Here is a 72,089-nt window from a genome sequence, read left to right as displayed (position 1 = left end):
GTGTAGCTTACTTTTTGAAGCCGTCTCGTATATAAAATTAAAAGTCAGGTGCATAAATGATAGATATGTGGCAGTGTGGATAGTCCGTAGCGTAGGTGTTGCTCACGTTTTGCTCACAAACACGCATTCGGTCCCGGATGAGAGTCACTAATGACAATGAATGCCAAGGTAGCACAGAGGATCCAGTCGAGCTCACGCATATTGGACGGTATTGCAGTTGCGGTATCCAGGGTTATCAGGAAGAACTTTGCGAGACACTAATTCGATAACACGACAGCATGATACCTTATGTGCAGTCAACATTCCGTACAGGTGGAGATAAGGCAACTGGTTTTCAAGACTAGCCATCGCATTAGGGCTCTAGATTTCAGAAATGCGGATTATGAGATCAACTTCTGGAGTGGAAACTCTGCTGACATAGCATCCTGTGCCCAGGAATCCAACAGACAACAGCGGTAAACTGAGATAGTTTCAGGACGATTTCAGTTGTGGAAAACAACTCTCAATAGCTCAGATGTGTTAACTCTGGAGGGAAACGATGAACGTAATGAACGAACAAATCAGAGAAGTGTAGTGACAGTTATCACAGTAGCAGTAATACTACTAGTTGGGTAACTGGTTAAGGAATCAATTGTAGTGCTGTTGTCGTAGGAAATAGTTTTTCATTTTTCCTTTACTTCTTCTGTTGTATTTGCATGTATAAAGTAGTAATAATTGTTCCGCATATATTTTATTATACGCAAGCACGAGTATTCTATTGTCTATCCTAGCTATCCAACTACTAGGCTGTCATTGCGACAAATAAATAAATAAATGTTCCGACACTGACGTACGTTACTGGAGGCACATTCCTACCGTATACGTACCGCAGATTGCCCACGATGGTACAATTAGAGAAATACGGCCTCGTGCAGAGCCGTGGAAATGGTCGTTTCCACAGCGCACCTTTAACGAGTGGAATACGAGGTGGGTGTAACAATCCACTACACACCGTACACTGACTTGCGGGATAGGGACGTACAGTTATTACCGTTATTATTGTTTTAGCATTGAGTCATTTTCTACAGCACTGAGTCCATCGGTTCAAAGCCGAGAACTTTGACGAGAGTTTCGAGTGAGACGCCACATATCCGTTTGCTGGCACTACTACCTGGTGAGCACGCAGTTACGGTGAGCCGAATATGAAACACATAGGAGTAGTGGAACGTGCTTGGCAGCAGCGTAGCGAGCCCAGAGGGCAGTAAAACGTGGAGAGAGACTGCAACTGGCACGAGCGCACGCTGCCCACTAGCGCCACGCTATTTTTGAATGTCGGCTAAGAAACCGCTCTGCGGAAAGTTCCGCTGTTGAAGCCCGCGGAGTATAATGGCCGTGCCAGCCGAGGCGGAGCCGTGTGGGAGTCTCGGCCGTTTCGTGCTTTACGGCACGCCGCAGCGCAGCTCAAGGTCACAGCTCGGCATTCCTCGCGCTGCGCGCCAAAAGATGAGCCACCGCTTTCTAGCGACGCCATTGAGGAACCCGGCAAACGTTACTGGTACAGCGCGGTCTTTCTTCGTGAACCAGCAACTGAAGGCTACCTGCCCTCGTTAGTTTGAGACGATATTTCAACAACTTGTCATACCTCGCCCACTCTTTGGAACAACGTGCAGTTTCATACGCGGTACGATTGAGCGCCTACCCGTTACGAGAGCGAGACAAGATATAGTAGCCCGCATCTCGTGGTCGTGCGGTAGCGTTCTCGCTTCCCACGCCCGGGTTCCCGGGTTCGATTCCCGGCGGGGTCAGGGATTTTCTCTGCCTCGTGATGGCTGGGTGTTGTGTGCTGTCCTTAGGTTAGTTAGGTTTAAGTAGTTCTAAGTTCTAGGGGACTGATGACCATAGATGTTAAGTCCCATAGTGCTCAGAGCCATTTGAACCAAGATATTGTAGTCAAAAGCGCACGTATGTTTCACCGTAGACAGACACGAATCCGTGAGGGAGGGAGGGGGGACATGTGGATCATAACCCCCTCCCCTAAAATTTAGTGAAAGCTTTTATAGTTTCACGTACGTAAATTTCCAAATTTCTCAGCTAACTTTTGGAGAATAAAATTGCACGAAACCAGGAGTCTCGAAAATGTCGAGGAAAACTAGTCACAAGCTGGTACTTGCCACGTGGGCGGACTTCAGGAAAACATGCCAGTGAGGCGAAGTGTGCCTGCTGCCTGCTTACGAGAGATCGCGGGTGGGACGGGAAAACCACACAAAGGTGAGTTAGCTGACGAACAAGCTCCAGCCCACTAAGGAGAAAAAATTACAAAAATCGTTGAAAGAAACAGTATAGTGCCATGTGAAATACTGATAATTTAAAATGTTTATTTGACATCACAGACTGTCGTCAAGCTACACTCACTAAAACAATGAAATTTTTAAAAGGTTAATAACTAGTTTCGACGCACTAAATCGTCATTTTCAAATGTAATCACAAACCTGGAAAACTGCATTAACAATTGCTACCACAGTTCTTTCAAATATTACGAAAAATGAGCTAAAGTCAGCAAACCGAAGCAGAGGCAGCAGGAACGGATCACTTGAGTCTTATGTTAGCCTCAAATGGGAGAGCGTCGTGTTTGTAAGGTTTCATTAGCAAAACAGTACGATTCCGTACTGCGTTCTAGTTTTGGGCTTGCTGCACGTTGTAAGATTACGACGTGTGAGCCTTTGTTTGCTAAATGATCGTCGTATCACTGCAGGACGCTATGCAAGAGTATATAATATCTTTCATCCCGATGCCGTTTTCATCTACACTGCAATTAACGTGTGAAATGAGCGATTAACCAAAAATTGTGACGATGTCTTGTGAACCGTTTCTGCTGCCTTTGCTTCAGTTTATTCGTTTTAGTGTATTTTTCGTAGTGGTTGAAAGACGTGTGGTTGCAATTACTAATGCAGTTTTGCAGGTTTGTGATTACATTTGAAAATGATGACTCAGTGCGTCGAAACTGGTTATGCAGCCTTTTAAAAATTTCATCGTTTTAGTGAATGCGGCTTGACCGCCGTTTCTGCTGTCAAATAAACATTTTAAATTTCATTCAGTCACACTGTTTGATGACAGTTATGTAGAAATACAAAATATTAATAACGGTGAAAGGGCACTACGATTTTACGAGGTGCGTCAGAAACGTTCGGCGAATGGTCTCAGAAAATGAGGGAAACAAGAGTTCTAAACAAAACACCTTTACTGGCCTTCAAAGTAATCACCATAGTTACAACATACTTCTATCGTAGGTTGTACAGCTGTCGGAAACTGTCAGCAGACGGATTTGTGCCATCACTCAAAGCACAGTGGTCACGCAGTATTGCAATCCACATCATTACAGGAGGTCAGGCCTGTCAATGGCACGGTGTTCATCATCTTCCACACCACCCAAAATATGTTGGCTGACAAAGTACAAGATTAAGACGATGCTAACCGCCTTTTGCAACAATAAGAGCTTCATCCAACGCGGATTTCTACCCGAGGAAGATGTGGAAGGCGATGAACACGAAGCAAGTGGCTGTCGCTTGGTCTCCGGATCGTATTGGTAACACCAAGTCTCATCTTTTGTAACCGTGCGGATATCCAACAACGCGTGACCACGTTGCTTCGAGCAATTCCACAAGAAGTGTTTGCTGACAGTTTCCGGCAGCTTTACAGTCGATGTCAGAAGTGTGTTGTAGCTAATAATGATTACTTTGAAAACCAATAAACGTATATTGTTTATAACTCTTGTTTCCTTTATTTTATAAGACCACTCGCTGAACTTTTTAGGTGCACCCTGTACACTCTAAGAAAGAAAAAGTGGCGGACCACGAAGGACTTATCCGAATGGGACGGAACTTGGTAGATCTGATGTGCATAAACAGACAAACAAATAATAACAGTCTCAGAAAAGTTTGATGACTTATTCGAGAACTTCAAAAATTGAGCAAGCAGTTATTCTGCTTGGTATTGACTGATAAAATTGTCGGATGTCGTCCTCAGGGATATAGTGCCAAATTCTGTCCAACTGACGCGTCAGATCGTCAAAATCCCGAGATGGTTGCAGGAATCTGCTCATAACATTCCAAACGTTCTCAATCGGGGAAAGATCCGGTGACCCTGCTGGCCAAGGTAGGGTTTAGCAAGCATGAGGACAAGCAGTAGTGTAGGCGGGCATTATGTTGCTGAAATGTGAGCTTAGGATGGTTTGCCACAAAGGGCAACAAACGGGGCGTAGAATATCGTTGGCAAACCGCTCTACTGTAAGGGTATCGCGGATGACAACCAAAGGAGTCCTTCTACGAAAAGGAATGGCACTCCTGATTGCCGAGCCGTATGGCGGCTGACAGGTTGGTATCCCACCGCTATCCAAGACATCTCCAAGACAGTGCATCATCACAACCCTGCGACCTTTCATCCCTCACACTTTAACCTCTGCCCCGTCTTTCCACCCACTTACACCCACAGAACACAATTTATCCCTTAATACGGTTCTACTGCACAAAGATGTGATGCAAGCTTTTTATATTTGTTCTTAATCCACGTTATTTTACAATATACATCAATTTTATACCACTGAAACACGATTTTCAACAATCTGCTGTTTTTTCATCTCCACCTAACACAGGAAAGTGCATTGGTAATATAAAGAACATTTACAAAAGAGATATGATGAATAGGCCTATGATCACACTAATCCACAATGAAGTGCAAAAAGTCACTCTTAAAAAGTACACACATCAAAAATAATGTTCAAATGTGTGTGAAGTCTTATGGGACTTAACTGCTAAGGTCATCAGTCCCTAAGCTTACACACTACTTAACCTAAATTACCTTAAGGACAAACACACACACCCATGCCCGAGGGAGGACTCGAACCTCCGCCGGGAGCAGCAGCACACATCAAAAAACGTTTTGCATCACACCAGTTCCCAGAACTCCTGAAGATAGACGTTGACTGTGGATATTGTATCTCAGACACAGTCCATCTGACTGTTCAGAGATGTCACTAAACCAGCCCAAAGATGTAAACAACCATGCATGAGCAGCGCCTATTAGACGGAGGGGGTCCGACTGCCGATCAGCTCTAGTCATTCCACCAGGAAGGAAGTACACAGTTCGTGTTGTCTGTAGTTCAACCATGCCTAGGCGGTCAGTACCGCAGGTCGATCGCGACCGCATTGTTACTTCGTGCCAGGAAGTGCTCTCAACAAGGGAAGTGTCAAGGCGTCCCGGAGTGAACGAAAGCGATGTTATTTGCACATGGAGGAGAGACAGGAACTGTCGATGATATGCCTCGCTCAGGCCGCCGAAAGGCTACTACTGCAGTGGATGACCGCTACCTACGAATTATGGCTCGGAGGAACCCTGACAGCAACGCCACCATGTTGAATAATGAACCCTGTCGAACATATCTGGGATAGATTGAAAACGGCTGTTTCTGGACGACGTGACCCGCCAACCACTCCGAGGGATCTATGCCAAATCGCCGTTGAGGAGTGGGACAATCTATACCAACAGTGCCTTGATGAACTTGTGGATAGTATGCCACGACGAATACAGGCATGCATCAATGCAAGAGGACGTGCCACTGCGTATTAGAGGTACTGGTGTGTACAGCAATCTGGACCACCACCTCTGAAGGTCTCGCTGTATGGTGGTACAACATGCAATGTGTGGTTTTCATGAGCAATAAAAAGGACGGAAATGATGTTTATTTTGATCTCTATTCCAGTTTTCTGTACAGGTTCCGGAACTCTCGGACCCGAGGTGATACAAAACTTTTTTTGATGTGTGTATAATTTATAACTACGAAATTAATTTTAACAGAACGGGATCACAGTCCAATTCCTTCAAATTCATGATAGCAAATCTCGTGCATTATCACGCATTCTTATCGTTGTTTCTCCTTTTATGAACCCTCGGAATGATGAACCTGTTGCTTGAAATTGTTGCCACAGTCTGAGGCGACCTCCAGTTGTCCTCCACAGTTCCGATCAATCAGCCTATTTTGCTCTATCTCTCAGCTTTCTGCGCCTTTTTCGTATTGCGTTGTTTACTATTTCTGAAAATAATCCTGTTAAGTCTATTTACTTTCTGCCAATATTTCAGACTCGTAAATGAGCCTGTCAAGCCAGAAGAAAAAGTCTCCGATGACGTAGTATCTGGCTGCAGGTTACGGGAAAGTCTGATTCAGTTTCATGTCGGTAGAAGATGGTTTACTTACGGTAGGTTCCAGACTGCGACAGCCCATTATCCACAGAGAATCTTTCCCTGGGGATATACGGAGGACTACGGGAACCGAATAGTGTCCTTGCGACCTTCGTCGCCAGGCTGAAGGCCACAAAAGTTGAAGCCTGACTACAGCAGCCCACCCTAAGGAAACACAGCAAAAGATAAACTCATTTCCATCGTTAGATAACAGGGCTCCAGCGGGATTCTAAGATGCCTGTCGTGAAACTTCACCGTATGCAGAGTGTTACTTTTCCCGTGGAAGACTGTGCACACCACGCAACCGAATCCACGCAAAGGCTGGTTTGTGTTCCTATCGGCCCTAATAACGTAAAATTGTCTGAGGTCCAGAAGTACAACCGTGATATTTTCCTTTCTCTTTTCTCGAAGTTGAAAGAATGTCCGTTGCCGTTGTCCACGTAGACCATGTGAAATGAAAAACACGAAGCACACTTGCAGCGCGTTTCCTACAAAAAGTGAAACCAGTCCAGCATAAAGCTCAACATTCATCTTGAAAAAGGAGTAACAGCTACCAGCTATCGTTCTACGCATGACGCAAACCCCCTCGCCTCACTCCAGGGAATTTGGCGACCTGCTTCTGGAGCCCAGATCAGCCCCTAAAAATGTTTTAAAATTCGGCCTTCCCATCCAAACGCACTACAGTTACAGACTGATTGACTTTACGGGCATTCCCTTTCCTTCTATGACATGTATGAATGGTGACACGTCTCCATCCTATTGTTTACAAACTAATGTTGAAAAAGGTTTCCACTGACATCATGCAAAATGCTCGACATTTTGGTCAGATCCTTACATTCTTGCACGAATGAATGACACGAACTTTTCAGGAATGTTAAAAATAGTCACCGCTTAGGGAAATACAGAGAAGGAGACGACCCTCGCCTAAGAATCTACCAGATGTGTCCCGTATGTATGGAAGTGCCTGCCTCGTTTTGAACAGAAAGAAGTTTTGCTCAAGCTGTGCGGCACTTAATGGACTGAACTCATGTAAAACAACTGTATTAATTAAGTACTCCCATGCCCCATTCCCTTCAGGTTATGAAACAATGCTATTCAGTCAACAGATTGAGTGTGATGGAATTATTTTTGCAGGTTAAGGATAAAGTTCAGTCTCAAGAGCTCTGTAACTGACAATATAAAACATCCAATACAGTTAAACCGAAGCGAAGGAGAACCTACGAGCCATTGGTAGGGTAAAAGCCATCGACACGAAGAAAACAAGAAAATCGATCGACGACTGAAGAAATAATTTAAATTCACCATTGAAGGAAGGAAACACAAAAATTCTATAATCAAAAGTGTGTAATGAAACTGTCGGTTTAGACAGCATGGAACTGAAAAGAACTGAAGATCGTAGAATAGCTGAGCGGGAAACATGACACAATAAACCGAAGAAGAAATAATAATACCACACTGAGTAAACGAGAAACAAAGTTGTTATCATCAAAAATGCATGTGGAAACAGTCTCTACTGGACACACTTCAGCATGAGCCTTAAAAGTGAGAGAGCTATGCATTACAAGTGAAATATAAGAAATTATTTTTATCTGACATTGCCTGCCACACTTTGACTATCATACATTTGTAAGAGTGTGGAGTTAATTCTACCATTAACAACTGTTTACGAAAAACAGATGTTGCTCCTGACTGTATTCATATCTCTATACACAGTGACATTACAATAGGAAATAGAAATAAATTTGGAAAGTGATCTAAAGATGTGGTTGAAACTAATGAACATACACGCGAATTATTGCTTTCCAGAGGCTTAATATGGCCTAGAAAGCATCCCGAAAACAATTTATATAATTAATTTAGTAGGAATGTGCTTCCCCATTTACCCTAAATTTCTAACTGCAGTTCTAGCGATTTGGGAAAAGCAGCGCCACTTTGTACTCATCTTGTGGTACTCGCTTTGCGAGATGGCGCAGAGGTTAACACACTGGCCAGCCGTTCGAGAGGAGTGGGGTATCTGATCCCCGTTTAGCCATCTAGATTTAGGATTTCCGTCAGCAGGACGGCCTGGGCATCTGCGTGCATACGCAGCGTCACTCGCTGATTTCAGCAGGACGGCAGCAGTTGACAAGCCGTGTCCAGGCTGCTTGCCGGCCTCGGGCAGCGGAATACAGCGCACGGTCGGACAGTACTCAGACGATCGATACTGAAGGCGTGTGCTCGCGTTGGGCGATGGAAAGCGAAAAGGACTGGAGAGTAGCGACAGAGCAGCCAGGCAGCTAACAGTCCGGACTCGAACACACAACCTACCAGAAAAGTGAACGCCCTCGGCAGATACCCAGTAGTTGACTCGACAGTCTGAAAACGTCAGGTAGCCCGCTTGCAATCTTCTGCTCAGGCAGACACCTATAGCTTGTGTAGCTAAAGTCCAGAGTAGGTGATTATCCGTGTCACCGCGTATTGCGAACGGTCTTCATCTCGAAGTTAGCTGGCACTGCCGGTGTAATTCACCATCACGTACAGGGTGTTTCAAAAATGACCGATATATTTGAAACGGCAATAAAAACTAAACGAGCAGCGATAGAAATACACCGTTTGTTGCAATATGCTTGGGACAACAGTACATTTTCAGGCAGACAAACTTTCGAAATTACAGTAGTTACAATTTTCAACAACAGATGGCGCTGCAAGTGATGTGAAAGATATAGAAGACAACGCAGTCTGTGGGTGCGCCATTCTGTACGTCTTCTTTCTGCTGTAAGCGTGTGCTGTGCACAACGTGAAAGTGTGCTGTAGACAACATGGTTTATTCCTTAGAACAGAGGATTTTTCTGGTGTTGGAATTCCACCGCCTAGAACACAGTGTTGTTGCAACAAGACGAAGTTTTCAACGGAGGTTTAATGTAACCAAAGGACCGAAAAGCGATACAATAAAGGATCTGTTTGAAAAATTTCAACGGGCTGGGAACGTGACGGATGAACGTGCTGGAAAGGTACGGCGACCGCGTACGGCAACCACAGAGGGCAACGTGCAGCTAGTGCAGCAGGTGATCCGACAGCGGCCTCGGGTTTCCGTTCGCCGTGTTGCAGCTGCGGTCCAAATGACGCCAACGTCCACGTATCGTCTCGTGCGCCAGAGTTTACACCTCTATCCGTACAAAATTCAAACGCGGCAACCCCTCAGCGCCGCTACCATTGCTGCACGCGAGACATTCGCTAACGATATAGTGCACAGGATTGATGACGGCGATATGCATGTGGGCAGCATTTGGTTTACTGACGAAGCTGATTTTTACCTGGACGGCTTCGTCAATAAACAGAACTGGCGCATATGGGGAACCGAAAAGCCCCATGTTGCAGTCCCATCGTCCCTGCATCCTCAAAAAGTACTGGTCTGGGCCGCCATTTCTTCCAAAGGAATCATTGGCCCATTTTTCAGATCCGAAACGATTACTGCGTCACGCTATCTGGACATTCTTCGTGAATTTGTGGCGGTACAAACTGCCTTAGACGACACTGCGAACACCTCGTGGTTTATGCAAGATGGTGCCCGGCCACATCGCACGGCCGACGTCTTTAATTTCCTGAATGAATATTTCGATGATCGTGTGACTGCTTTGGGCTATCCGAAACATACAGGAGGCGGCGTGGATTGGCCTCCCTATTCGCCAGACATGAACCCCTGTGACTTCTTTCTGTGGGGACACTTGAAAGACCAGGTGTACCGCCAGAATCCAGAAACAATTGAACAGCTGAAGCAGTACATCTCATCTGCATGTGAAGCCATTCCGCCAGACACGTTGTCAAAGGTTTCGGGTAATTTCATTCAGAGACTACGCCATATTATTGCTACGCATGGTGGATATGTGGAAAATATCGTACTATAGAGTTTCCCAGACCGCAGCGCCATCTGTTGTTGAAAATTGTAACTACTGTAATTTCGAAAGTTTGTCAGCCTGAAAATGTACTGTTGTCCCAAGCATATTGCAACAAACGGTGTATTTCTATCGCTGCTCGTTTAGTTTTTATTGCCGTTTCAAATATACCGGTCATTTTTGAAACACCCTGTACATACCAGGATGTCGTCTGAAAACGTGTGAGCACACTGTCAGAGAGAGCCTCAGTCGAGTACTATTTATGTAAACCAGGCTGGATAGTGTTTTTCTCTCAGTAGAACTTTAGCCCCGAAACCAAAGAAGTTTGTGCACTCACTCGCCACAGTGGAGCAACTGTGACTTCACTCGGCCTGTTTACCTTGTCTGGTCAGTTTTTCTGAACGCCCTGTTGTAGCTGAAAGGTGTCTGAACTTCGCTTCGAAAAGCGCTGAAGAAGCGGAGATAGATGTATTTTGCAGCGTCACTGTACTCACTAAGTACTCCTGCACTCTGAATATGTCTTCTTACTAGCGTGTTGTCACCACAATGACGAACCTCACTTCCTAATACGTCCTTTTGCTACATTGGTGCCAGGCAATTCAACCTCCCAGAACAGATTGTGGAGCAACATTCCTCCCTTCTTCGAAGAAATCCAACCTCCAGATTTGTGCATGTTTACATATCTGGACAAAAAACATCTGGACACACGTTTAACAAGTTGACACAATAACACAAAATGAATACAAATTCTCTCTTCTCCCCCTTACTCTAAATTAACATAAACCACACGGTCCATTGGCCATTCATTAACCTACGTTATTCTGCATCATCATGTAACAAACTAGTAAAATAAAGTACCAAAACTCTTCTTTCTCAGCGATTTCATTTAACCAAATCGTTTAGCAACATATAGTTCCTCCTTCTTACCAGGCGCTTTCCCGTTTAGTTCTTACTTGACTAATCATTATTCGCTACTGGTAATCCAACCCACTGGCGTTTGATCAACTGGGAGTTCAAATGGGTGACCGGTTTCCCGCATGAGGTTACACAGAACAGGTTACGCAAAACAAAATCAGAATCACAACAGTACCAGAAACCGAGACACTCAATGTCGTAATATTACTGCACTCAAAAACCGCGCGGCTCCCTCCGTCGGAGGTTCGAGTCCTTAGTGTAAGTTAGTTTCAGTTAGATTACGTACTGTGTAAGCTTAGAGACCGATGGCCTTAGTAATTTGGTCCCATAAGATCTTACCACAAATTTCCAAAAATTAATCTTGACCAACGTATTTATTAATTTTATATTGCCTTACGCCATTCTCAAAGGCTCCACGAAAGAAATACATGAAAGGTTATCAGTGAAAATACATTGGTACAATTACATAGAACGTACTTCGTACAAACGGAAGAAGCAAGCGCTCAGTGAACAACACTGATAAAATACATAAAATTTAAATCGTAAAATAAACGAAGATGGGTAGAACTCATCAAAATATCTATAACACATTCTTAGCTATAATGAAACTGAATTTGTCAAACACGGATACAAAGTATGTCATCTACATTACTTGATGGCATTTGAATGCAAACTGAATCACTGTACACATCGAAGTATTAGATGAAGAAGCCGTCAAATGGCGTTAATGAAAATTTTGTGTTTTGAAATACTGAAGTACTGATACGACTGATTGATACAATACAGTTTTAAATGACAAATAACATTATATTATATCTATTACATCGCCCAGTTTATTATCTAACAAACATCCATCTGTTTAAGGGGACCCCCGAAAATTATCACCGCAAGATGGCGTCCATGTATAAAAATGTGATCAAAATAAGTGAACATCTAGCTGTTCAATATAATAAAATATTACAACAAATGCGTAATTTAGTATCCATTAATGCACATATAAAACATTAAAACCGTTATATTGGTATTCCAACCATAAGATGTGTACAGTGAGTCAGTTGTCACCCAGATGTCATCAAGTAATGTAGACCAGATACTTTGTACCCACGTTTGAAAAATTCAGTTTCATTTTAGCTAAGAATGTGTCGTAGATATTTTAGTGAGCTCTACCTCTCTTCACTTTTTTTTACGATGTGCATTTCACGTACTTTATCAATGTTGTTCACTGAGTGCTAGCTTCTTCCATTAGTACGGAATCCGTTTTATGTAATTGTGCCAATGTATCCTCACTGATATCCTTCCATGTTACAAAACTGTGTGGTCGAGCGGTTCTAAGCGCTTCAGTCTGGAACCGCGCGACCGCTACGGTCGCAGTTTCGAATCCTGCCTCGGGCATGGGGGTTAGTTAGGTTTCAGTAGTTCTAAATTTTAGGGGACTGATGATCGCAGCTGTTAAGTCCCATAGTGCTCAAAGCCATTCGGACCATTTTTTGAAAACCGTGACATAAAGTAACTCAGGAGGAAAGTGACTATGCTAAACCATGTATGTAGTCTGTATAAAGCTGAGTATTACCTTGCGACCTACACAGATTTCTACAGACTGCACATACCCTTTCATGTATGTCTTGTAGAGTCTTTGAGAATTACGCAAGGCCAAAACGAGCCAGGCAGTACAAAATTAACAAATGCAGTGGTCAAGCCTAATGTTAGATTTCGAGCGCATCAAAAAAAAAAAAAAAAAAAAAAAAGGCCTCAGTATCCCACAAAGCATTTATGCATTTTGCAGCAGTAATGTTATTGAGCTGCCTATCGCGATACTGCCATACGTGTTGAACATTTGCAGCGTGTCTAAAGGGATTTATACCCAATACAACAATTGTTGTATCAGCTTTATTATGGTTGTTCCAGTGTTGGTAGCTAACAGACGAAACGTCATACGTCCTATATCACGAGACGTGGCTATATCTACTATACTTCTATCTTGTAACTGCACTCTTCATCCGATGAAACAGGAAATAAAATCACAAGGGGTCCACGTCAGGAGAATACAGAGGATTTGGCAAATCTTATATTGCAAAGAAGCAGTGTCTGTTCGAAATAAGTTGAAGCTTTTCGTGGAGCAAAACGCCCCTTCGGAAAGCTTTCCGTGACACTTTGTCTTGACAGCCTTCCGTAAACCGCTCCTGTGACGATTTGCCGCTTAGAAGCATACTCTGTTCGTATCATACCATTCCTGCACCAAAAACCATGGAGCATCACCTTTCCCGATGATTTTTATGTCTTTGCCCTGTTCAGAGGTGGTAAATACCCGTGTTTCCACTACCAGCTTTGCTCCTTTGTCTAGGGGTGACAGTAATAACCCAGCACTCGTGGCTAAAGAAATTATCTAGATTCGCCAAACAGTTACAACATTTCCGCTGTTACCTCAGTTGCAATTCTGAATGGGCGTGAACTGTCACGGATCCCAGCGGACAGCGAAGTTCGTCGTTCTCGAAATGTCGTACAATATATTGAAAAATGATCTATGTCTGATTTTCACTTTTTCCACTCTCTTAGATTGTAATAGGCCGGTCTTTGGGCAGCGAGGCCTCCATAGCTCTTGAGATTCCCGGTTCTTCGTTGAGGGATGGTCTGTCACTTCGTTCTTCGTCATTCACACTCGTTTGAGCACATTGGAGACATTGCACCAACTAACCATTGTGTGATAGAATGGCGCAATGTTGCCGCACACTTCACTAACTGCGCACCGACTTATTCTCCTCGAAACGCACAAAACGAGTTTCCTCACGATATCCCATTTTCTCAATGGATTCCGTCGTTTTGATTTGGCTCCTAGAGAGGCGAACTACGGTATTTGGCCACTTGGATTTCAAAGTGTACAACAAATTCAAACGTGTACCTGCAACCGAACAAAACATTGATAACGTAACTTTATTTTTTCGACGTGATGACCACCTCTCATATATCTCTTCTCTGTTGATGATAAGTGTGTAAGACTTCGTATACAACTGTAAGGAGAGGTGGGCATCTGTCGTCATAGGAAAGCTGGCCAGGAGCAGAAATAATTAGCGGACAGGTAACACAGTAAACAGAAGATTAACTTAACGTGTATTTCACCAAGTGTACGAAGACTCATTACAAGTAATGTAGCAAGAAATAGAGTTGAGGTCTCAGTGTCAACAAGGCAGAGGCTCTGTGAACTTCGCACGAATGATGATGTCGGAGCCGCGATTAGGTAGCGCCTGCGTATGCGTAGTGTCACGTCGAAATGCGGGTCGGCAGTGTGGCTGCTGCAGGTGAGGCTCAGTGGTGCACCAGATCCCACAAGACCGCTATCGGAAACTCGCTATTCCGTTACCAACTCTGACGCTCGTGGGGTGGTATCGACATGTGTGACACCACATTTAAGAATACAAACTGTACACTATGTGATCAAAAGTATATGGGCAGCTATTAGTTGGCATAAATATGGGGTGTGTTCACCCCGTACCTTCACGACGGCAATAACTCGGCTAGGGACATACTCGATGAGGTGTCTGAATGTCTGTGGAGGAATGGCCGCCCATTCTTTCTCAAGAGCGGAAACCAGAGGAGGTAGTGATGTTGGACGCACGGAATTGGAGCGAAGTCGTCGCTCTAACTGGATTCAGGTCGGGACTCTCTGCAGGTAATTCCATTTTAGGAATGTTATTATCAGCAGCCCTCTCACAGATGCTATTTTATAACACAGTGCATTGTCACATCGTTTGAAACAATCGTCGTCTCTGAACTGTTCCTCTACTGTACACAGTACACGATACTGTGAAACGTGTTCGTATTCTTCTTCGTTCAGCGTTTTTTTAAGCGCGACGAGGAGATGACACTTTAACCGTGAAAAATATCCCCGTACTGTAACACCACCTCCTTCGTACTTCACTATTGCCACTACACACGATGGGAGGTAACATTGTCCAGACATTCGCCGAAATCCTTCGATCGAATTGCCGCAGGATATAGCCTCATTCATCACTCCAAATCACTCTTTTGCCCAGTGGCATCACTCTTTACACGCTTATCGTTGACTACACAAATGTGTGGCCTATGGGGAGCTGCTCGACCATTGTAGCTCATTGTGCTAGCTGGCCTGCTGGTAACACTTCGTAACTCACCAGTGATTCCTTCCGCTGATTTCATGGGATTTTTTACAACCAACCTCCACAATTCTCGACAACGCTTGTCCAAGTCTGCCTGGTCTCGGTTTAGCTGGAGTTGTTCCTACGAGTTTCCACTTCACAACCACATCACCAACAGTCGAATTAGGCAGCTTCGGAAGGTTAGAAATGTCCCTGGTGGATTTATGACTCAGATGGTCCAGGTTCGAAGTGAGTGAACTCCTCTGATCGGCCCATTCTGCTGTTGCTGCTTGTCTACTAACAACAGAAAACTCCCCGGCTCCTTTTATACGGGCAGCTGCTCCTCTCGTGGCATGTAGTGTTCAATTCCGCATTACATAGGGGTATCGGGATACGTTTGAGCAGATAGGATCTGCATCTATACTCCGCGTGCCACCTTATCGTGTTTGACGGAGGATACTTTGTGTACCATTGTCACTCCCGACCTTTCCCACTCCAGTCACCAACACTCCACGACAATCTCTCTAATTTTACCTTCACGGTCTTTTCGCGAGACATACGATAGAGAATGCAATATTTCGGTTGAATCTTCTAGGAATGTACACTCTCGGAATTTTAACAAAAAATCCACATCGTGATGTGCAACATCTCTCTTGAAGCGTCTGCTGCTGGAGTTGGATGAACACGTGCGTGCGTGCTAAATGAACCTGTGATGAAACGCGCTGATCTTCTTTGAATCTTCTGTTTGGTCTAACCATCTTATCTGGTACGGACCCCAGGCTGGTGACCAATATTCGAGCATTGATCGAACGAGGGTTTTGTAAGCTATCTCCTTCATCGACAAACTACACTTCCTGAAGATTCTTCCTACGAATCTCAGTCTGGCATCAGCATTACCAGTGGACAGCCTTATCTGTATGAATGTGTGGTGTCTGTTCTTTCGGACATGTCCAAAAGAACAGACATCCCCCGGACTCCGCAGCTATGATACCTGTTACGTAATTTGAAGGAGGAGGGGAGAGAAAGGAAAGGAAGGGGAAGGGAATATTGATGTCAGCTCCAACGGGACTTTAAGAAGAGACACCACACATGTTGAAAGGGCACTGCCGACTTCCTTCCCCATCCTTCCCTAATCCGATGGGACTGACGATCTCGCTCTTTGGTCCCCTCTCCCTAAATCAACTCTACCAACCAACACCACACATTCAAATAATTGATTCGCCTAGATGGACAATGAATCGACCACCTTCAGTGTGGATGCACAATTGTCGCCCCCCTGAAGTAGCGAGCACGGAGGAGATGCGGATAGGAGGGGCTGGGGTTGGCCGAGAGGCACGCCAAGATAGTCGGCGCAGTGCATGACGCAACTGCCTAGTAAGCAGCTGATCCCGACTTCGAATCCCGGTCCGGCACACATTTTTACCCGTCGCCGCTGACTCCGCGTAAAGTCCCAATGCAGCTGACATCAATACTCCCTTCCCCTTCCGTTCCTTTCTCCCGCTCCACCTTCAAATTACAGAATAGCTCTAAGTTTCTATAATGAAATTTTCACTCTACAACGGAGTGTGCGCCGATATGAAACTTCCTGGCAGATTAAAACTGTGAGCCGGACCGAGAATCGAACTCGGGACCTTTGCCTTTCGCGGGCAAGTGCTCATACTAGCTCTAAGTTGTCGTTCCACTTTAAATTATCCTACGCACACTCCCAGATATTTAATGACCGTGCGCTGCAATTGTATAACGGTGCAATACGTGTCTTTCTACCTATTTACCCGCAGTTCATTTCATTATGTTGTGGATCAACGCTCTAAGTAAGAGACTTATTCCTTATTTTACATGGACACACGAATAGTTTTATACGTTTGCTTAGCAAGTACAACGCGTCACAGATCTGCCCTCGTCGTTAGACACACACTGTGTGACCAAGTTACACACACGGCAGAACACGAGCACATCCGAGGTTTTATAACAATCAGTCTGCTTGTACCCCTGAACTGTAAAGAAAAAAACACTTATTACGCAATTCAGGGGTATGTGTTTTAGAGTTAACGAAGGTTTACGACCACTTGTTATTCATAGATGTTAATAGACTTCGCAAGACAGTTAAAGGATCAGTCCTTTGAAACCACATAATTGTCACCCATTGTGAAACAGAAGTTTGAAATGTGGCTCAGAGGTGTTCACAACCTTCCTCTGTAATGGTGCAGAAGTGTGGCGCTCTGAGATGTCACCCTCGGCCACAGTGATGCTTCCAACAGCAACTTGTAGAGACTTGCAGATAAAAGGCCAGAGTTCAGAATTTGGTGTGAGCTGTGAGGTTGATAAATTATGTCACATTGGCACTACAGTTTTGACCAACTACACTGTGGATGTGTCACACGACGGAAAGGCCATCACACCGCCTCATATCCGCATTTTATCCCTTCATTTGACGCCTCTGGGATGGAGGTCAGAACCGCGACGTCTAGCGTTGAAATCGCGCGGGTTTCTTATATGGGTGACCGGTGAAAACATTTCGAACACATCCCCGCTCAGAATCGAAACGAAAAGGTCTGAAGAGATGGCATAAAGGGCGTCAGTGAAACGTGTCGTACATCACGCTGTAAACTGTCGTTTTCGAACTCGAAATGTGTGAAAATGAATGCCCCTAGCGAAGGGATGGTTTTATTGACGCTCTTCGTGCAATCTCCTGAGGTTTTTTGTGTCGGCACTGAGAGGGGCTGTGTTCGAAATGTTTTCTTCGGCCAACCATAAGAAATCCGCGTGATTTTTAACGTTAAGCATCTCGGTTCTGACCCGCATAGCAGAGGCGTCAAAAAAGTTAAATGTGCGTAAGGTGGGGTATAACGACCTTCTCATCTTATGACACATCCATGGTGATGTTGGGCAGAATTTTAGTGAAATTTGTTTCGAATGTTACAGAATCAGCAGTAGTATAAGGCCGTTTGTAGTGCAATTTTGATATCAAATTGATATGCAAGTTAATTGATCAATTAATCACCCCTGCCCCCACCCACCACCGCCCCCGACCACGCTCACCCCCGCCCCCGGATGACGTCACGTGTTTTATCAACTGTACGTGTGCCCTAGCCCCCTACTCCCCCTCCCCCCCCTCCTCCACTCCCTCACCCCAACCTACCAGCCGAGCGGCTCTAGGCGCTACAGTCTGGAACCACGCGATCGCTACGGTCGCAGGTTCGAATCCTGCCCCGGGCATGGATGTGTGTGATGTCCTTAGGTTAGTTAGGTATAAGTAGTTCTAAGTTCTAGGGGACTGATAACCACAGCAGTTAAGTCCCATAGTGCTCAGAGCCATTTGAACCATTTTGAACCAACCTACCATATTGGCGGGAATTTAGAATTTTGGCGGGAAATTAAAACTGGCGGTACCCTTTCCGGGACCCGAAACCTGGTCCTCCTGGGTGGAAAGGTCAAGTGTACCCCACTAACATAATTAAACCAATTCTACTGGATGGAAAGCCCAAGTGTACCCCCTAACACATGGAAACTGGCCAGATGCGGGAGGGGATGGTTAGGTTAGTGTACTTTATTTATTCTTGGTCGGGAAACTGACGCAAAGATCTATCCTAATTACATAATTAATCACAAAGATCGGGCCTAATTACACAACTATATGCATAGTGCTACACAAGGAAGGTATAAAAGCGCAATACAGCTCAAAAACAGACGATACCGTGCAGTTGTTGTTGTCGGATGTAAAATAATTGTGTTTTTCTTTTTTAATAGCTGCTTTGTTATAGGAGTAAGTTAATGTTAAATAGTCCAGTGCAAAACGGCGTGCGAGATCAAAAATGGCTCTGAGCACTATGGGACTTAACTTCTGAGGTCATCAGTCCCCTAGAACTTAGAACTACTGAAACCTAACTAACACACATCCACGCCCGAGGCAGGATTCGAACCTGCGACCGTAGCGGTCTTGTGGTTCCAGACTGTAGCGCCTAGAACCACTCGGGCACCCCGGCCGGCGCGTGCGGGATACCTACGGGGTCGTAGCTCTCCCTCGGTCGGGACAGAAGTCATTTATCATGGTTCTGAGGATGCTGGCGCACGGTTGCGTTCGCTTTATACAGGAGAGGGGCTTCTGTTTCGCAAACAGCCGACTTTTGAAATAGCCATCTGGAGCATCCTCAGGATAAGAAGGGTTATGCTACTTAATTTCCCTTTTGTGTTGTCTAGGACCGCTGCCTGAAGGCATGGCGCTAAGGGGGCTACGTCTACTAAGAGCGGCCGCTGAAAACAGCCGCTCTCTGTCTAGGAGAGACGGTGCGTGGGGGCTCTGTCGCTATATTTTGGACGAACAAGTTGCACTTGAGGCGGCCGTCCTTTTATCTTCTATCGTTTAGTTGACTACACACGCTAATGTGCAGACGTAGAGGGTCGTGTAGGAACTTCATCGTTGCAGCTCCCTCCCACTTGCCTACCCGACACCTCCTGACCAGCTGCGGGTCTTGACACGAAAGGCGGTGCACCACGCGAGCTAACGCGAGTGTCGTTAGGCGGTCTAATGACGCAGCTGCGACACATGGGCTGCACAGCCACGTCTCCGGTGGTCTCTACTGATGACCACGTGTCTGCCTTCAGCAGCGGAGGCGGCAGACAGCAGCTGTATACAACTCTGCTCTCAAGGGGCGCTTTGCTGGTCATTACCGGTTTCGAAGGTCAGCGTCTTCCGCCAAAGCGTAGCGTTCCAAAGGATTGGAAGGGGGCACAGGTCATCCCCGTTTTCAAGAAGGGACGTCGAACAGATGTGCAGAACTATAGACCTATATCTCTAACGTCGATCAGTTGCAGAATTTTGGAACACGTATTGTGTTCGAGTATAATGACTTTTCTGGAGACTAGAAATCTACTCTGTAGGAATCAGCATGGGTTTCGAAAAAGACGGTCATGTGAAACCCAGCTCGCGCTATTCGTCCACGAGACTCAGAGGGCCATAGACACGGGTTCACAGGTAGATGCCATGTTTCTTGACTTCCGCAAGGCGTTCGATACAGTTCCCCACAGTCGTTTAATGAACAAAGTAAGAGCATATGGACTATCAGACCAATTGTGTGATTGGATTGAGGAGTTCCTAGATAACAGGACGCAGCATGTCATTCTCAATGGAGAGAAGTCCTCCGAAGTAAGAGTGATTTCAGGTGTGCCGCAGGGGAGTGTCATAGGACCGTTGCCATTCACAATATACATAAATGACCTGGTGGATGACATCGGAAGTTCACTGAGGCTTTTTGCAGATGATGCTGTGGTGTATCGAGAGGTTGTAACAATGTAAAATTGTACTGAAATGCAGGAGGATCTGCAGCGAATTGACGCATGGTGCAGGGAATGGCAATTGAATCTCAATGTAGACAAGTGTAATGTGCTGCGAATACACAGAAAGATAGATCCTTTATCATTTAGCTACAAAATAGCAGGTCAGCAACTGGAAGAAGTTAATACCATAAATTATCTGGGAGTACGCATTAGGAGTGATTTAAAATGGAATGATCATATAATGTTGATCGTCGGTAAAGCAGATGCCAGACTGAGATTCATTGGAAGAATCCTAAGGAAATGCAATCCGAAAACAAAGGAAGTAGGTTACAGTACGCTTGTTCGCCCACTGCTTGAATACTGCTCAGCAGTGTGGGATCCGTACCAGATAGGGTTGATAGAAGATATAGAGAAGATCCAACGGAGAGCAGCGCGCTTCGTTACAGGATCATTTAGTAATCGCGAAAGCGTTACGGAGATGATAGATAAACTCCAGTGGAAGACTCTGCAGGAGAGACGCTCAGTAGGTCGGTACGGGCTTTTGTCAAAGTCTCGAGAACATACCTTCACCGAAGAGTCAAGCAGTATATTGCTCCCTCCTACGTATATCTCGCGAAGAGACCATGAGGATAAAATCAGAGAGATTAGAGCCCACACAGAGGCATACCGACAATCCTTCTTTCCACGAACAATACGAGAAATACGAGACTGGAATAGAAGGGAGAACCGATAGAGGTACCAAGGTGCCCTCCGCCACACGCCGTCAGGTGGCTTGCAGAGTATGGAAAAAAAAGCTCTGTCCTAAGGAAAATATTTTTCGAGGACTGCGGCTGGCACTGGATGTGTCAGACTTTCCATCTGTCTCACTCTGAACAAAGAATGTTTTTCTAAAGCTAACAGCTACATCCAATTTTCGATCCACTTGCCGGCAAACACAGGATGGGTGTGTCAGACTATCCATCTGTCTCGGAATGAACAAAGAGTGTTTTTCTAAGGCTAGAAGCTGCACACAATGTTCCATCCACTTGCAGGCAAACACAAGATGTTGGTGGCTCAAATGGCTCTGAGCACTATGGGACTTAACATCTATGGTCATCAGTCCCCTAGAACTTAGAACTACTTAAACCTAACTAACCTAAGGACATCACACACTGCCATGCCCAAGGCAGGATTCGAACCTGCGACCGTAGCAGTCGCGAAGTTCCGGACTGAGCGCCTAGAACCGCAAGACCACCGCGGCCGGCAAGATGTTTGTCACAGATCTTTCTTTCCTCCCCCCATACATATGATACTTTCCTCAAACAGCTGCACCAAGCCTGCTTGAAGAAAAAAAAAATGCAGGTTATAACTTGCTGGTATGACACTCTGAGTTCCTGTTGGTCCTGTACAAAATAAAGGATGAAGTCTGAACTACATAAAGCCCAACCCCTGCCACAATTATCAACAGACTTTGGCAGTGCATAGTGTGGCTACTGCACGATGAAACGCTCAGTCAGCAGTGATGCCAGAGGCAGTGGTGATGGGAAACGGCCAAACTTGGGTCAATTGCCATGTAAGTGTTTATAAAAAAAATTATGAGTTCAAATTGTGACAGTTATGAAATTTCGTAGCAAAGTATTCAAAATTTTTCGAGATTGTGACACATTTTCATAACAAGTGGTTATAAAAGTTCTTTTTTCTTATTATTACATCATTCATTCCCGAAATGCTGTTGGAATTAGAACGTCAGATGGAGGCCGAAAGTATCCAGCAAGCGGAAGAGATTGTGCCAACTTCATGTAATTACATCTCAAAATTCTGTGTGTGATAGCTATATGTTCAGAAAGCGTCTCTTATTATAACATTTAACATATAACATAACTTATTATAACATATAATATTACACTCCTGGAAATTGAAATAAGAACACCGTGAATTCATTGTTCCAGGAAGGGGAAACTTTATTGACACATTCCTGGGGTCAGATACATCACATGATCACACTGACAGAACCACAGGCACATAGACACAGGCAACAGAGCATGCACAATGTCGGCACTAGTACAGTGTATATCCACCTTTCGCAGCAATGCAGGCTGCTATTCTCCCATGGAGACGATCGTAGAGATGCTGGATGTAGTCCTGTGGAACGGCTTGCCATGCCATTTCCACCTGGCGCCTCAGTTGGACCAGCGTTCGTGCTGGACGTGCAGACCGCGTGAGACGACGCTTCATCCAGTCCCAAACATGCTCAATGGGGGACAGATCCGGAGATCTTGCTGGCCAGGGTAGTTGACTTACACCTTCTAGAGCACGTTGGGTGGCACGGGATACATGCGGACGTGCATTGTCCTGTTGGAACAGCAAGTTCCCTTGCCGGTATAGGAATGGTAGAACGATGGGTTCGATGACGGTTTGGATGTACCGTGCACTATTCAGTGTCCCCTCGACGATCACCAGTGGTGTACGGCCAGTGTAGGAGATCGCTCCCCACACCATGATGCCGGGTGTTGGCCCTGTGTGCCTCGGTCGTATGCAGTCCTGATTGTGGCGCTCACCTGCACGGCGCCAAACACGCATACGACCATCACTGGCACCAAGGCAGAAGCGACTCTCATCGCTGAAGACGACACGTCTCCATTCGTCCCTCCATTCACGCCTGTCGCGACACCACTGGAGGCGGGTTGCACGATGTTGGGGCGTGAGCGGAAGACGGCCTAACGGTGTGCGGGACCGTAGCCCAGCTTCATGGAGACGGTTGCGAATGGTCCTCGCCGATACCCCAGGAGCAACAGTGTCCCTAATTTGCTGGGAAGTGGCGGTGCGGTCCCCTACGGCACTGCGTAGGATCCTACGGTCTTGGCGTGCATCCGTGCGTCGCTGTGGTCCGGTCCCAGGTCGACGGGCACGTGCACCTTCCGCCGACCACTGGAGACAACATCGATGTACTGTGGAGACCTCACGCCCCACGTGTTGAGCAATTCGGCGGTACGTCCACCCGGCCTCCCGCATGCCCACTATACGCCCTCGCTCAAAGTCCGTCAACTGCACATACGGTTCACGTCCACGCTGTCGCGGCATGCTACCAGTGTTAAAGACTGCGATGGAGCTCCGTATGCCACGGCAAACTGGCTGACACTGACGGCGGCGGTGCACAAATGCTGCGCAGCTAGCGCCATTCGACGGCCAACACCGCGGTTCCTGGTGTGTCCGCTGTACCGTGCGTGTGATCATTGCTTGTACAGCCCTCTCGCAGTGTCCGGAGCAAGTATGGTGGGTCTGACACACCGGTGTCAATGTGTTCTTTTTTCCATTTCCAGGAGTGTATTATAACATTTCTACTGTTGTTCTAGCATTAGAGGAGCTGCAGCTGGAAATAGAAAGTCCCCATCGAGAGGAAGAGCTTGTGCTAGCATCATGTAAGAACATCTCCAAATTCTGTGTGGTAGTTTACATGTTTAGAAAACAGCTCTTGATGTATTCAGATCATAACAAGTGTTTATAAAACTTCTGATCTCGCTGTTGTGGCGTTAGATTAACAGCTAATGGACATTGAGCTGCTGCTGCTGGAGTCTGAAATGCAGCAAGAAAATAAGTACACTTCTAATATATTGCCATTAGAGTTTTTGTATCATATACAGTTGTGTGAGGCATATATCAATTGATTGTTGTAGATGTTTCTACTACTCAAGAGGAAAATGGGATTCCTGTAGGGGTATGCATCGAGAATGATGACCTGGAGTCATCACTTCCATCTGGTACGAACGCTTTACTTATTTAATTTTTTGTAGTTATAATCAATATCTTGCAGTAATCAAATTCAGTACAAATTTTTTTGTTATTATTCCTAATGATCAATATCTTGTTGTAGGCGACTTCCGTAAGATGGATCGATAGCCCCACAACAACAACAATTCCGGTGAGGGTCAGATGCTTGAGTGGGAATAACGTGAGATGGCGGCTGCTGAAAGACAGTGTTATCCCTCCCTTCTGGAGCCGGGGATGGAGATATTTGACTGGGTGGGAGAACTGACAGAAAGATCGACTGAACTGCTCAGTCCTGGGACCCACAATGTAAGTGATGATAATAATGTGACCGTCATCATTTAAGCATATAATTATTATTCAGGAATGGTGATTTGCTTAATTGTCATTGTTTGTTTACAGCATATATTTTAAAAAAGTCTTTAGCATTGTGCTTCATTTTTCCCATTATTCGTATGTTACAGAGGTGACACCAACACCACCACGACAGAAGATGGCTGCGGCACATGCACCTACAGTGGTGGTTGTGGGTAGGTGGGGTAAGGGGGGGGGGGGGGGGGGTAGGGTGTCAGACACACACACGAGCAGTGTGCACCGCCATGCAAAGTGCCGCTCGTTGCCGCGCGGGAGGCGGCGGCGGCTACTGCATTGCCTGCCTTCACACCACCGCATACCATCTGGCGTCCTTGGATTTTTTATTGTTTTTTATTTATTGCCAAATTATATACCTGTTACCTGATGTCTAAAACAGGTCGTACATCTTACAATTTTCGTTTTTCATCTTTTTTCAGTTTTCTTTCCTTTTGTTTATCTACAACATTTACAAAGAATGATTCAAAATAACAATAATTTCAGGTTGAAATATAAATAAAATTTTGTTGTTTTTAAGAAGAATATAAAAAGAAGATAGGACAGATGAGAGATTTGTTAGTACCATCACCGAGTGTGACTGACGGTGAATACCTCGGAATGGTTTCATCGAGCCGTTGACCACCAGTCACACAGACACACACAAATGGTTATTAGTAGAGAAATAATGTTTCTTATCCTATTTGTTACTAATCCTATGTATTAACTACATTAGGTGCGCATCCATGTACAGCATTTGGTGTTTTCTTGGCTAGATTGCCAGCAATTTGCTTATTTACATTCACATCTCAGCTTCCTCCTCCTGTTCCTCCTCATTGTCACTATTTTCGCTGTCACTGTGGGTATCGCTGTCCATCCTCTGGAGATTTCTGTTACGCTGCACATAGGCATGTCTGTGATGTCGTGTCCGCATATACTCTTCATGTGTTGTTTTTGAGATGCTGTTTGTCAGTGCGTTTAATTGTGCCCATTGTTCTTCGTCTCTTATTGCTGTGTATATATCTATGTCTGTATCTGTGTAATCTAAGTGTAGTGTATGTCTATTGTTCGCGTATTGCCCGCAGAAAAAGACAGTGTGTTCTGGGGAACCTTCTTCCCGGCATGTGCATGTAGGTGTCTGCCTCAGACTCACGCGGTTTAAGTGCGTGGGATAAGGTCCGTGCCCGGTTAAGAAATGTACCATACCGCGGCTGGGATCGATATGTCTCATTCTCAACCGCTCCCTTATGTCAGGGAGAAAGTCGTGCAGTCTACGTCCCTTATCACTTACATCCCACTCACCTTGCCATGTATCCAAACGCCAACTTTTAAGGTGACGTATCGTCTCTATGGGCACACCGGTTATTGTGTGTACCTTATCTAGTCTCCCCACCTTTAACCAGTACCTTGCAGCTCTGTATTTGATCGTGATATCTATGGGGCATATTCCTAGCACCACACACAGTGCATCCGCTGAGGTGGTACCGAAGGTTCCAGATAGCCTAAGTAGGACACTTCTCTGCCCTCGTCTGACGGATGCTTTGTTGGTGACCACGTTCAGTCTATGTGCCCACGTGCTAGCTGCAAAGCTGAGTACTGATTCGAAGAGCACACAGTGGTATGTACGTATGACTGGTAGAGGTAGTCTGTACTGTTTTGAATTTAGCCTCACCAGTTTGTGGAGTATTTTTTCTGCTTTGTCTGTTGTTAGCCTTACGTGTTCGTGGAAATTCCATTTTTCATCTATGTGTACCCCAAGATAGCGCGTAATGCGTGCTCTCGTTTGATGTTTGTGTCCCCAATTTTAACCGAAGGATTCCTTTGGAGTGATCCTTTCAGTAAAGTGTATGTTGTTTTGTTTTCGGCTATCCTGAGTTTGTTGTTGTGACGCCACTGAGTAATTGTTTGTAGTAATCCACTGGCTTTCTCTTCTAACTGGGCTCTGTTGTTTGCAGTGACTACAACTAATAGGTCATCTGCGTAGGCGACAATTCCGTCTGACCTGTCATCCCCATCCAGAAGTTGTAGGAGGGGTTCGATTGTTATGTCCCAAAAGATGGGGCCGCAGATCGACCCTTGAGGACAGCCTTTGGTAATTCTTTTAATTACTTTCCGGCTGTCCATCTGCCATTCGACTACTCGGCCTTTACAGTAGTACAGAAAACTGTTGTACAGTGATTGCGGTACCTCCAGATGTCTTAGCCTCTGAAACAGTGCTGGCCACCAAAGATTATCAAATGCTCCGGCAATGTCAATCATTATTGCCATGGCGTATTTCTGTTTTGTGGTGTTAACTATGTGCCAGATCTGAAGCCGAACTGGTGTTGGCTCATACCCCTGAGAGCTCTGTGTGTTTGCAGGCGCTTACACAGCAGCTTCTCCTGAATCTTTGCTAGGGTGTTTATTAGGCATATTGGCCTGTAAGTCTTTGGATCTGAAGGATCCCTGTCCGCTGATTTCTTAATAATGACTGCTTTAGAGGTTTTCCATACTGTAGGTACCCTGCCCAGCCGTAAGGCATCGTTCAGTAACGTTGTTAGGAACGGGGTGATCTGCGGTGCTAGTTTTTTCAGTGTTTCCGAGTGGATACCATCTGGTCCAGGTGCTTTTTTGTTTTTGAGCTCTGAGATTGCTAGCGCAACCTCTTCTTGCGCAAAAGGACAGGTGTCAGTTGCAGTGTTGTATGGTGTGTGTAGGTTTTCTCTTAGTGTTGCATGATATTGTGTGTCTGTATCGATAACGTCGTCAGGGAGCAGTTTATACAGCAGAAACTCCGCTGTATTCCTCCATCCCCTCGTCATCGTGCCGTCATCCTGCCTTAGCGTTCCCAGAACTAGTGGGGTTTTTATCTTCTCTGTCAGTATTTTGTATAGGTCCCCCCATATATTTTGTATATTTTGCTCTGTTTGTGTTGTTACAAATAGCTCCCATTGTTGTCTACTCGTGTTGTATAGGGTCTGTCTGTATAAGTCTTGTGCATGCCTATATGCTTGAAGTCTTATTCGTCGGTCCCTATCTGCTATCGCCCATTGATATAATTTTCGTTTGCGTCTTGCGTCTTGTTTGAGTCTCGTAAGTTCGTTGGTCCATGGTACTGGTGAGCAATTTGTGTTCTTTGCTGTCGGTATTGATGTGTTTTGTGCATGTTGTATCACCTGTGTTAACTTGTGTGCTCTATAATCGATACTTCCATTGATGTTTTGTAGATCGTGTCGTTGGATAATTTCCGTTAATTTGTTCCAGTCTACTTTGTGCAACAGCAAGTGTCTGGTGTGTGATTTGGTCATTGTGTTCTGAGTGTGAGTTAGTGTGTATGTTATGACATTGTGATCACTACTGGTTATGTTGTCGTGTACAGTCCAGTTTGTTACATATGCCATTTCTGCATTATTTGCTAGCGTGAAGTCGATATTACTGCTCGTACCATCGAACCCTGCATATGTTGGTATGGGTCCTTCCGTATTCATTACATGTAATTGTGTTTCTTGTATTAGATCGGTGATTATGCGTCCTCTGTCATCTGTTCTGTCTGAGTTCCAGAGGGTCGATCTGGAATTAATGTCAGCACTTATCACTAATTTTTTGCCTCTGGATGGTTCAGTCAGAGCAACGATCTCCCACCTCCCAGGCTGGAGATGGTGAATGCTCCACTATGCAGGATCTTCAAGGAGCGCCCTCGCCGCAGCCTGGGTGCTCCTTCGGGAGGTCGCAGCCACCACCTCCAACTATTCACGCTCTGACTTCTCACCCTCGCCGGCATTTTTTTTTCGCACTGATTTTACGACCCACCACCTGATTGCTTAAGGTGGGTCTTTATTGCCCACTTGGCCGCTGCGATCGGTATATAGGCGCTGATGTGGCTGAACCTCCACACCAGTTCCCACATCCGATCGCACCGTTGCCCGTGTCCCGCCACGTGGAGGCGGGTCATAGTTGAGCGTGTTTTGTTTTTGTCTCTTTTGTTTTGTTTTCTTTTACTTGGTTATCTTTGTTTGCTATTTGTCTTTCTTTTCTTTTCTTTATGGCAGCTTTCCCAAACCGTTTAACAAAAATTTACATGAAATTTAAATTTTCAAAAAGAAATACAAAAATATAGTTTAGAATGAATAAGATAGGAAAGGAAGAAGTTTATAGTCTCTCCACCCTGGGGAACTGAGAATGAAAGCCTTGGAATTAGTCGTCAAGCCATTGATCCTCTGTCTCCAATCCTTTGATTACCTTTAACTAAGATCTATGCTAGTCTACAGGGTGTTACAAAAAGGTACGGCCAAACTTTCAGGAAACATTCCTCACACACAAAGAAAGAAAATATGTTATGTGGACATGTGTCCGGAATCGCTTACTTTCCATGTTAGAGCTCATTTTATTACTTCTCTTCAAACCACATTAATCATGGAATGGAAACACACAGCAACAGAACGTATCAGCGTGACTTCAAACACTTTGTTACAGGAAATGTTCAAAATGTCCTCCGTTAGCGAGGATACATGCATCCACCCTCCGTCGCATGGAATCCCTGATGCGCTGATGCAGCCTTGAAGAATGGCGTATTGTAACACAGCCGTCCACAATACGAGCACGAAGAGTCTCTACATTTGGTACCGGGGTTGCGTAGACAAGGGCTTTCAAATGCCCCCATAAATGAAAGTCTGCAGGGTTGAGGTCAAGAGAGCGTGGAGGCCATGGAATTGGTCCGCCTCTACCAATCCATCGGTCACCGAATCTGTTGTTGAGAAGCGTACGAACACTTCGACTGAAATGTGCAGGAGCTCCATCGTGCATGAACCACATGTTTGTTGTACTTGTAAAGGCACATGTTCTAGCAGCACAGGTAGAGTATCCCGTATGGAATCATGATAACGTGCTCCATTGAGCGTAGGTGGAAGAACATGGGGCCCAATCAAGACATCACCAACAATGCCTGCCCAAACGTTCACAGAAAATCTGTGTTGATGACGTGGTTGCACAATTGCGTGCGGATTCTCGTCAGCCCACACATGTTGATTGTGAAAATTTACAATTCGATCACGTTGGAATGAAGCCTCATCCGTAAAGAGAACATCTGCACTGAAATGAGGATTGACACATTGTCGGATGAACCATTCGCAGAAGTGTACCCGTGGAGGCCAATCAGCTGCTGATAGTGCCTGCATACGCTGTACATGGTACGGAAACAACTGGTTCTCCCGTAGCATTCTCCATACAGTGACGTGGTCAACGTTACCTTGTACAGCAGCAACTTCTCTGACGTTGACATTAGGGTTATCGTCAACTGCACGAAGAATTGCCTCGTCCATTGCAGGTGTCTTCGTCGTTCTAGGTCTTCCCTAGTCGCGAGTCATAGGCTGGAACGTTCCGTGCTCCCTAAGACGCCGATCAATTGCTTCGAACGTTTTCCTGTCGGGACACCTTCTTTCTGGAAATCTGTCTCGATGCAAACGTACCGAGCCACGGCTATTGCCCCGTGCTAATCCATACATCAAATGGGCATCTGCCAACTCCGCATTTGTAAACATTGCACTGACTGCAAAACCACGTTCGTGATGAACACTAACCTGTTGATGCTACGTTCTGATGTGCTTGATGCTAGTACTGTAGAGCAATGAGTCGCATGTCCACATAGGCACCGAAGTCAACATTACCTTCCTTCAATTGGGCCAACTGGCGGTGAATCGAGGAAGTACAGTACATACTGACGAAACTAAAATGAGCTCTAACATGGATATTAAGCGTTTCCGGACACATGTCCACATAACATCTTTTCTTTATTTGTGTGTGAGGAATGTTTCCTGAAAGTTTGGCCGTACCTTTTTGTAACACCCTGTATAATTACTATGCTAATTACTAAAGCTGTTACTAAGATAATTACGCTATTGCTAGGTTTAAAGTGCCTTGTTTGCCTGTGGCAATTGTGACGGTGCGCTGGCAGTGTTTACATCTATTCATATTGAGCTTTAGTTATGTGTAATCTGTTGTGATATCTGTACATTAAGTTTAGACTAATGCATTTCTGGCAGTCTTCTTTCTGTCTCGGTATTCATCCTCCGCACTATGGCGTCTATGTAGGTGCTTCATCTAGGTTTGTCGTCTGTTCGGTCTCTCGCGCCTGTGCTCTTTATGGCATTCATCTGAGATTTTTTTTGTCAGTTCGTTTAATTCGTCCCATAATTCTGGTGTTCTGATTGCATCGTATATGTGTCGTTCAGTTCGTAAGTGTTGTATTCCTGGTGTTTTTCTGTGTTGTCTGTATTTCCCACAGAATAGGATTGTGTGTTCGGGGGTTCCCATACCTCCGCATGTACATGTAGATGTGTCTCTTAGACTCACGCGGTTCAAGTGCGTGGGATAAGGTCCGTGCCCAGTCAAGAAATGCACCATGCCGCGGCTAGGCTCGGCATGTTTCATTCTTAACCTTTCCGTGACATCCGGAAAAAATGTATGTACTCTCCGTCCCTTATCACTTGTGCCCCATTCTTCTTTCCATGTATTGATTTTCCATTGTTTGAGGTCCCGCTTGTTGTTCAGCGGAGAACCAGTTATATTAACCTGGTCTAGCCTGCCCATCTTTAACCAGTACCGTGCGGCCCGATGCCTAATTGTTATATCTGTAGAGAAGATTGCAAGCACTACACACAGCGTTTCGATCGATGTCGTGCCAAATGCTCCAGATAGTCGCATTAGGACGCTTCTCTGTCCTCGCCTAACCGCTGTTCTGTTTGTGACGAGGTTGAATCTATGCGCCCATGTACTGGACGCAAAACTTAGTACTGATTCGAAGAGTGCGCAGTGGTAGGTTCGTGTGACTGACAAAGGAAGTCTGTATTGTCTTGAATTTGTCCTTGCCAGTTTGTGCAGTAATTTTTCTGCCTTGTCTGTTGATACTCTAATGTGTTCATGGAAATTCAGCTTTTCATCTACACTCCTGGAAATGAAAAAAAAACACATTGACACCGGTGTGTCAGACCCACCATACTTGCTCCGGACACTGCGAGAGGGCTGTACAAGCAATGATCACACGCACGGCACAGCGGATACACCAGGAACCGCGGTGTTGGCCGTCGAATGGCGCTAGCTGCGCAGCATTTGTGCACCGCCGCCGTCAGTGTCAGCCAGTTTGCCGTGGCATACGGAGCTCCATCGCAGTCTTTAACACTGGTAGCATGCCGCGACAGCGTGGACGTGAACCATATGTGCAGTTGACGGACTTTGAGCGAGGGCGTATAGTGGGCATGCGGGAGGCCGGGTGGACGTACCGCCGAATTGCTCAACACGTGGGGCGTGAGGTCTCCACAGTACATCGATGTTGTCGCCAGTGGTAGGCGGAAGGTGCACGTGCCCGTCGACCTGGGACCGGACCGCAGCGACGCACGGATGCACGCCAAGACAGTAGGATCCTACGCAGTGCCGTAGGGGACCGCACCGCCACTTCCCAGCAAATTAGGGACACTGTTGCTCCTGGGGTATCGGCGAGGACCATTCGCAACCGTCTCCATGAAGCTGGGCTACGGTCCCGCACACCGTTAGGCCGTCTTCCGCTCACGCCCCAACATCGTGCAGCCCGCCTCCAGTGGTGTCGCGACAGGCGTGAATGGAGGGACGAATGGAGACGTGTCGTCTTCAGCGATGAGAGTCGCTTCTGCCTTGGTGCTAATGATGGTCGTATGCGTGTTTGGCGCCGTGCAGGTGAGCGCCACAATCAGGACTGCATACGACCGAGGCACACAGGGCCAACACCCGGCATCATGGTGTGGGGAGCGATCTCCTACACTGGCCGTACACCACTGGTGATCGTCGAGGGGACACTGAATAGTGCACGGTACATCCAAACCGTCATCGAACCCATCGTTCTACCATTCCTATACCGGCAAGGGAACTTGCTGTTCCAACAGGACAATGCACGTCCGCATGTATCCCGTGCCACCCAACGTGCTCTAGAAGGTGTAAGTCAACTACCCTGGCCAGCAAGATCTCCGGATCAGTCCCCCATTGAGCATGTTTGGGACTGGATGAAGCGTCGTCTCACGCGGTCTGCAACGTCCAGCACTAACGCTGGTCCAACTGAGGCGCCAGGTGGAAATGGCATGGCAAGCCGTTCCACAGGACTACATCCAGCATCTCTACGATCGTCTCCATGGGAGAATAGCAGCCTGCATTGCTGCGAAAGGTGGATATACACTGTACTAGTGCCGACATTGTGCATGCTCTGTTGCCTGTGTCTATGTGCCTGTGGTTCTGTCAGTGTGATCATGTGATGTATCTGACCCCAAGAATGTGTCAGTAAAGTTTCCCCTTCCTGGGACAATGAATTCACGGTGTTCTTATTTCAATTTCCAGGAGTGTATGTGTACGCCCAAGTAACGGGTTACTCTCGTTCTTTTTATGTTGTTTTCCCCTATTTTGACTGATGGGTTGCGTTTTAATTGACCTTTCAGAAGCGTGCAGTGCCAGATATCTGTATCTCGGCGCATACCCCTCGCCCTGAAGGCGCCTCATACCCAGGGCCCTTATCCACTGGCTGGACGTAGTCGCCACCCAGCTGTAGTATTATTAATGATAATGAACCTGAGGCTAGCGGTAGTGCTCTATCCCTTCCTGATAGTGAAAGACATCAGATTAGTGGCGTCATGAACCCTCTAGAATACTCGCCGGTTGCTAGGCCCTTTGAGGGGCGAGCGTATCTCATTTAATAGAATAGAGAATCCTGCTGGGGGGTATCGTGATCCAACCAGGTTTCTAGAAGCGTGCCTCCCAGTGTTATAGTCGGAGCTCCTGAAAGCCCTTGACGATCTGAGATATATTGCCATTAAATGTAATGCAGTGCTCTGCTGCGAGTTGACCCACCCGCCCAAACAGCAGGGTGCTGCTGAGGATGAAACCTTACATTACATCTGGGGTGATAATGGCGTTACATCTCGCAGCACATCAATCGTCGGGTGGTATCATGAATCCACTTTGTGTGCTATACTGGCCCGGTTTTCCGAGATGGAAGTAAGGGGGTCAGCTAAAGCACTCAGCCAAATATCTCACCTCGACATCCATATTCATGTCTATGATCCGTTAAATGGAGGGTCCAGTTATATCAAACGCCCAGAGGATATTAAGAAGAAGCACGCTTGCATTAACGTTCGAAATGAAAAAGATAATGCTTGTTTTGCTTGGTCAATCCTGGCTCGTGGGAGAAATTACACAACAGATCCGCAGCGCACATCTCAGTACGGAATAGGTCTTAACATTCGTGGATATTATAATGGTATCCGGCTCCCCATAAAGATTCAGGACATACCAAAATTTGAGGCAAAATTCCAGAATATCAGTTCACGTTTATGGCCTGAAGAATAATCAGAAAAGCAAGCCAGATGAACAGGACAAGCAAACTATAGTCGGACCACTCCATTTTTTGAAATATGCTGATGAGCTTGATCTTCCTGTCAACATCCTGCTATTCTCTGAAGGTGGCACTCAACATTACATATGGATCAAAGACATGTCCTGCCTCATTTCCTTTAGGTGTTTAAATAACTTCTCAGAAGAAAAGTATTTAATAAGGCATCTGGAGGACTGTGAATCCAAGGAACCGGTACATGTTGTTATGCCTGCAGAAGAAAACAGGTTCATTAAAATCAAGAATGTTCACAACCAGGGACAATGTCCATTTGTTGTATACGCAGACTTCAAATGTCTCCTTGCCCCCTAGTACCCACTATGAAGGGAACCCCTTAGCTTCACATATACCTTCATGCAAAAACATGTACCGTATGCGGCAGCGTACCAAATTGCATGTTCATATGATTCGTGTCTTAACCGCTATGAATCTTACGTTGGTGTTAATCCTGCAGTTTGGTTGCTCACTGAGCTTGAAAAACTCTCATGGGATGTTGATAGGCTTTACAGCACCAACATCCCTATGACCAAATCGGAGGAGGATAAAAAATTATACAATGCTGCAGTGAACTGTCATATTTGTGGGCTGCTGTTAGACAGAAAAGCTGAAACTCCACGTAGAGATCATTATCATCTTACTGTGAAGGTCCACGGTATAGCTCACAACGCATGGAATTTGAAGTATCAGTTACCACGACACATACCCGTTTTGTTCCATAATATAAGTGGGTTTGGCGCTCACTTTCTAGTTGAGCAATTGGTTGATTTCGGTTGGGAGAAAAATCAGGTCAATGTCCTACCTGACAGTGTTGAGAAGTGTATTTCATTCTCCAAACTAATGACGCCAAAAATTACGGTCCACTTCCTTGACATGCTACGTTTTATGCAGGCGCCACTCCAGAAGCTTGTTGAAACTCTACCTTGGGAGGATATGCATATCACCCAATCTGCCTACCCCGACGAGAAAAAGTTTCAGCTTGTGACTAGGAAAGTTTTCCCTTATGGGTATCTGGGTAGTAAGGCGAAACTCGACGAAACCAGGCTACCCGACATTTCTGTATTCACCAGTACTCTCACAGACGATGTCACAACTAGTGCAGATTATGAACATGCCGTGAATGTCTGGCGGAAATTCAGCATTCCAAATTTGGGTGAATACGCAAGACTATACATGGACACCGACGTGCGATTGCTTGTGGATGTTTTTGAAATGTTCCAGAGTGTATGTATGGCCACGACCTTTCTGGAGCCTGCCTTTTATTACACGGCACCTGGGTTGTCCTGAGATGCAATGCCCAAGAAAACGAGGCACAGCATCGAACTTTTGACTGATTCCGATATGCTTCTTTTCTTTGAGCGCGGGATCCGTGAAGGACTTTGCCACTGTGTCCATAGACAAGCCAAGTCAAATAATCCACATATGGGTGTGGGGCTTAATGCATCTCTCAGTTCAAGTTATTTTCTATATTTGGATGTGAATAACTTATACGGGCACACAATGATGCAGCCACTGCCGGCTGGTGGGTTTCAGTGGGTGCCCAAAAACAAGTTAGAGGGATTAGGTGGAAAAATATTGGGTCTGGCTGCTGATTCTGATGTAGGGTATGTGGCAGAGGCAGACCTCATATACCCTGTCAGTTTGCATGAAATGACAAGCGACTTGCCGTTATGCCCAGAGCAACAAGGCCCACGAGGAAACACAACCCCTAAACTGATGACCACTGTTGGACACAAGCAGAGGTATGTAATTCATTATCGTAATCACCAGCAGTGTCTCAGCTTAGGGATGAAGCTAGGTAGAATCACCCAGGCTATTTCCTTCAATCAGTCCCCCTGGTTGAAGGAGTAATTGAATTAAATACCGAAAAGAGGGCGGTCGCGACTAGTGATTTCGAAAAAGACTTTTACAAATTAGCGAATAATTCCATTTTCGGTAAAACCATGCAGAATGTGAGAAATGAACGCGATATTTTGATTAGGATCGAATGGGATGGGCGTTGGGGCATAAAAAACTGAATCGACAGGCCAAATTTTAAGCGGGTCACAATTTTCAGTGAGAACTTTGTTGCTGTGGAGATGTCGAAGGTTACAGTAGAGTTTACGAAACCAATCTATTAATGTATGTGTATACTGGACATCTCCAAACTCCACATGCATCGCTTCCACTATGAGTTTGCTAAAACCCATTCTGTGGAGCCAAAGTTATTTTATATGGATACAAATAGCTTCATCTACTGGGTGAAGAACTGCGAGCCATATGAAGTAATTAGGTGTCACGGTAATGAATTCGTCACATTGGGATATGCAGCCGATAATCCTTACGGTATTGTTCCTCAGAACAAGAAGGTCATCGGCTTAATGAAAGATGAGGTGGGTGGATTGCCGATTTTGGAGTTTGTGGCTCTAAGATCCAAAATGTATTGCATATCTTACAATAGATGGAGCCACCCAGAGGCGGGCTAAGGGCGTGCGACGTGCCGCATCACGTGTTCTCACGCTCGAAGACTACTTGTAGTGCCTGTAAGGTGGAGTTGGCGGTGATCTGCCACAACCTTCACATATGGTACGGCAAACTAGTATTCGATCGTGAGGTCATGAGGTGTACGCTGTGCTGCAATCTAAAGTCGGATTGTCACCTCATGAAGATAAAAGACCCATTTGTGATGACAGCGTCGAAACCCTCCCATACTCACACTATTTACTTGAAGTGTGAGAGTGGGTTGGGGACTCTGATGACGTGAATGAGAGAGAGAGAGAGTGAGTGAGTGACTGGCTGAGTGAGAGCTTGTACCTAATAGCATGGCTCTTTTATCATAGTTTGAATATTGTATGTGTGATGTATGGCATACCTGAATGTGTAAGTGCTTATGTGCGTCTGTTTGTATACTTGTGAGTGCGTTTGAGTGTGGATGTCTGTGTAAATATGTGTGTCTGTGTGTGAATATATATATATTCTAAATAAGTGCCATAATATCTAGGCGGGTCTATATAAGCAGTATGCGCTGGGGAAAAAAATGTCCAATGTGTATAAAAGATTTAAGAAATTGAAACAAAATCATCAAAAATTTAAAAAAATGTAAACGGAGGAAAAAATAGTTTATCGTATTATTTCTCGCTTTTGAACTTCATGGGCGTGTGTAAGCGGATGAGTGCATGTGTAAATAAATTAGTTTTTAAGTTTCGCCTACCGCTAGCTATCCAAGTCATACTAGTTTTAAGTGTGAGTGCCACCCAGTTCATTTTAGTGCAGCTGTTTGGGATGATCATTTTAGGCCCATCCACTTCATTGTATTATTAAATTATTTCAGCTGCTTGAGGTGGAAAATGTTTAGAGCCACTCAGAATTAAGTTTTCTGTTTGGGTGGAATTTCACTAGCAATAGCATTAGTATAAGAGAAACTATAGCTCTGCAATAGCTGTAACCAGTACTGCAATATAAAGTAGAAAAAAAATTCAGTCAGTACTATTACACTCCTGGAAATTGAAATAAGAACACCGTGAATTCATTGTCCCAGGAAGGGGAAACTTTATTGACACATTCCTGGGGTCAGATACATCACATGATCACACTGACAGAACCACAGGCACATAGACACAGGCAACAGAGCATGCACAATGTCGGCACTAGTACAGTGTATATCCACCTTTCGCAGCAATGCAGGCTGCTATTCTCCCATGGAGACGATCGTAGAGATGCTGGATGTAGTCCTGTGGAACGGCTTGCCATGCCATTTCCACCTGGCGCCTCAGTTGGACCAGCGTTCGTGCTGGACGTGCAGACCGCGTGAGACGACGCTTCATCCAGTCCCAAACATGCTCAATGGAGGACAGATCCGGAGATCTTGCTGGCCAGGGTAGTTGACTTACACCTTCTAGAGCACGTTGGGTGGCACGGGATACATGCGGACGTGCATTGTCCTGTTGGAACAGCAAGTTCCCTTGCCGGTCTAGGAATGGTAGAACGATGGGTTCGATGACGGTTTGGATGTACCGTGCACTATTCAGTGTCCCCTCGACGATCACCAGTGGTGTACGGCCAGTGTAGGAGATCGCTCCCCACACCATGATGCCGGGTGTTGGCCCTGTGTGCCTCGGTCGTATGCAGTCCTGATTGTGGCGCTCACCTGCACGGCGCCAAACACGCATACGACCATCATTGGCACCAAGGCAGAAGCGACTCTCATCGCTGAAGACGACACGTCTCCATTCGTCCCTCCATTCACGCCTGTCGCGACACCACTGGAGGTGGGCTGCACGATGTTGGGGCGTGAGCGGAAGACGGCCTAACGGTGTGCGGGACCGTAGCCCAGCTTCATGGAGACGGTTGCGAATGGTCCTCGCCGATACCCCAGGAGCAACAGTGTCCCTAATTTGCTGGGAAGTGGCGGTGCGGTCCCCTACGGCACTGCGTAGGATCCTACGGTCTTGGCGTGCATCCGTGCGTCGCTGCGGTCCGGTCCCAGGTCGACGGGCACGTGCACCTTCCGCCTACCACTGGCGACAACATCGATGTACTGTGGAGACCTCACGCCCCACGTGTTGAGCAATTCGGCGGTACGTCCACCCGGCCTCCCGCATGCCCACTATACGCCCTCGCTCAAAGTCCGTCAACTGCACATACGGTTCACGTCCACGCTGTCGCGGCATGCTACCAGTGTTAAAGACTGCGATGGAGCTCCGTATGCCACGGCAAACTGGCTGACACTGACGGCGGCGGTGCACAAATGCTGCGCAGCTAGCGCCATTCGACGGCCAACACCGCGGTTCCTGGTGTGTCCGCTGTGCCGTGCGTGTGATCATTGCTTGTACAGCCCTCTCGCAGTGTCCGGAGCAAGTATGGTGGGTCTGACACACCGGTGTCAATGTGTTCTTTTTTCCATTTCCAGGAGTGTATTTTTAAAAATTATGAACTTTAAATAAAAAAAAGTGTCAAACAGTTACAAGGACTGCGAATTTAAAAGCAGTATTACTTCGTGTACTGTAAAAACAACAAGATTTGTGGATGTAAAGCTGTATTACTACTGTGAGTGTATATGTCTGAAGAAAAAATTGTTATTCGCTACCATACGTCTTTGTTGTTATTTCACAAATCCCTGCCCTTACAAATGAACCTAACGGCTGTGCAAGATGCACAAGATATTAGTGTAAATCATGATGGAGGTGACGTTTAAGATGGAGGAAAACAAAAAATATGTAATGATTGCATGGGATTTCGCCTATCATGCTGCACGTATAGGTTTTTGGGAACAGGCGGCGCGTGATCGTGTCCGCTTCCAATGACATGTAGCAAACATGGCTGAAATTATATCTCCTGTGCTTGAACAAAGCCACAGACACAGGATCTGGGTAAAGCTACGCGCTATCTAAGTAGGAGCTACGTAGAAAGAAAGAAAAACACAGAATGTGAGGTAAAAAATTCATTTATTTTCATTAATCCAACTTAGAAGTAATTTTACATTTTCATAAGCAGACACAACACTATTTTCACAAATCTTCTTCTTCTTGAGCTTATGGACAGCAAGGCACCCGTAGAATTCCAGGTCTTGAATAGATGCAAACTTGAAGATTCGCTGCATCCATGCGATCTTCTCCTCGCCTTTGACGTAGATGGTGGTCTCAGGATGATCGAATATTCGAAGTGACGTCATAATTTCTTTATAAAACATACCAGAATCGTCCCAGTGGAGTCCATGAAAGAAACGTGTTACCCACTTCGCACTCCTCCATTTTTTAGCACAGTTCACATCCTTGAAAGGCCTCGGTGATGCCGTTATTGCTGAGAATATCTCTATTACACCAGCATATTTTGTGTATGCTACGAGTGCAACATATTTAGGTACGAATAGTCTACACTCATTATCACAGAAACCTTGAATGTCGACAACGACTTTCACACTGCAAGTTCACATTGTAAAATGCTCTGGGTATGCCACAGCACTTGGTCATTTATACAGTACGCTGCACAACACCAGTAAGTGGGCAAAAGTGAATCACACGGTCATGTAGAACTAGAGCATATGCTGCAGTGTGTTCTAGGAAATTTGATGAAGATTCAAATTCGATTCGCACATCTATCGGTCCTGATTTAATTATCTCATTCTGCTTAGAACAGTCTATCACGATGATTGGTACCAGCTCCTTGAATTTCCGTGAACTGAGTAAGCATCCTTCCTCTTCAACACCTTCATAGTAAGAAGCACGGAACCTTGCATACATGTCAAATGCTGGACTATATACACTCAAATCCCACTGTTGCAGTAAATTGTCATACGGATAGAATTCGTAATACAAGTAGACTCTGGCATTAGCTGAATTACAGTTGTCAAATATGGTGGAATCATTTGCTAAATTCCCCCTTCTCATGGTCTGGAATGAAAGTATGACGAATCTTGGTGTTTCCAGCTGCACTGAGGTTTTAATAGTCCATGTTTGTCTGCTCGCTGTCGCTGCATCGGATACTCGAAAACCTCCCATGAGCAGAAAGTTAATGGCAGAAATGTACCGGTATTCAGAACTTTTAAAAGCTTCAAACGCTCCTCGTCCGCCACAGTGATGTAAGGCATTTTCCATATAATTTTATTGATGATGATCTGATTCTCCTCTTGAGCTCCTTCAATGTATGAGTTGTTATCTGTTGCACTCCGTAGCAGAATAAACTCCTGTTTAGCATTCATAATAACTCGCTGCATGTCCTCAAAGTACCCCATAAGCATTTTTAGTGCTATGCATGCATTAAATCGGCGGTATTCTTCTGCTGTTCTGCCCACAGGCTCGTCTATGAACCATCCGTCATTTTCTAAGCCATTCAGATCCGAGGGTGATGATGAGACATAAGTTTTAAGGGTTGATGCTATGCCGACATTACGTGTACGGTCAGTCTCTACCCCATTAAGTTCATAACGTATGAGTATTTCCTGGTACAGGAATGCCAAAACATTACGTGTAAGTCTTGATCCCACTGTATGACTACCATCCTTTTTCTTAAAGGATCCATCCAAATATATGAAACTCTTGCATGGAACAGATAAAGTGTCTTGATGCTGGATGACAATCCTAATTTCATCGTTCTTGTTAAATGTCGTTGAAGCATAAGGTTTATGCGAGAATATTCCTGGCATATGATTCGCTCATCATATTCCACTGGGTGAGATATATTAAGCGACGACGTCTTTGCGAGTTTCAAGCCTACTGATTTAAGAAACTTGTAGTTCGCATGTGTTATCACCTTGCAGTTCTGCTGCGTTGTGCTATGTTGTGCTATGCGTGCGCTGGTTTTATACCTTACGCCCATCTTGTCGTAGCTGTAGTCGTACACTGATTTCCTCACCACGAAAGTCAACAAGTTGGTTATTCTGATCCGCAATACGCAGGTCCATATATTCCAATGTCTGAACTGACATTGGAAGGTACGTAGCGGTGGTAGAAGTCTCAGCAATCTTATACACTGTCCTGACTGATGGGAAGAATCCGTAAATTGAATGAACCAATCTCTTGTTGGGATATGAGTTCGCTGCAGTGTTACACTCAACAGGGTTGTACTGACAGGGAGAATATCCACTGTCTGATCAGATTTGTAAAATTTATTGGGATCCGTCTTCAAAACCAGTCCCTTAGTGAAACTCTTAGTGAACCTTTCTGCTTAAAGTCGATCGAAGCATTCACCGTCCTTATTTCAGATTTAAGTGTACTGATGTTTGCACGGAGCTCAATCCCTTTTCCAGGCTGTTTTAAAACTGCGTTTAAATCGTCAATATCGTATTTACCATGTTCAATTTCTACGATTTCTTCTTTTCCATTAATTTCCAGATGCAGTTTATTGTTAGCCTCTGTGATATTTGGGATGCTGTTGTATGCCTCCAGCACAATCAGCGCGATGCTCCAATCTCCAACGCTTAAATCAATTGGTGGGAAGCAATTCGCACGTAGTACAGACGATGGTTCTTTTAATGTCAGAGTGTAGGACATTGCATCTAAGAGTCGACTGGTGATGGGTGCTTAATACCTGGCCTTATATATCATTCGTAAAAGTCAGAAGGAACATGATGCATAGATGACCACACAAGAATGTATCAGAGTCTTGATAGCGTCGAAAATTGTAGAATGCATATCTTCTTCCTGTGAAGTATCGTTGTAATTCTTCTAGGGGTTGCAGGTCGCCGAATGACTCGAAATAGTAGCCGTTATTTGTATTTCTTTTTTTAACATATGCTACCGAGTGAGCTCCAGGTCCTGTTCTGATCTCCACATAGTCTTCGGTAATGTATTCCGCATAAACACACCTCGGAATCTCGGAATGCTGAATTTCTTCGTAACAAATTTAAGCAGATCTGTATTTGTAAGCGTCCTGTCTGGTAGGACTGCTAGGGGTCTTTTTTTTTGTTTATGAAGAGACCTAGTCATTTCTTGTATGGTTTCAAGTATAGCCCTTTTCCGATGGCTGCTGCCTCGATCATGCGGTTATGTCTTCGTGCCTCCTGCAGTTGCTCCTGAGAGCTTTGTACATTCTTGACTGTCCTGGCAATTGCCGCAGCATCCCCAACCAGTGAACCCACCGCTGTGAGACCGGCTAATGCAGGAATAAGGAAGGGAATAATTCCACCCGACGTCATGGATATTGGTAAAACCCTGGGTGGTTTAATCAACCATATCGGCAGCACACTGGCGAGGCATTCGTCTTCATGGACGACAATGTGTGCACCTATAGTGCACATCTTGTGAATGACTTCTTTCAGGTTAACAACATCGCTCGACTAGAGTGGCCAGCATGTTCTCCAGATATGAACCCTGACGAAGATGCCTGGGATGGACTGAAAAGCGCTGCTTATGGAAGTCGTGATCAACCAACCACTTTGATGGATCTACGCCGAATCGCCGTTGAGGAGTGGGACAATCTGGACCAACAGTACCTTGATGAACTTGTGGATAGTATGCCACGACGAATATAGGCATGCATCAATGTAAGAGGACGTGCTGCTGGGTATTAGAGGTACCAGTGTGTACAGCAATCCGGACACCGCCTCTGAAAGACGCGCTGTATGGTGGTACAACATGCAATGTGTGGTTTTCATGAGCAATAAAAAGTGCGGAACTGATGTTTGTGTTGATCTCTATTCCAATTTTCTGTACAGGTTCCGGAACACTCGGAACCGAAGTGATACTAAACTTTCTTTGATGTGTGTATAAACTGTACATACTGTGGGAGTCGATTGCCCACTCTTTTATGCTGAATGTCAATACCATCGCCACTGCTATTTTTTTCACCAGCCGAAATAGGTCTTGTAATGGATCTGTATTTCACATTGCTTCGACTTTTTGCATTCTTATGCAGATCAGTTAAAAGCAATATTACAAGATACATTTCCAGATCTTCAGGCGAATAATTTACAGTTTTTGTGGGTCTTAGGAGAATATGGTTCAGTAGACCGGATGTTCTTTGAAACTGTTTATCGCCGATCTGTATCGTTTTTTCATTGAAAGTTATGCCCAACATGTATAGTTTCTCACCACTAACACCGAATGTTTTGTCTACCCTATCGTGGCTGTGAAGGTTAAAGAAATCGGCAATAGCGTCATCGTCGTCGTTGCGGAATTTTGGTGGAAGTTCATCGAGAGATTCAGTAACTGGTTTAAAGGTTTCTCGCAGTGTCTGCTCCCACTTCAAATGCCCTAACCTCAACAGCCGTAACTTTTCGCGAACGGCCATCCGTGCCTCGATGACTTTATGTTTAGTCGACATCACGGTGTATACTAATCGGACTTCTGTGCATCGTGAAGTTTTATATGTCAGCTCTTCTTCTTCTTATGCTGTTCCCCCTTCTCCGTAACAGCTGTTTTCCCTTCAGTTCAGTTGCCTATTTTCTTTTCAATTGTGTTAACCTGTTCGTACAATGTCCCGTTTTCAATGACAGCTATTCCCCCTTCATTTAAACCGTTTACTTTCTTCGCGATTCCATTAACCCGATCATTCAGTGTATTGTTCAGTCTGAGAAGGGTTTGACAGTACGTCTCTTATTCCTTGCGTACACCTCCAACTTTATGTTCCAGAGTTTGAATTTTCGCGTCCACGTACAAGCGAATGTTTTGTCTATGTACACCCATCCTATCAAATTGAGCTCCCGGCTTGCAAGCAAATTTATCTATGATGATGCGTATACTGATGTACTCACCTCTCCTGGAAGTTCCGTCTGTACCTGCCATCATTCATTTTTCTTGTTTTATCAATGACGAGAAACCCATATTGTGATTGATTCCAGCAATCTGCACATAGCTTTACAAAATCATTGAACGACATGTCGGTTCCTACATGAGCCTGGTAAATGTGTTTTAAATTCAGATTGTCCTGTTTGAATGCTATAATTAGGTCTGCACTGTCCCTCACTAGCTGGTTTGGGATTCTGGAATATGTCTGACTCAGATAAAATACATCAACAGCCATATGGCGACCGAAACAGAAATGTCGCCTAATTTTATCTTGGTTTTCCACAGAAACATCGTCAAATATGAACGCTGTGTTTGGCTTCACTTTTTCCGATGGAGGTATATCACCGCTCTCACTGAATGTCGTGTATGTCACACCATCTACACCCTGCAGAATCTCCTGTAATAGTTGGTATTTGGGCTACAACAGTGTTTTTGAAAATACACATACATGCTCAAAGCGCCGGCCGAGGTGGCCGAGCGGTTCTAGGCTCTACAGTCTGGAACCGCGCGACCGCTACGGTCGCAGGTTCGAATCCTGCTTCGGGCGTTGATGTGTGTGATCTCCTTATGTTAGGTTTAAGTAGTTCTACGTTCTAGGGGACTGATGACCTCAGACCTTAAGTCCCATAGTGCTCAGAGCCATTTTTTTTTTCTCAAAGCGGACTCCATCCGGATGTGCTAGCAGCGACAAGAGAACATTTGTCTTGCCGCAGTTGGATGGACCTACAATTATTGCACGTTTGTTATCGGGAAGGAGTGAGCCATTCTTCTTCTTCCGGTCTTCTTGCGCACCGTCACAGTTCCAGTCGCTTACAACAAAGTCTTGATGCTTCACCCACCCTACCATGATACCCACTACGTCAGGTACCGGCGTGCAATGGGTTTTTATAGAAAATAATTGACGCTATGCCCTTTCCATGATACCGACCCTTTTCAGGTATTGGCATGCAATGGGCTTTTGCGGAGAATTTAGTTAAATGACATAATTTTCTACTGTTGAATGTTTCCAGTGAAAATACTGGACATTACTCAGTCCCCGTTAGCTGAGTGGTTGCCCGCATCTCGTGGTCGTGCGGTAGCGTTCTCGCTTCCCACGCCCGGGTTCCCGGGTTCGATTCCCGGCGGGGTCAGGGATTTTCTCTGCCTCGTGATGGCTGGGTGTTGTGTGCTGTCCTTAGGTTAGTTAGGTTTAAAAAAAAAAAAGTCCGCCTTTAGCCGCGGAGCAGCTCGGACTTGTTTACGTCCCGGCTGCGAACGTTCGCGGAAGTAGCGGTGTTTACACCGTCGTCACTCGCGTGTGTTATTGTTTGAATCGAACGCAATGGCACACAATTTCCGAAAAACCACGATACAGTTCACGTTCTGTAACGAGTATGCACGACCGAAGGCTTTCGAAATCGAACGTTTCTTGAGGGACGAAGTGCAACTTAATTACACGGAGATTATTGGAATTCTTTTATCAATCGTGAGCAGCACTCTTTACGTAAAGATGATTGACGACGGCCGGCCGGTGTGGCCAAGCGGTTAAAGGCGCTACAGTCTGGAACCGCGTGGCCGCTACGGTCGCAGGTTCGAATCCTGCCTCGGGCATGGATGTGTGTGATGTCCTTAGGTTAGTTACGTTTAAGTAGTTCTAAGTTCTAGGGGACTGATGACCTTAGAAGTTAAGTCCCATAGTGCTCAGAGCCATTTGAACCATTTTTTTTGATTGACGACGCAGCATGTGATAGGATCATTGAAGCCGCCAAACGAGGATTTCAGTTCCGACACTCCTATGGTCATATTGGCGAAGTTTTAGTCGCTCATTCGGGCCTGGGCGTGCGTACGATTCGAGTCTTCGAGCTGCCTTTCGAGGTACCAGAATCCTTGGTCACTGAATCGCTCCAGCCATATGGCAGAGTTATCAGCCATACGGCCGAACGTTGGGCAAGTTTTAGCACGTATCCAGTGCTCAATGGTGTCCGACAGGTGCGAATTGCGCTCACGAAACATGTGCCATCGTACATCAACATTGGCGGCTGTCGCGCTATTGTCATCTATGATGGACAGCCCCGGACATGCTCCGGGTGTGGTGGTGAAGGACATCTTCGATCTGCGTGTATGCAGAGGACACTCGTGCAACTCCCCAGCGGAGATTTCCAGAATCCGACTCCACCAACGTCACTGCCGATGACTTACGTGACGGCGCTTCGCGGGGAGGTGACGCCGAGATCGGAGCACACTATCGAACCGACGCCGCAGTTGATTGAGGCGCCATCGGACCCCACTGAAGAAGGAATGGCTCCGACCAACCTCCAATCCCAGACATTACAGGTGGTGCAGAAAGAGGATGACAGCATCACAACAGGCATGGAAGCTGAAGTGGAACGGCCCCAGGACGTTGTGGCGGCGGCGAGAGCGCAGGTGATGCAAGATTCGCCAACACCAGAAGCCGAGGTTAGGGCCCGCAAACAACGCTCGCCAAAGCGCCGCAAGAAGCGCCGACTAAACTCTGCGGAGACGCTCCCTTCTCTTCTTGGGAGCCCAGATGAGTCTAACACTATGGACCTGTCTGACTTGGAACCACAAGCTTCGGATGTCGCAGATCATATGAATTCGGACAGTGAAAAGATGTCATGTCGCTCAGAAGACGCATCCGCTCAGGGGCCTGTTACCCCTTCTGCGGTGGAGTCTCAAGCTGCGAAAGAACAGCAGATGTCACACATCAATGCCACACAGGAAAATTTGGAGCACCCCAATAATATCGGCTGGTATGAGCAGGACGACGAAATCACCGATGCGGACCATTCTACTGGTGGGGACTCGCATCCGTCCGCATCTCAAGAAACCTAATGTCACAGGGACACGTCCGTCGGGCGACCCTCTGCGGATGTACAAAGGGACTATCGATACGGTGAAACTTTGTCATTTTAACATCATGTGGAGATGACGGCTACTCGACCCCAGGCATACAGAATAGGGACAGTGAATGTAAATACCATTAGATCGCCCGTGGAACAGCAGTTGTTTAGGGACATGATATACGCGTCGGATGTGGATATAGTGATGGTGCAGGAAATTTACATTCCTGAGTTCCAGGAAGTCCATGGATACATCTCCTACACCTCGCCGCACTCGAACAACGACAGTGGAACAGCAATATTGGTCCGGGACGGGATTCCGGTTCGAGACCTGGCTTATCTACCTTCGGCACGAGGACTGGCGATAACTGTTAATGAAATTCGCATTCTCAATGTTTATGCCCCTTCCGGCACAGACAACAGACGGGCGCGTGCGAGATATTATTCGGAAGAGATTGTGTCCTTATTTACCGGCAGATTCGATCATTTCATTATAGGTGGTGACTTCAATTGTGTTTTAGCCCAAAAAGACCAGACTCCACATTACAATACCTGTCGTGAATTGCATGTGCTCTACCGGGATCTGGAGTTACGCGACACCTGGGACATGATTCATAGGAACTATGAGGGATATAATTTTTATACCAGTCACTCGGCGAGCAGACTCGATCGCATATATGTTTCGGTTGGCCTACAGGATCAGGTGGTCGACGCGGAACGATGGCCTGCGGCATTTACTGATCATCTGGCTTACATTTGTACCATATCACTCCCTAGGCAAAGTGTGTGGAGAAGCCGCGGGACATGGAAGCTCAATTCGTCGCTTTTGGCGGACCCCGAATGTCGTCAGAGAGTCGAGGAGGTATGGGCCACATGTCAACGCCGTCTACCAACATATACCTCCGTGCTTCAATGGTGGCTCGAGTGTACTAAGCCGGCAATAAGAAGAACTCTCATACAGTATGGTCGCGATAAGACGAGATGGCAAAGAGACACTCTTGATTATTATTACACAATGCTTCGTGAGCTGTCCTTTCAGGTGTCGTCGGCAGAACATCATGCGGAAGTTCATCGTGTCAAGGCACAAATCCTATCGATCACGCGACGACGACTGGATGGCATCCCAATACGGGCAAGATGTCTCGACACCATCACTGGGGAACGTACCTCGATGCACCACGTGTCGCGGGAACATAAACGTTACCGCCGGGCATTGGTAACAGTGCTCCACGGTTTAGATGGCCGTCAACTGACAACACAACAGGACATTGCAAATGAATTTTTAGAGCATTTCCGCCGCCTCTATGCCGGTACACCGACGGACCGTCTGGTGGGGGAAGAGATACTGCAACATCTGCAAACGACACTGACAGAGACGGATAAGGCAGCGCTTATGGAGCCACTCACAGAAGACGATATAAAAGTGGCACTCACAAAAGGAGCGACCCATAAATCACCAGGGCCAGATGGGATTACGCTAGAGTTTTATCGAGAATTCGTGGACATGATGATGCCACAGTTCGTGTCGATGTACAATGAGGCGATGCGTCCGGACATGCGCCTACCGTCGGATTTTGTGACGGGCTTTCTTCTTCCCATCCCGAAGATGGCGGGGTGTCGCAGTGTTAATCAATATCGGCCTCTCACTATGCTAAACACCGACTATAAAATATTTGCACGACTACTAGCGTCTCGTCTCAAGCTGGCGATATCCAGGACAATATCCCCTGATCAGGCTTGCCTAGGGGTGCGAAGCAACATCTCCTCGGCGTTAAGTGAATACCGTGACGTTATCGCCCTAGCGGAAACGTGTAAAATGCGAGCAGCGATGATATCTGTGGACTTCGATAGTGCGTTCGACAGGATAAACCATGACTTCTTGGCGTCAGTCATGAGCCGAATGGCGATTCCACCTGTTTTCATCTCCATCGTTATGAGGCTAATAAGAGGGGCTACATCGAAGGTGATTGTAAACGGTCGGGAAGCGGGCTCGATTCCTATTAACAGCTCAGTCCGACAAGGGTGCCCACTCTCCATGATGCTGTTTGCGATAGCGCTTGAGCCGCTGATGTGTGTTATGAGGCGCTCACTTACTGGGATAGCGCTTAATGAGAACTCTTTCGTTTGTCGTGCATATGCGGACGACCTGATCCTTCTTGTCAGATCAGGACATGAAGTGCGTCAGGCTGTTGAACATCTACACTCTTACGGGACGGCGGCAGGCAGTGTCGTTAACATGACGAAATCCAAAATTATGCACATTGGACGGGGTCTGGAAGACGTACCGGGACCGTTTCAGACGGTGGAATCGCTGAGATGTCTGGTGATTACATTTACCCGTTCACTACGGCGGTCAGCGGCGGCGAGTTCTCGGCGGCTTCTGCAGAATGTTCGTCTGACGATACGGAACAACTCACTGAGAGCCTTTGACATGATCCAACGTGTGGCATACACCAACGTTCACATAGCGTCACGACTGCCCCATTTAGCGCAGATCCTACCAATACCGAAGTGTATCGCAGACCGCCTCATGGCTGCCTTTGGTTACTATGTTAGTACGGGGATGTTATTTAAGATCAAATATGATACGTTAACGCTACAGTTCCGGAACGGTGGCCTCAACCTCACAAACGTGCGAAACAAAACTCTGGCGCTTTACAGGCGAGAGATGATACGAAATTGGCAACAAAGAAAGCATACCATAACGTCAGCTCTGATAGAAGTACTTGTTCCGCCTTCGTACGAACCCCCTATTGCGGTGGGCAATATTTCGCCTTCTCTTGCACACATTGCCTCATTTCTTGTTGATTACAGTTATGTTCGTCTGAAAGTACCTTCGACGAGACTACCCACGACTCGGGAGATCTATAGATGCTTGATGGATCATCATGGCCGCAACATAATGGAATTCAAATACCCGTCGAGAATGTGGAACCACATTTGGTGTGCAGTGCATACTCCATTACTGTCAACAGCAGCGAGATCGATGTGGTATATTCTTATAAACCGTAAACTTGTGACCAGGAGTCGATTACATACAATTCATATGGTCGATTCTCCTCTTTGCACAAACTGTGGACTGTTAGCAACGGAAGAACATGGTTTAGTGTGTGGCGCAGCGAGGGACGTCTGGATGCTGACGCGTCGAATACTGGCCTTCCTTCGGCGCACTAACTACACAGAAATCACATCGGATGTACTTTTTCAACCGGACAAGACCTTTTTTCCCAAACAAAAGACGTATGCGGTCAATTGGATCGCTGGACATGCGACGAAATATTTGTATTCGTACGATATTAAGTCCGTGATGGATTATTGGATGTATTTACAAGAACAACACGAGCTCATACGGCGTCATACGAAATACAGGACTTACTTTTCCAATTTTTTAGGAAGTGTTTTTCACAATCCACCCGACAGCTGGGGTGTCCCAGAACTGGGGAGACTCCTGCAGCAGAACGACTAGAGACAGTACTGCGCGGTTCAATTATATTGGCATATAGCACACAGAGACGAAAACTGGCCCCTACCTGTTGGCGCCAGTTATAACTGCATTATGTTAACGCGAAAAAAAAAACACACACAACGATGGTAAACACCGAAACCGCCTCAGATAATGGTCCTTCGAATGGTCGACGCAGGAGAAATAAATAACCGCCCACACTGGCAGAAATGGTCAAGATTATATGGCTTTCTGCCAGGTTTATGATGCGACACCGCGTGCTGCAGGGATTGTGATGCAGATGATAACTTCATTTTCACTCCCGCCCGTGACTAGGATAGTCATTTACTTTATTCCTGTTACAAAAAAAAGAAAAAAAAAGAGGGCGGCCTTAGCGTTCATTTTATGGTTTCCAAATTGTTTTTGCTGTCTCGATACTTTTCTTATCCCTAGGACAGCACAATTGCACGAATAAAGATTGTTTGTTTACCCTGCCTTCCTTTTCCCAAAAAAAAAAGAGAAGTGGTCGCATTGTTGGACCATAAAGCGGAGGAACCGCGTTTTTATTTTTATTTTATTTTTTTAGAAAAAAAAGTGGTCAGCGTGGCGGAATGCCACGCCAAGGGGGCCGGGTTCGATTCCCGGCTAGGGAAGGAGATTTTCTCCGCTCAGGGACTGGGTGCTGTGTTTTCCTCCTCATCATTTCATCCCCCTCTCCGACGCGCAAGTCACCCAGTGTGGCGTCGAATGCAGTAAGCATTTGACCTCGGCTGCCGAACTTCCCCGAATGGAGAACTCCCGGCCCACAATGCCGTACGCCCGTTTCATTTACTGGGCAGTAGCTTTAGTACTTGCAATATAATAATAGGTAGGAAATAAAAAACAAATACATGGTTATATACATTTTTTATTCAGTAATCATACACAGCATGCACTACACCAACTGGTTCTTTCTTTATCTTAACGCCAGTACAAAATATAGAAAATATAGCCTTCTTGTAAGCACAGAATTCAGCATGTATTTCTCTCAAACTTATTGGCAGCACATTGGTTTTCGCCGGCGGCATACTGACCCACTGTTCGAAGTCATCTACATGCGCACTGTTCATACTTAGATACTCTGCAATGTCTCTATACACAGCGTTAACACAATGGATAGCACCATCTGCAGATCGAAAAAGTTTTGAACGGAGGAGTGCTGTATATAAATGGATGTGTTACCTGATTTCACACAGAGTGCAGAGTCATTGTACTCTGTTGTATTGGATAGAGTTAGAGCAGCACAGTAAATGTCCGGAGGAGGACGGCTCGAATGACACTCGGCGGTCAACTGCTACATGTTATACGCTTTTGCACGATAGAGTTCATCCAATTCCATCTCCGTAAACCGCACTGTAATACATTTAGCTCCATTCTCGATCTCTATCACAATACGCCATTTTCTGTCTGTGGTTGCTTCTATACCAATGTGTAAACGTTTTGAATCACTAGCAAATAAATTATACACGGAAGAGTAGTGGTGCACAGGGCTTAATTGGTATCTTCTCATCCACTACAGACTACACCCTCACTCTGTCTACACGTGCAGCTGAGAAAACACGTGACGTCATCCGGGGGCGGGGGTGGGCGTGGTCGGGGGCGGGGTGGTAGGGGACGGGGGGGATTAATTGATCAATTTAATTAATTTGCATATCAATTTGATATCAAAATTGTGCAACAAATGGCATTATACTACTACTATTCGAATGTTGCATAATTAACCCATCTCACACTTCACATGAACTTCTGAGCTGTGGCCTTTTATTTACACGTGTCGGCAGCTTGCTATTTGATGCGTCACCGATCCCGCGGCTGATGTCGCAGGGTGCCATTACAGAGGAACGTTGGAAGCACCTCTGAGCCAAATTTCAAACTTCTGCATCGCAACGGGAGACATTTACGGGGTTTCAAAGAAGTGATCCTTTAATTGTGTGGCACTGTGAAGTTACGTGGTAATAACAAAATGCATCCGAAATTTGGAAATCTGGAAATTTGCAGTAACTGTTTCTTTTATTCTGTACAACCTGCTGAATTCACCTCAGTCTCTTTCTCTGTATGACGTTACTCCCAATAATACTGCGTGATTTTTGAATCATTTTCTTTTTTCAGAATGAAGTTTTCACTCTGCAGTAGAGTGTGTGCTGATTCAAAACTTACTGGCAGATTAAATCTATGTACCGGGTCGGGTCTCGAACCCAGCACCTTTGCTTTTGTCGTGTAAGTGCTCTACCAGCTGACCTACCCAGACACGATTAAGATGCTCACCTCAAAGTTTTACTTCCTGCAGTACCTCATCTCCTACCTTCGAAACTTCGCAGAAGTTCTCCCGACCGACTTGCAGGACTAGCATTCCCGGAAGAGACGACATTCCGGAGACATGACTTAGCCACAGCCTGGGAGATTGTTTCAAGAATAAAATTTTGACTCTGCAGCTGACTGTGCACTGACACAAAATTTTCCTGGCAAATTAAAACTGTGCGTCGGAGCGGGAGTCGAACTCGGTACCTTTGCCTTTCGCGGGCAAGTGCTCTGCCAGCTGACCTACCCAAAACCAGTTGCGTCACAATAGAAAAGTCTCGAATCGGACAACACACGTCTTACGTCTTCCACCATATTTTTTCAGTGTGTATGTTGGTTTTTTTTTTTTTTTTTTTTTTTTTTGCCACCTAGTCGTTCAAAACGTAACAGAATCGAAAGTGATCCATCTACGTAACCAATAGAATTACTTAAGTCTTATTCATGTGACATGTATAACTGATGGACATTAAAACTGCAACAGCAGGAAAAATACTTATTCCTTTTATAGCGTGTTCGGAAATTCCCCTTAAAAACTTCTAGGACTTGTAGAGGGGAGTGAGTACGTAATAATTTGAATAGGAACCAATGACCGGAGACGTACCGCTTCCGTGCTACAGCTGCCTGAAAATATGTTTGCTATGTAGGTATGCAACAGGGTAGTCGTGGTGGTGGGTTGTTACGTCGGGTCGGATGATGCCACTTGACGTCTGTCCTACCTCCCTGACCTGGTTCGAAACTCATTCACGAGTCTGTGAGTGTTAGAGCAATATGGTTGAGTACACGTTTGCAGAATACACCGACATGGAAGAGCTGGTCGTCGCCTTTATCAAAATAATTCTCCACAACATCCAACTCCATCGCATACCCTTTTTTCCACAATTACACAACGACTTTCAGAAAGGATACCTTCACGGTCAGCATGCGTGACAGTGGTGCTCCAAGGAAGCGCCACGCACCCGAACTGGAAGAGGCTGTACTGCATCACGTCGAAGAGAACCCGCCAACGAGTACACGAGCAAGTTCTTTGGCTATTAATGAGTGGAATCGTAAAACAAGTGATGTGCTGGGTCACGCTTAATCAATTACTTGTCAAAGTTGTCACGTTACCAACATATTTTCAAAAGGTTGTAGCACGGAAATTCTACGTTTCCGGTGATGGGTTCCAATCCAAAGGATTATCTACCCACTACCCCCTACAAGTCCTAGAAGTTAGTAATGGGAATTTTCAAACACTCTGCATACACTACAGTAGGAAGAAGACATGGTTACATTTTCATGTATATTGGGGGAATACAGGTAACGAGATTTAGTACACAGAGCTGCCACGTTTGGCAGCAGCATAGGCTATAACCCGGCTGGGCTTCGACTCGAACTGTGCTTTGATGAGTGGTGGTATGTCAGTCCAGAGCAACAGTTTAGTACTTTCTATGTCGTGTCACATCACGATCGAATGGACAGCATGAAATCTTGTTAGATAACGCCACGGAGACCTCGAAGACAGAGCAGAGACACTGGCCTTAACACGTCAAGAATGTAACGGTTGCTATTAGCTCTGTGAACCATAATAGATTATGTTATACATCCTACAGAACTCTATAGCATCATGCCAGGTACTGCGCCCGTATGACGATTAGGAATGCAATCTGGCAACGTTTGTTCTCCTCAGAGGCTCCATACACGGATACGGATACCTCCTTCTGCTGTTCCTTGAAGCGAAGCAGCAACAGTGGTCCCCTTGTTGATATTCGACGGTGCTCTAGACGTCATCGCAGTGTTCGTCTTGCTGTAAACAAACACATTCCGTAACTCAAGATACACGACATGGCTGTACGATCCCGTACAGTCGAGAGAACAGTGTACATTAATCAGCCAGAACATTATGACCACCTACCTAATATCCGGAATGCCCACCTTTGGCAAGGATAATAGCGATAACACGTCGTGGCACGGAAGCAATGAGGCCTTGGTAGGTCGCTGTGGAGGGAGCTGGCGCCACATCTGCAAACACAAGTTACCTAAGTCCAGTAAATTCCGGGGAGGGGGGCGATGAGCTCTGCCGGCACATTCAATCACATCTCAGATGTATTCGATTGCGTTCAGATCTGGTGAGCTGTGGAGCCAGCACATCAACTCAAAGTAGCTACAGTGTTCAAATGGTTCAAATGGCTCTGAGCACTATGGGACTCAACTGCTGTGGTCATCAGTCCCCTAGAACTTAGAACTACTTAAACCTAACTAACCTAAGGACATCACACACATCCATGCCCGAGGCAAGTTTCGAACCTGCGACCGTAGCGGTCGCGCGGTTCCAGACTGTAGCGCCTAGAACCGCTTGGCCACTCCGGCCGGCGCTACAGTGTTCCTCGAACCACTTCACCACATTCCTGACCTTGCAAGATGGCGCATTATCTTGTTCAAAACGGAAACATGATCGTCTTGAAGGGGTGTACGTGGTCTGCAATCAATGTACGCTACTCCTTGACATTATGGTGCCTTGCACGACCTCCACTGGACCCGTAGATGCCCACATGAGTGTTCCCCATAGCACAATGAAGTCGCCGCCAGCTTGTCTCCGACCACAGTACAGGCGTCAAGGACTAATTCGCCCAGAAGACGACGGATTCGCGCCCTCCTATCGACACGACGAAGAAGGTGTCGAGATTCATCAGCTCATGCAGCGCTCTGCCACAGCGCTAACGTCTAGTGCCGATGGTCACTCGGCCATTTCAGTTGTAGTTGCCGATGTCGTGGTATTAACATTGGCACATTTATGTTTTTTTTATTTTTATTTATTTATTTATTGTTTCGTGGGACCAAATTAAGGAGAAGTCTCCATGGTCATGGAACGAGTCAATATATGAAATTATAACACGATATTAGAAACAGATAAAATGAAATATAAAAAAAACATATTCAGGTGATAAGTCGTAAGTTTAAATGAAGACAATCAACAATGTAACACTGGAATTTGCTTAATTTTTTAGCTCTTCCAGGAGCTCCTCGACAGAATAGAAGGAGTGAGCCATGAGGAAACTCTTCAGTTTAGACTTAAAAGAGTTTGGGCTACTGCTAAGATTTTTGAGTTCTTGTGGTAGCTTATTGAAAATGGATGCAGCAGAATACTGCACTCCTTTCTGCACAAGAGTCAAGGAAGTGCATTCTACATGCAGATTTGATTTCTGCCTAGCATTAACTGAGTGAAAGCGTGGGTCGTCGACTGCGGAGGCCCATCGTTGGGAGTGTTCGGTGTATTGTGGGTTGAGACACACTTGTTCTCTGCCCAGCATTAAAATCTGGTGTTAGTTCCGCCACAGTTCGCCGCCTGTCCTGTTTTACCACTCTGTCCCCAAGACGCCCGGACGTTGTTTCACCTTGCTTTCGCCCCGTGTTGAAGCCACTCACCACAGCACTCCTCGAACATCCGACAAGTCGTGCAGTTTTCCAAATGCTCGTGCCGAGTCTCCGAGTCATCGCAATCTGCTCTCGGTCAAACTCATATAGATGGCGCGCCTTCCCCATTCTACACACATTCTACTCACTGATACTACATGCGCCGTGCGTGTGTCTGACTAGCAGTCATTCTTCTCCCGACGACGCTGATATCGCCTGGATGGGTTTATATCAATAGTACGTCGGTAGTCATAATGCTCTAGTTGATCAGTGTATTTGTCCTCTCGGGAGCTAGTCGTCGGGGCCGACCTAAACCGTCTACTAAATATACACAATCTCATTGCTCCAAACTCGTAATACTTACATGTCACCCCCCCCCCCCCCCACACACACACACATTCACAACACACATCGCTACAGAAAATATTGACTTCTGTTGATGACGAAATCGTTAGAGATGATGATGATGATGTTTGGTTTGTGGAACGCTCAACTGCGCGGTCAGCAGCGCCCGTACGAAGTCCCAATTTTTACACAGTCCAATCTAGCCACTGTCACGAATGATGATGATGACAACACAAACACCCAGTCCCCGGACAGAGAAAATCGCCAACCCGGCCGGGAATCGAACGCGGAACCCCGTGATATAGAGTCACTAGACCACGAACTGCAGACCGTTATTTGAGGGCCACACGCACGCGTCGCGCACGGAAGGGTAAGGAAATTAGACATGTCCTTTCCAGACGAACCTTCTCGATACATTGCGTTGAACTTGGAGAATCCACGAGTATGACCTTTCAAAAGTTTAAACCCTCCCATGGGGAACATGCCTTATCAAGAGAAGAATTTTTTCGTTGGCACAAATCATGTTTGGGAGACCGAGAAAACGTCGAAGATGAACCTCGCTCAGGGATATCTTCAACTTCAAAAACCGACGAAAAAGTCGAAAGTGTGCTGCCCTTGTGAGATGAGACTGACGTTTAATAATAAGGATGATGCGTGATTTATTAAACACTTACACCGTACATCAAATTTTGACCGAAGTTTTGCACATGCAAAAGGTTTGCGCCAAAACGGTGCCGAGAAAACTGAGCAGGACAATCGAAGAAACGTTTGCGTTGATCTTCTTGAGAGGATTGCCAATGACCACGAATGGTTCAGTCGTGTGACCACAGGTCTATTGTGGGTACGATCCTGAGACGATGTGGCAAAGTGAGGAGTAGCACAATGAGATATCTCCTCTTTCAAAGAGCAAATCAATGATCAAAACACGCAGATTTTTTTTCTTTTTTTTTACATTTGGGGTATCGTGCATAAAGAATTTGTTCCTCCAGGACATACTGCCAACCATGTGTTTTACAAAAGTGTCCTTGAAAGGCTCAGGAAAAGGATGAGTCGAGTGAGGCCGAAATTGCAGACAAGTAGATGCTGCATCATGACAACACACCATGTCACACGGCCACTTCCATCAAGGAATTTCTGACCTCAAAATGCATTCTTGTTGTTCCACAGCAACCCCTATTCACCTTGTCTGAGTCCTTGTGATTTTTTCCCTTTAACGAAATCGAGAGATGTCTTAAAAGGACGTCACTTTGGGATTCTGAAGACCATTCAAAAGTATGTGAACGACACGTTAAAGACCCTACTAGTTGAAGTCTTGCAGTGTTGCTACCAAGACTGTGAATACGCACATATACAAATGGCAGTAGTATGGCGTACACAAAGTATAAAACTGCAGTGCAATGGCAGAGCAGTCATTTGTACCCAGGTGATTCATATGAAAAGATTTCGGGCACGAATACAGCCGCACGACGTGAATTAATACTTAGAATGTGGAATGGTAATTGGAACTAGACGCATGGGACATCCCATTTTGGGAAATCATTAGGGTATTCAAAATTCCGAAATCCACAGTGTCAAGAATGTGCCGAGAGCACCAAATTTCAAGCTATACCTCACACCACAGACAACGCAGTGGCCGACAGCAGAGGCATTTTCGTAGACTTGTCAGTGCTAATAGACAAGCAACATCGCGTGACATAACAGCGGAAGTCAATGTGGGACGTACGAAAAACGTATCCGTTAGGACAGTGAGGCGAAATTTGGCGTCAATGGGCTATGGCAGCAGACGACTTAGGCGAGTGCCTTTGCAAACAACACGACATCGCTTCCAGCGCTTCTCTTGATCTCAGTTGGACCCTAAACGACCTGAAAATCGTGGCCTGGTCAGATGAGTACCCATTTCAGTTGGTAGGAGCTGATGACAGGGTTCGAGTGTTGTCAATGAGGCACTGAGCAAGCTGGTGGTCGCTCTGTAACGGTATGGGCTGTGAAACTTCCTGGCAGATTAAAACTGTGTGCCCGACCGAGACTCGAACTCGGGACCTTTGCCTTTCACGGGCAAGTGCTCTACCAACTGAGCTACCGAAGCACGACTCACGCCCGGTCCTCACAGCTTTACTTCTGCCAGTATCTCGTCTCCTACCTTCCAAACTTTACAGAAGCTCTCCTGCGAACCTTGCAGAACTAGCACTCCTGAAAGAAAGGATATTGCGGAGACACGGCTTAGCCACAGCCTGGGGGATGTTTCCAGAATGAGATTTTCACTCTGCAGCGGAGTGTGCGCTGATATGAAACTTCGCAGGAGAGCTTCTGTAAAGTTTGGAAGGTAGGAGACGAGATACTGGCAGAAGTAAAGCTGTGAGGACCGGGCGTGAGTCGTGCTTCGGTAGCTCAGTTGGTAGAGCACTTGCCCGTGAAAGGCAAAGGTCCCGAGTTCGAGTCTCGGTCGGGCACACAGTTTTAATCTGCCAGGAAGTTTCATATCAGCGCACACTCCGCTGCAGAGTGAGAATCTCATTCTGGAAACATCCCCCAGGCTGTGGCTAAGCCGTGTCTCCGCAATATCCTTTCTTTCAGGAGTGCTAGTTCTGCAAGGTTCGCAGGAGAGCTTCTGTAAAGTTTGGAAGGTAGGAGACGAGATACTGGCAGAAGTAAAGCTGTGAGGACCGGGCGTGAGTCGTGCTTCGGTAGCTCAGTTGGTAGAGCACTTGCCCGTGAAAGGCAAAGGTCCCGAGTTCGAGTCTCGGTCGGGCACACAGTTTTAATCTGCCAGGAAGTTTCATATCAGCGCACACTCCGCTGCAGAGTGAAAATCTCATTCTGGTATGGGCTGTGTTTATATGGAACGGACTGGGTCCTCTGATCCAACTGAAACAGTCATTGACTGGAAACGGTTATTTTCGGTTACTTGGAGACAATTTGCAGCGGTTGATGGACGTCATGCTCCCAAACAACGATGGAATTTTTATGGATGACAATGCGGCATGTCACAAGGCCACAAGGTTAGAAGAAGATTCTGGACAGTTCGAGTGAATGATTTGGCCACCCAGATCGCCTGCCATGAATCCCATTCGAGATTTATAGGACATCATTGAGAGGTGAGTTCCCGCACAGACTTCTGCACCGGCAACACGGATGGCTAGAGAGGCAGCGTGGCTCAGTATTTCTGTACGGGATTTCCAACGCCTTGTTGAGTCCATATCGCGTCGAATTGCTGCACTTCGCCGGGCAAAAGCAGGCCCGACACGGTATTGGGAGGTATCCCGTGACTTTTGTTATCTCAGTGTAAATAGCTGCCGAAGGGAACTACACTGAAGGGAACCATATTGTTATTTGAAAAAAAAAATAGTAGATATAAAGCCAGTTTTATTATTTTTCTCACACAACTCGTACTTGTTTCGTCCGAGGGTTGTTAACTGGTCTGTGTTTTGCGTTGTACGTTTTGGTGATTGCATATTAAAAGTTTTTAAACTATTGTGAAGGTATTTTCGCAGAAACAAACGTAATTTTTGTAACAAAACGAATGCATCATACTATTATTCTTTGGTGGTGGTGGTTCTGAGCACTATGGGACTTAACATCTATGGTCATCAGTCCCCTAGAACTTAGAACTACTTAAACCTAACTAACCTAAGGACAGCACACAACACCCAGCCATCACGAGGCAGAGAAAATCCCTGACCCCGCTGGGAATCGAACCCGGGAACCTGGGCGTGGGAAGCGAGAACGCTACCGCACGACCACGAGCTGCGGACTATTATTCTTTAACGAGCTACCGGAGATCACAGGTCCCTTATATCAAAATATTGAAAACATCTCTCAACAAATTCCGAAATTTTGCCGACGAAGTTGAGGCTAAGCTGATTTCGCTTGCCCAAATGACTTGTCTCCATCCTCTCGGAAGGGGAGTGAGTGCTTGTGATGTTCTGGCTCACTGGTGTAATATTGCAGAATTAGTTAACTTACTGCGTGCACCGTGCTCGACATTATCTGCTTTTGCTTCTTTTGATGTCCCTTCACGTGAAGATCAAAAAATCCGTCAGATTCGTTAAAACTGTTTTAAACACTTTTTATGTTGCCTCTAATACCTGCAAATATTTCACGTTTGAATTTCGAAGGTATTAGTTTAGAGCCATGAAGTAATCACTGGTTGTAATCGGATGGTGGGATGAGTTACATTGATGGGTATATTACAGAATATACATTAAAATACCAAATATACAGTGTGGTCAGAAAATGTCTGAAACGCTTGTGGGGATGTTGCAGGGCGGGTTGTACTGAGATATGGTTGTCACGAAAAAATTCGACACATTGCGCCGTTTCCGAGTTATTTAGCATTGAAGTTAGCCAATCAGATCGTCGCGCGCGTAAATTCAAGTTTCAGCTAACGAGACAAAGCACTCGTTGGGCAACACCGCCCCTGGCAGGCAGCTTGAGTGTGAGCGCGCGACGCCCCGATTGGCTAAATTCTATGCTAAATAACTCGGAAACGGAGCAACGTATCGAATTTTTTTCTTAACATTTATTCCTCAGTACAACCTGCCCTGTAACATCCCTACTAGCATTTCACACATATTCTGACCACCCTGTATATTAGGATACTGTAGTGTTATATGCTAGAATATGAACCGATGGAGAGTTTATAACTTCCAGAATATTCGATTTTTTTTTAGTATTTAACACAGTCATTTGTTTTCTTATATTGAACCAGGACGTGCAGTAACACAAATGTGACAGTTTCGACTATTTCTGCCATCCACAGGATGCATAGATTCATTTTCAGTCTTTCTTTTTTCATATCTCCGATTAACACAGATATCTGTGTTAATCGGAGATGTGAAAAATGAAAGACTGAAAATGAATCTATGCATCTTGTGGATGGCAGAAATAGTCGAAACTGTCACAGCTATTGACCATTGTAGAGTAATCAAGATTTTTGCAATTTTTACGACGTCAAGTATGCTTTTCTTGAGATAATTTGCAGCTCATTCCATCAATACTATCGCAACAGACTATCTTTCTTCAGATTCTTTAACTTTTTTCTTATGTTTGTTAATGACGGACAATCACCCATTCACAATTTGACCATTATTTTTATTCGTCACTATCGCTAGTTGCCCTACGTAACGATAATCGCATGGTTCATTTGTCTGTGTAAGGCGTCAAGTATAAATTCGTATTTTAGCTGTTTTCGAGTACAATGACGATGGAGATTGGGAAGTAGCCCAGCATTTGCCTACACATGTGTGGACTGCCTAAAAGCCAGACTCAGGCTGGTCGGTTATGGTGGCCCGCAGTTCGATTCGTGTATGGCTTAACTCCAATCATCTCTACCCAAAGCATTAAGCTGCGAATAACGAAATAGACTAATGTCAGGCATCCTTCTCGAAGTTGTTTTTCCTTGCGTTATACTGCTTTGCATATTCAACTCCTTATTGCTGTTTATTCATCTCATTTTTGCAGTCGAGAGCCCTTTTTATTTTCGGACCGCTTTAATGTTGGAGGGGGTGATGAAGGGGCGTAAACGATCAGTTAACTTATACGTTGCGGTCGTTAGGCTTTTGCTGCACAGGTTTTATTGTCTCTGCTGCCTCTATTTGTAAATTCAATTAGTCCAAGAATATTTGTTGCATTTGAGGTTCTAGTTATGGAAGATTATCAGTAGGAAATGCTTTCCCATTGTTTAATGTTTGTATGACTGAGGATTTTCTTACAGAAATAAAATTAGTTTAATTGCCACGAGTACACGAAATCGAGGCTAATCAATTCGTGATTAGTTGTTACATTTTCAGTACATCCACGGAATCCATTCGCAAATTATTCAGGAAGTAGAGAGTTAAAATGTCTTTCTTTGACAATATTTAATGGTAATTACTACCAAGTCTTTTCATCAAATAATTTCAGTCTTAGTATATGCTGATAAGCAGTTGTTCCTCCGTCGTTTAGCGTATCATTCTTGACATTTTGCAACGAACATTAATTTTTACGTTATATCATATTTAAACAGGGTGACCGGTTGTTAGCTGCTATATTTCCGTAATAACGTTTCTTGTATGCCTACCGGAATAGACACGGGTGACGACGAACATCAATATCCGCGCTCACGATTCCACAGACGTTACGCAATGTCCTATAACCTGGCGTCTGCGAGTTCTGGCCGTCCAAAGCACTTCGAACGACAGTCTTTCATATCTTTGACGACGATGTTTGGTCGTTTATCATTCCCTCTTCGTAGTTGAGTTTCAGTTAAACACAGTTTTGGTGGTAAATAATATCCCATAAAATTAGACTATGTATAGCATTGTGAAATTTTAAAACAAAAACGTTTTACGGTTCCGTTCCGAATGTGGTGGGGAGGCGGGTTATCAGAGCCATCTGCTCAACGCGGGAAATTATTACTTTGAAGGTCATAGAGGAAGTGCGCGGTGAGGGTCTCTTTCGCTCAGAGGCTGTTGGTAGTGACGGTTCGGTGCGTGTGCGAGTGGAGCAGTATCCCATTGATTCTTGTTTTCTTGTGAGAAATCTTAAACAGAAAGTACATAAAATGGCCGATAAAGTATCAGAAACCAAGTAAGTTTTATATGTATGTGACAAAATGTTTTAATTTACTAGATATACTGAATATGTGAGTGACTGAAGTTTTGGCGGGCTAGTGGGTGAATATGGCGCGTAAGTTACCGGGTGTTAAATATTCGCGAAAATTTGCGATAAACAGCCTTGGAGTAAGTAAATATTTAGTTGTACGCTGAAAACTGCTTATTATGAACTAATGTACGCTAAAACCGGTCATCGTTCTCCAGCATGCGGACAGGTTTCTCACTGACACGTGTCCGTGTATGTTGCTGATAAACTGACGGACTTCCGAAATTTTGATTAGTTTACTATGTTAGGTAGTTTTTCATTTTTTGTTTGAAAGGAAAACGTTTGTTCGGATGTTAGCGAGGTGGAGCCCCAGGTTTGGGAAATTGCAAGACGATTGACATTTAAAATATTTTAGTTTTATAAATTGAGTAAATTGGCTGCCTCAGCTTTCATGTGTGGTTTGCAACTAGTGTTCGTAATTCTGAGTTGTAGCGAACGCATGTACCAAGGAAACAACTTAAGGCCCTTGGTGCTGTTCAATAAATAAGTATGCGGTGCCCGTTGATAAATTTGAGGAGTCAACATTTTACCGCCTCCATATAATTTGATGCCAGTGTCTTGTAACTGCGAATAATCTCTCGCTGTTAAATCTGAACCTGTCTAACTTAACGCCCAACGAATTTTCGCGACAAGAGTGTTGAATGTGAATGCGTTGTACTCAGTCTATATTGTTTGATTCTAAAGCCATATAACCTTGTATTATGATTTTTGAATTTTTCCGCCATGAGAGCGCGTAATTCGAATGCGCTCTTAAATAAAACTGAGCCAAGGCGTTGGTGGTTGTCATTTGATAGTGTATATTCGTATAAAAATAGTGTAACGTATCGAATTGTGTATAAATGTGAAGTGAATAGTTTTTAGCAGCCTCCGCACAAATTTAGCGAAAGTCTTCCGCTGGAAAAAGCCCGCTAACTTTAGCGCTAACTTCGTGGTGTTTACTACGTATTTTTTATAGAATGTAAGAAGCCTAAATCCACCTAGTTAGAGGTGGGGAATTTTCTTCTGTTTGAGTTTTCAAGACATACATTGAGGTTCGTGTAAATTACTTCTCTTGACAGTGAAGTCATTCCTGATGTGCCACTTGTTTGATAATGCAGAAGTGATTAGATGGCATGGTCTGTTTTGTTTACGTCTGTAACAATTTTTGTAATCACTAAATTCTTGTTGACAGGGAGGAAACGAAGGAGACTACCACAAAGGATGTGAAAGAGGCGAAAGAAACTGTAGAAGATAAGAAAGAGAAGGAAGTTGAAGACAGTGGACCTAAGGAAAATGGTGCTGTCCAGAAGGATGAATCAGAGGATAAAACTGACGCTGAAGAGAGCTCAGAGAAAAAAGGTTTGCAAGTTGCTCTTAGTTTAATACTGCATGGATTTCAGTGTTTATGGACCCCAATGATTAAATCTCAGCCTTTGTATTTGAAGTAAATAGACAAATGTTGTGTATAAATTTCCCTTGCACTGTGGGTTATCTTGAACTTGTCATGCATTTCAAATTATTACTAAATGTTGATGGGCAATATTTGTGTATGTGTAGTTGAAGAAACTACTGAATTTCCTGAAACGTGGTTGTGTGCATAGATGTTCATACCCGAATGTTTGGTTCGGAAGGTGATACTGTGACAGAATCTTTGGTAGACTCAGTTAAGGGTTACAGCTGGCTTCTCCTTGCCTTCTGAATGCTGCACAGAATTTTGTGTAGTGCTGTAGTATTATGAATTGTAAGTTGCAGAGTTTCTGTACAATAATTTGGACACACCAGGTACCTGCTGTAAAAAGTTGTCATAGCTTCATTTATGGTCTTCCAGTAGTGTTCGTCTAGTCACACTAAATAAGATGGGGTAAAATGTCCAGTTTTGGAATTGGAGTAAATTATTGAAATTGCAGTGTTAAAGATTTAAGTATTGTAAAGGTCTTCAACATTTTGTTGAAAAGACATTATCCATTCATAATTTTAGTAATTACTTTGGTGAGGATCCTATTCATGATTCATTTTCAAAGAACTGAGGATAAAAGGAACTTTGTGAAATTTGAGGTTTATCCATTTCATACCCAAAAGAATCATTGCTGTAAGAAATGGAATATTTTCATATCATTGTTAACTTTGCTTAGTGGGTTGTTGGTTGCTGAATTTAAGTTTCATCCATGCAATAAAAGGTGCTGTATTATTAGCCTATTAAATGTTCCATTCTGTGGGTGCCAATTTATTCTATGTATTCAGAAACTTTCTTGCTTGATTGCTTTCCAAGTTTTTATATAAATGAGCAAAAATCATTTTTAGTGAAACTTTGTTCATCCAGATGTGTGATGGAATTTTTCTCCTTAAACTGCATAATGTTTATCAGATTTACCCTGCAATATGAATTGCTAATCTTGTTTTTTGAGAACCAGTGTTATTTGGCACCCACTGCATTTTGTGAGGAAAGGTGCAACCAAATGTTGAATTGGAGAGTAAAATTGTGGCCATGTATATGGCTACAGTATGTTTGACAACTTAACCTGAAAACTGTATGGTGAGATTGACCTGTACTGTAGCCAACAGTTTAGATTAAGTAGGAAGGTGAATGAATGGGTTGAGAGTTAGTGAAGCCAGTGAATGTGAATGTGAATGCTAAATGTTTGTGAGAACAGGTCTGTAGTGTAGTTTCTGCAACATATTTAAAGCATTTGCCATAAAAACCAGAACTGCTAGGTAAATTTGGAAAATACTTTTGTGGTGTTCTTTGACATGTCCAAAACACTATTTTAATCCAGCAACCATTGTTGAGAACTGGGTTTTAATTCCAGTCAAACACAAATACTCAACTTTTGCTGTTGATTTAAATGAATGCCCACTTGCAGCCAATGTCTGTAATTCCTCATCTCAAAGTTGGAAAACCTGTATCAGCGGACAAGTTTGAAGAGTATTTTGATGTATTTTGGATGTCTTACCCAAACTGAAAAATGCAACGGTGTCCCTACACAATTTTAACAAATACATGGATTGTGCATAGATTGTAGTAGAAAATCATAACTCTGTGGTACAGAGTATCTTCAAAAAGCTAGATCATCTTGAAGCACAAGGAGTTGCTTGTCCCAGTTTGCTCTACAGTCAATTTGATACGAAATTCACTTCATGAAGGGATGGAAAATTACAAATATTAGAGTTCCATGTCAGAAAATTGGGAGGGGGGTTGTTCATTACCTCTTAATAGCATTTTGTCTAGAATGTTGGCTAGTAATTCATAGATGACCTGCTGTCAAACCCTAGTTTAGAGGGTAAAGATTTGTTGTAGTATAGAACACTTGTATTTAATCCCCGAATTTGTCAGAATGTTGTATTTGTTGCTGTCTTAACTTCAAAAGTTTATTTGAACAGACAGAAACAGTTGTCAAAAATCTTTAGATAGCCTTGTATATATATCACTGTGAAAGCTTTCCAGTCTCACCTTAACCCTAACATTACTGATGGTTTGTGTATTTGCAGAATCAGATGCCACTAGTGGTAAGAGGAAGTCAGAGTCACTTGAAGCTTCTGAAGATGCTGGATCTGAAGGAGCAACCCCGGAGAAGAAAGCCAAAGTTGAGAAGAAGAAAGAATCCTCTTCCAATGGAGAGGCTACTGCTTAATCAGTTTTTGGCTTTTTGTCTCGGGACCAATTAACACTGAGACCAGTATACTTTGTCCTATCAGATCCCTCTTTTTGGAATCCAGTGTTCTTAGACATTCCTGTCGAGGTATAGAAAAACATTGTTCAGTTTCATTTTCAAAATTCGGTCATACTTCACTTGGTGTCTTTGTTCTTTATAGCTGCTGTAAGATAACCAGCAAGCAAGTTTGCTTATGGTGTAAAGTGTGTTTTAGGTTTGACAAAATGGCTCAGAGACTTAACTTTTGTGTGATGTAGTGTTAGGAGGAATATTAATTTTTGGAGAATCATACTCAAACTACGGCTCCACTTCTCTTGTAAGCAGGTGAAATGTCCATATATTGGTCCTAAAATTCATTGTATTCACCGGACTGTGTTCGTTATCAAATTGTAATTTTTTGAAAACATAAATTTTATAAAGATTTTTATCTTCAGGTTTTAAGACCTATAGGAAGTGCATTTATTTTTCAGTTAAATTTGCAAGAATCAAAATGCAGTACCTGCAGTTTCTTGAATTTGTTTTCCTAATATTTCTTAAGTTGTGGTGCTTCTTTAACTTAGTTTATTACATTGAAAATGTTTGTGTGTAAAGATCTCTGAGAAGGTGCTGTTAATGTCCTGTCTATAGCTTTGTATTATAAAACAGGTACTGTCTACAGCTATCATTGTGATTATCTGTAGTTGGACTAGAACTTTGTGTGCAATTTAATCTAATTGTGAAATGCCTGAGAGTTTTTCTTGGTGAATTTATATTTAATAGATTAAGTGCTTCTGCAGTATTTGGCTTCAAAGTGATTGTATGTACTGGGTTAATAACAGTACCATTTAAATGTGATGTAGGATACATGTTTTATGTCTTCTATCAAAAAATTGGTTTTGGCTGCCTTCAGAAAGAAGGCAAAAGGAAAAACTTAGTATGATTGTGTTTGTAGCTGTGTGTGTATCTATTGTATGTTCTGAATTGAATGTATCAGCAGGAATTGACGCAGCCTGTGACTAGGCTAGAGAAATAAACATCTGAGATGTGTTATAATTGACATGTGAAGAAAATTCTGAACTGTAGTTAAGAACCTTGAGACAATCCAGGAGTGCTACCTGCAGAAGCACTAAGTTAAACAGTGTAAGTTTTGAAATTGTGCTAATTCCTCTAAAATTCTTTCAGGTATTTAATATTGTTTGTATTTGAGTTAATGTCAAAATATAGTTTTATAATTTGAAGTTTTCTTTTCATTTGGCTTTTATTTCTGTCTTGAATGCTAAAATGAGAAGCACCTTACTGGTTGGAACAATCAGTTCTTCTGAGAGAAGGTAATGAGGCCTGGATAAACCACAGCCTGTACTTTGATGCCTAAAGTTTTGGCTCAGTAATGTCACTCATACACTACATACCTGTGCCAAACTAAATAGTGGCCTGTGGAGTATTGATGTAAAACTTCAACCCTACCATTTGCATTTCTCTGCAAAAATGTAATTTTGGAATATAAAAGTTAGCAGTCACATTACTGTGCACATAATTACATTACTGTTTATGAAAATACCTTGGTGCACCAAAGTGAAAACTTTTCTGCAGTTTTTGGAGGCCTTAGTTGTGAATTTAACATTTTTGATCTGGTTGTGATCCAGTGATTAGGCCTTAGTGGTAAAGTGCCAGGGAAATATTTTTGTAATTGGTTCTTTGATTCTTCAGCTGATGAGAAATGCAACGAACTAGAGTTGAAGTTGTGCAATACATGCGTTCGAGCCTAAACTTAAGGATATTACAGTGCATGGAATTGGTCTTCTTGTGCCTCTGAATTGATTCATTTGGCTGTAATGTAAGGTATTTCAGAGGAGTAAATGTACAAAATTATACCCTCGGCTAATTGTGTTGAATACTTGGGTTTGCCAAAGCATTGTATCAGTGTAATGTAATGTGGTTGTTAGATACTTTTAAGTGTAATAAATTATTCAGAATGAGAATGATGCTTCAGTTGCATTTGCCTTATTGGGATGACTGTTCAGTAGACCATTCATCAGCATGATTGGTCACACCGGATACAGTTTATTCCCTATTGATGTCAATGTAATGTGGGAGTGCTATCATTGTTTGAAAGTTGAAAGAATAAGAAATTTTAATATTTCATGAAGATTGTATAATTTCTATTTTTACCTTGCAGATGTCTTGGCCATTTATACATTCAAAGCATTTCATGAAAGGTATTGAGAAAGAAATCATACTTGCTTGAAATAGGCAAAGATTTGTTTTGATTAGACCATTCTCTGTAAAATTTGTGTAACCATGACCTGTATGCCACAATTGCTTGAAGTTGGTTAATGTCCCAGTCAATACCAGTTGCAAAGGATAAATACTATTTAATGCAATTAGTTTCATTTTTGTAGAACAGATCACTGCTGCAAAAAAAAATGTACAATATTTTGTGAAATTTGACTCCACAGAATCAATAAGGTCTGTTAAGGTTCTAAGACCACACAGACAGTGTGCTGAATAATTTAATTACTGTCACATTTTGAATCTGTAATAAAATAGTACTACATATCCAGAAAGAATTGTGAACTGCTTTTAACATTCATTTTCATGAAATGCATTTTATTGGATTACTTGAACAGTATATATTGCAAATTTAATTTTGCCAACACTCTGGATACATAATACAATAGTGGAAACCATTCCTAATACATTTAACTTGCAAATGTACACGTTGATTTTCCAAAATTGAACACAGATTTTATTGCAGTAATATTGTAGTTTATTCTAACCTGTTGAACAAGTATGTTGATTTGTTAAGGTATTGTACATCAGTTTCATTGTCATGTTCATTGCAATTCTAGGGTCTTGCCACAGAACTCTCAGGCTTTTGCCCTCCTCCCCACACATGGTTCTAGATTTTCCAACAGCTAATTGATCAATGTTCTTGAAACTTTTCTCTTCAATGATTGGAGAGGAAAAGTATGTTCACTTTGCAGATGACACTATATTCATAAATAACTCTTAGACCTTTTGAATGCTAGCTTCTCTTTCATTAATCTGTTAGTCTTGACACTTTACACATGCCAGTCTTTGACTAGAACCATGTGGGTACCATTGTGACTGAAAATCTCATGAGTGTCTCAAGGTTTCTCAGTTCCTTTGCAGTGGTACTAAGTACTCTTGTCAAGAGGCATGTAACTGTGACCCCTGATTTGGAAGTAGCTAAGTACTTTGTAAAAAAAAAAAAAAAAATCTGCCACGAGCAGATCTTCCCATTTTGCAAAAACTTTTCATTTTGAAAGTAACAGTATGGGTAAGTTCTAGAACAAAGTATCAGGCAGAACATGCTTCCTCTGTGGTACTTTGGTGACATGTCAGTTTTGTAGAGCCAGTAGAATAATCTGAATGATAACAAGAGGCACAGTGATGAAACTGAAGTAATTTGATGATTAAAAGTTCTTACTTGTGCTTCCTATTAAATTTTCATGTCCAACATACATTTGACAGTATTGTGGAAAGGATAGATTGCTGCTCACCATAGAGTGGAAATACTGAGTTGCAGGCAGGCACAACAAAATGACTGTTAAACAGGTTAGCTTTCAACCAAAAAGCCACCTTCTGAATTAACACTCAAATGCAACTTGACCCTTGATCACTTGTCTCTAGCTGCTGAGGTGAGAGATTGGCCCAGAGACTGGTTGTGTGAGAGTTGCATTTGTTTGAATGTGTTTGCCTGAAGACTTTTTGGACAAAAGCTTTCTACACTCCTTTTTCATGCTACTGCCATTATTCCATTATGGATTTTCCATAACTGCTGTGACTTGTTTCTTGATACAAGGCATTTTTTATTGTAGTGTGGGTTTGAGGCTGTTGTCCACAGCCTGGCTTCTGCCCTTGTTGGTTACAGTTAAGTGGTATACCATCTCACTAACATACAATGAATACTTAAAACATAGCTATTAAAAACTATAACTTCTGCAGCTTATCTTGATTCGTGGCTTTTTCTGGTAAGTGTACTAAAAGTCAAATTTGGATTGTTACAAATCCATTTAATGCTAATGTTGATTGTGTGCTAGTACGACAATCGTAAACACAGGATGACTTCTAAATGTGATGTAACAAGATTTTTTGCTGTTCCTGTAGTGTAGGGAATACAGAAACATTTTGCTTTATGGAGAAAGCCTATTGGGCCATTCTGTGTTAGTAATTGCCTCTGTTGGGTATGTCTTGTGAGAGAACTTCTGATTACTCAGTATTAAATGAGATTTTTCAAATGCTTAATTGGTGCCAAGATGTCACGAATTTAAATGATGGACATACACTTACAAGGAAAGTTTCCTTGGTAATTATGGAAACTACCTGAAATATAGTTGCATCTCTCAGCCGCCTCTTGTGACAGTCAACTGACAGGTCATCATTTCAATAGTTAAGGCTTAAACAGTTTCCATAGGCTATTATGGGCAGGTGCCACAAAACTTAATGATGGAAGTAACTTTCATGTGGTGTCATTGCCAAGTAACAGCTGGATTAAGTTTAGAAAAAAAGAACTGTGACAGTATAGTACAGGAGGCAATGCAATACATACACAATTAGACAAAAGCAATGGCACTTTTATTTAAAGACATATATGATACTGAAGTCACTGCAGACCATTATGGTTCCTTGAACATTGCAAAAGGTGGGACATAGTTCTTCATAGGGTGTGGGAGAGCACAGACAATAGTTAATGATCTGCATCATGCTCCCATGCTAACAAGGTTAAGCTGTGCCTGTGGTAAATTGTTCCATACCCCAATCAGTTCAGTTAACTGCTGGATGGTTGTTGGTGCAAATGGCCATTCTTCAATGTCTCTCCACTTGTGCTCGACTGAATTTGAGTCGAAGAAATGGGGGAGGGGTGACAGGCCAGTCAATTCACTGGATACCCTTGATCCAAGAGCTGGTCCATCTGCACTGACCTGGTCATGCATTCATTCACACAAATAGTCAGGACCAAATGCAGTACAGTGCCACAATAATGTTGACAGGTGAGTGTACTGTGTTCTAAAATTTGGTAGTCAGTACACCCATGCGAAATTATGCCTCCCCTCCACCATAACAAAGCTGTTCCTCGGTGTGTTGTGACTTTGTATAGTGAGAGGTGGGAACACGTAACACTCGGAAACATTGTTGAAAATGATTGTCCCGTCTCGTCCCCTCCCCAGCGTACACCCAATCAAGCATTTATGGGATGTGTTGTGGAGACACTGCAGCAACAATCGTGCAGCAGTTGTCAACAGCACTGATGGAGGAATCGAACACCCTATAACAAGAATTCCTTAACAACCTTTTGGCCAGCACGAGAGCACATTGCAAAGCATGCATTGCCATTCAGATGATGAACCATCTCCTATCTTTTGTAATGTCCCGGGGATCACGAAGTGTGGTGGTTTTAGTGCAGTTATTGC

The 72,089-nt window shown here is 44.5% G+C and overlaps 1 protein-coding gene and 3 non-coding genes across 4 annotated transcripts; 3 read left to right on the top strand and 1 right to left on the bottom strand.

Annotated features, from left to right (window-relative positions):
• Positions 1 to 58,419: 58,419 nt before the first annotated feature.
• Positions 58,420 to 58,494, bottom strand: Trnas-uga (transfer RNA serine (anticodon UGA)). The gene has a single exon. It is a non-coding gene; the product is annotated as a tRNA-Ser (tRNA).
• A 289-nt stretch (positions 58,495 to 58,783) lies between these two features.
• Trnas-uga (transfer RNA serine (anticodon UGA)) lies at positions 58,784 to 58,858 on the top strand. The gene has a single exon. It is a non-coding gene; the product is annotated as a tRNA-Ser (tRNA).
• Positions 58,859 to 59,084: 226 nt separating this feature from the next.
• On the top strand, positions 59,085 to 59,159 carry Trnas-uga (transfer RNA serine (anticodon UGA)). The gene has a single exon. It is a non-coding gene; the product is annotated as a tRNA-Ser (tRNA).
• A 3,657-nt stretch (positions 59,160 to 62,816) lies between these two features.
• LOC126185191 (uncharacterized) lies at positions 62,817 to 68,633 on the top strand. Its single transcript, XM_049928056.1, has 3 exons — positions 62,817 to 62,974; positions 64,218 to 64,384; positions 66,512 to 68,633. Exons 1-3 carry the CDS (start codon positions 62,949 to 62,951, stop codon positions 66,652 to 66,654), a joined length of 336 nt encoding a protein of 111 aa, XP_049784013.1. The 5' UTR covers positions 62,817 to 62,948; the 3' UTR covers positions 66,655 to 68,633.
• The last annotated feature ends 3,456 nt before the right edge of the window (positions 68,634 to 72,089 follow it).

This window comes from Schistocerca cancellata, chromosome 4 (assembly GCF_023864275.1).
Source record: "Schistocerca cancellata isolate TAMUIC-IGC-003103 chromosome 4, iqSchCanc2.1, whole genome shotgun sequence".
In the NCBI taxonomy this organism is placed as follows: domain Eukaryota; kingdom Metazoa; phylum Arthropoda; class Insecta; order Orthoptera; family Acrididae; genus Schistocerca; species Schistocerca cancellata.
The sequence above is the reverse complement of the archived record's forward strand: the minus strand, read 5'-3'. Positions and strand labels throughout refer to the sequence as shown.

What these genes read in the sequence shown, in the direction of transcription:
- LOC126185191 (XM_049928056.1), top strand. Translation starts at nt 62,949, where the DNA reads ATGGCCGATAAAGTATCAGAAACCAA. An exon ending in GATAAAGTATCAGAAACCAA is followed by an intron (nt 62,975 to 64,217) that starts GTAAGTTTTATA and finishes TCTTGTTGACAG; the next exon opens with GGAGGAAACGAAGGAGACTA. An exon ending in AGAGAGCTCAGAGAAAAAAG is followed by an intron (nt 64,385 to 66,511) that starts GTTTGCAAGTTG and finishes GTGTATTTGCAG; the next exon opens with AATCAGATGCCACTAGTGGT.